The sequence below is a fragment of the Rhizophagus irregularis genome, chromosome 15 (assembly GCF_026210795.1).
Source record: "Rhizophagus irregularis chromosome 15, complete sequence".
Taxonomy (NCBI): Eukaryota; Fungi; Glomeromycota; class Glomeromycetes; order Glomerales; family Glomeraceae; genus Rhizophagus; species Rhizophagus irregularis.
The window spans coordinates 4,498,990-4,563,676 of NC_089443.1; the positions used below are offsets into that span (position 1 = coordinate 4,498,990).

At 24.6% G+C, this 64,687-nt stretch overlaps 11 protein-coding genes across 11 annotated transcripts; 6 read left to right on the forward strand and 5 right to left on the reverse strand.

Moving 5' to 3' along the window:
* Window positions 1-10,976: 10,976 nt before the first annotated feature.
* On the reverse strand, window positions 10,977-12,383 carry OCT59_007713 (uncharacterized protein; the record flags this gene model as incomplete). Its single annotated transcript, XM_066150557.1, has 6 exons — window positions 10,977-10,999; window positions 11,084-11,209; window positions 11,289-11,591; window positions 12,042-12,153; window positions 12,232-12,267; window positions 12,354-12,383. 6 exons carry the CDS (start codon window positions 12,381-12,383, stop codon window positions 10,977-10,979), a joined length of 630 nt encoding a protein of 209 aa, XP_065998873.1.
* A 13,965-nt stretch (window positions 12,384-26,348) lies between these two features.
* OCT59_007714 (uncharacterized protein) lies at window positions 26,349-27,983 on the forward strand (the record flags this gene model as incomplete). Its single annotated transcript, XM_025324870.1, has 1 exon — window positions 26,349-27,983. One exon carries the CDS (start codon window positions 26,349-26,351, stop codon window positions 27,981-27,983), a length of 1,635 nt encoding a protein of 544 aa, XP_025184038.1.
* Window positions 27,984-30,949: 2,966 nt separating this feature from the next.
* OCT59_007715 (uncharacterized protein) lies at window positions 30,950-31,915 on the forward strand (the record flags this gene model as incomplete). The annotated part of the gene is made up of 2 exons (XM_025324871.1): window positions 30,950-30,958; window positions 31,052-31,915. The coding sequence occupies 2 exons, from the start codon at window positions 30,950-30,952 to the stop codon at window positions 31,913-31,915; spliced, it is 873 nt and encodes a 290-aa protein (XP_025184039.1).
* A 4,822-nt stretch (window positions 31,916-36,737) lies between these two features.
* Window positions 36,738-37,704, forward strand: OCT59_007716 (uncharacterized protein; the record flags this gene model as incomplete). The annotated part of the gene is made up of 2 exons (XM_066150566.1): window positions 36,738-37,480; window positions 37,560-37,704. The coding sequence occupies 2 exons, from the start codon at window positions 36,738-36,740 to the stop codon at window positions 37,702-37,704; spliced, it is 888 nt and encodes a 295-aa protein (XP_065998874.1).
* A 1,581-nt stretch (window positions 37,705-39,285) lies between these two features.
* OCT59_007717 (uncharacterized protein) lies at window positions 39,286-39,991 on the reverse strand (the record flags this gene model as incomplete). Its single annotated transcript, XM_025331688.2, has 3 exons — window positions 39,286-39,397; window positions 39,463-39,654; window positions 39,735-39,991. The coding sequence occupies 3 exons, from the start codon at window positions 39,989-39,991 to the stop codon at window positions 39,286-39,288; spliced, it is 561 nt and encodes a 186-aa protein (XP_025184042.1).
* A 587-nt stretch (window positions 39,992-40,578) lies between these two features.
* OCT59_007718 (uncharacterized protein) lies at window positions 40,579-41,539 on the forward strand (the record flags this gene model as incomplete). The annotated part of the gene is made up of 2 exons (XM_066150577.1): window positions 40,579-41,321; window positions 41,404-41,539. 2 exons carry the CDS (start codon window positions 40,579-40,581, stop codon window positions 41,537-41,539), a joined length of 879 nt encoding a protein of 292 aa, XP_065998875.1.
* A 1,440-nt stretch (window positions 41,540-42,979) lies between these two features.
* OCT59_007719 (uncharacterized protein) lies at window positions 42,980-44,564 on the reverse strand (the record flags this gene model as incomplete). The annotated part of the gene is made up of 3 exons (XM_066150581.1): window positions 42,980-43,004; window positions 43,084-43,272; window positions 43,342-44,564. 3 exons carry the CDS (start codon window positions 44,562-44,564, stop codon window positions 42,980-42,982), a joined length of 1,437 nt encoding a protein of 478 aa, XP_065998876.1.
* Window positions 44,565-45,758: 1,194 nt separating this feature from the next.
* Window positions 45,759-47,858, reverse strand: OCT59_007720 (uncharacterized protein). The gene has a single exon (XM_025314969.2). It carries the CDS (start codon window positions 47,820-47,822, stop codon window positions 46,221-46,223), a length of 1,602 nt encoding a protein of 533 aa, XP_025184046.1. The 5' UTR covers window positions 47,823-47,858; the 3' UTR covers window positions 45,759-46,220.
* A 1,423-nt stretch (window positions 47,859-49,281) lies between these two features.
* On the forward strand, window positions 49,282-50,817 carry OCT59_007721 (uncharacterized protein; the record flags this gene model as incomplete). The annotated part of the gene is made up of 3 exons (XM_066150590.1): window positions 49,282-49,535; window positions 49,614-49,862; window positions 50,256-50,817. 3 exons carry the CDS (start codon window positions 49,282-49,284, stop codon window positions 50,815-50,817), a joined length of 1,065 nt encoding a protein of 354 aa, XP_065998877.1.
* A 3,825-nt stretch (window positions 50,818-54,642) lies between these two features.
* Window positions 54,643-56,433, forward strand: OCT59_007722 (uncharacterized protein; the record flags this gene model as incomplete). Its single annotated transcript, XM_025324872.1, has 1 exon — window positions 54,643-56,433. One exon carries the CDS (start codon window positions 54,643-54,645, stop codon window positions 56,431-56,433), a length of 1,791 nt encoding a protein of 596 aa, XP_025184047.1.
* Window positions 56,125-57,891, reverse strand: OCT59_007723 (uncharacterized protein). The gene is made up of 2 exons (XM_025314970.2): window positions 56,659-57,891; window positions 56,125-56,584 (listed from the first exon to the last, which is right to left on the reverse strand). The coding sequence occupies exons 1-2, from the start codon at window positions 57,843-57,845 to the stop codon at window positions 56,461-56,463; spliced, it is 1,311 nt and encodes a 436-aa protein (XP_025184048.2). The 5' UTR covers window positions 57,846-57,891; the 3' UTR covers window positions 56,125-56,460.
* Between the last annotated feature and the right edge of the window lie 6,796 nt (window positions 57,892-64,687).

The window sequence follows — 64,687 nt, forward strand, 5'->3', positions numbered from 1 at the left end:
TATTTAATAATAAATGATATAAAAAATTTATAAAATTAATACTATCTATATTGATGTCTGGTTTTAACACTTCCTCTTTTTTATTTAATAAACACATAGTATTTATCAGCACATGATTTTGTTTACGACCCACATTTCTTCCATCTCCATCAAGCTTCAAATTAATTGTATTTCCTGGTTGAAGAATCGGTGGGTTTGATCTGCTCCAAATAGGAATAAATATTTGAAGAAGATTTCTAATAGATCGATAAACACCATTACCAATTTCTTGTTCATCAACCATGATTCCAATAGGATTATCTTGATGTTCTTCATCATCATCAAGTATGGGTTGTTGATTCAATTCTTTATCAATTGTTCATTAATTAATTTTGTAATTTCTATCCCCCTTTGTGCAACTGATATTCATGCATCAACCCTGTTTTCACAGCAGCAAGTCTTCGATATCCATCATGATCTAATAAAGCTTCATCACAGGCACGTATATAGGCATCTAATTTTATATTATCTAATGATAAATTGTATTTTATATTAATAATATGATCTTCATATTCTAATTCCATATTACGTACTAAGTGAATTGACTCCCCAGATTCTGATACTATTTGATGTCATAAAATAAACTGTTTAATTTTCTTGTGAGCATCTCCTCCAAATGATGCATATCGTTTATTTTGTTGTGATACTGATACTACTTCACTTTCTTTTATCAATAGTAGTTTTTTCTATAGATGATTCTCCAGTTCGTACTTGATGTAATATTTTAATATCAAATCCAAAAACATGTACTCCGGAAATTTAGGATTTTTCACGATTAGTTTTCTATATTAATTAATAAAAACGCGTAAAAACACGTATTTAATTTACTAAATATTATATGCTTCATATTAATATTAATTTAATTTTTGCAAATAAGTAATTAAAATACCTTTAAAAATGCATTTACAGCCCACTAGCAGACCGTTCACTAGATACCATCCATTCTGCTCGTCCTTTTTTCTATGTAATAGTATATAAAACCTTATTTGCCAAAGTGTACTTTGTTTCTACAGAATTTGGTCTGCAATTTCTGTCTTTACAATATATCCATCAGGAATTTGATATTGAACAGCACTTCAACCAATTTTTTGTGTATACTTAACATTTTGTGGATAATGTCCAAGTACTATTATTTTATATTTTGAGCGAAAAATCTTTCCTCCAGCAATATACTGAGCATTTATATAAGGATTATTAGGATAATCTTGGTAAAAAATTCTTGCAGTCTATTTGTAAACATTTAATAATTAAGATATTAAACATACATGTTATTCATAAAGAAAGCAAAATTGCTTACCATAGGGCAATTTGAGAGTATTATATATAGAGAGTTTAATTTTTGGTTTTTTATTAAAAATTTTTAAAACTTAAGCAGTGAAAATAAAAAATAACATATATTACAAAAACAACTTATAATACTTATTTTTGATTTTGTAATGAACCTTTTCAAACCAATCTACAACTAATCTGAAACTTACGCCTTCAATAGTAAAAAAAAAAATTTTTTTTTCGCTATTTGAGTGATTTAGCACATATTTTGGTAGTACAAATCAGGTCATCAAGTTACATCACAAAATGTACTAGCACGATCAGATTATAACGTGTCAATATTTTATGCGTATAAAAATTTTTTGAAGGTATCACTGCTCAAGACATACTTTCTCTATTGTTAATTAAACTAAATTTTTAGTAATCAAGATTTTTTCATGAATATTTTTTATGTTGAGTTATATTGGATTAAAAATATCAATAAATTAATAAAATGAGGCGAGATTAGTTTATGTATCAATTAAATTAATTTAAGCATATACCTTATATACCATCTAATAACCAACCAATAAATTTTGAACATTACGATAATTCATATGTAAAAAAAAAAATTATATGTAAAAAAAATGGCGTTCAAATTCAAAAAATACATAAAATTTCTTCCTCCCAGGGTAATGTCGGCTGTAATTATCAAAAAAGGAATGCACATTGTGACACAAAAGTACGAAACACTTCATGCAAAATATTATAATATCTTAGTAATAATCACGCCTGTTTAAAAAATAAAAAAAAAATAATAATAAATTGAAAGTAATATTTAAGTTTCTTAGCGCTTTCTTTCAAGAAAAAATCAAATGTAACTAATTAGAACATATAACAAATATAATACCAATACACGACACGAGGTTCTCAAACTATATAACGGAGAGTTCAACGGTAATTATACCTAATTCTTAATTCAAAAAAATATAATACAAAGACGTTGCATCTAATACTCAACGTGTTACCTTTTATTTCATCGGACCGAACTTTATTATGGTTAAAAACTTTAATATTAACTTAGTTAGAAAGAAAGACATAATAAAATTTAATTCTTAATAAATTATAATATGATAATTTGATAATTTCTTTTTTTATTAGAATTCATATTGAACAATATTAATATTACATGCATTTTTTAAATTTTTTAGAATAATATCAATTCAGAATAAACGTTACCTTATTAATTGATAATCAAAATAAATGTGCTTGAGGATCAAAACTTCTTGCGCCATTCCACCTTTACCGTGAAAGTTAAAAATCTTTAATTTAGGTGCAAAGTAAAGATTGCTATTTGATTTTCTTCGAGCAGCTGGAATCAAAAATGTGGTTAAAAATGTGGTTATTAAGGGATTTTCCATTTACGTACTAGTAAAATTAATTTGGTCAAATATAGATTTATTAAATTTTTATAATTTTTTTGCTTGAAAAACATTATAAAAAACATATTATGCATTGTAAGTTGTATAGTAATTATAATATAATAGTAATAATAATCATATAGCGAAAACATGGTAAATATACAGTTTACTGCACATTAAGGAAATTAAATTTCTGTAAATCTACAAGAAATATAAAAGATGAGATTCTAAGAAATATATTGGAGAATATCCTCGTACCTAATTATCACTTCACGAATGTTTCATCCGCCGAAATTAAAAAAAAAATTACAATGTCATAAAAATAGCAACCAATTGGGTACTTTTGTCTCGTTCGAGTCGAATAAACCGAATAATCAGCTTTGCCATTTTTAGAACGGGCTATTAACACAATTAGAAAGTACAATTTTATATAGGAAAAAATAAACAACCCTAATTTAACTTTTTATGGATTAATATTTCTGCATCTTAATTTCCGGTTTATATTGTCAAAATTTTTTAATTCTAGAATTCACGGTCTGCAATTTAAAATCTCTTGTAACGATATTCTTAAAACAAATTTTAAATTGAAACACATCGAACCTCCTTGGTTACAACAATTCTAACAAAGAAAATTTTCATGTTGGTGAGTTTGGTTTCGCAATTTTATTCAAAGTAGATCTGTTTAACATGTAAAATTTACTAAAGCGGTTATGATATCACTGTAAGACGTTAGATCAGTGTTTCCCTCGTGACAAATTTTTTTATAAATTCGGAGCCGATATATACCTAAGAAAATTTATTAATTATAAGATTAAAGACGATACAAAATTTTAAATCTTATAAATATATTTAATAAATGGAAAAATGGACTTAATAATTTATTCATATATTATAAAGATAAAAAAAGTTAATCATTATAATGTAATTTTGCATCATTATCTTAAATGATTCTATAAAAAAAATAAAGACGTGTGATACAAAATACAAATTATCGTCACACCTAAAGTGATAAACGTGAATCTGACAGAAAATTTCAAAATCATAATTTTTGTGTGACACCGTAATTTACGTGTGGCACCTGCACACTGGAAAAAAAAAATAATTTTATAGTTAGATGTTTTATTGTTTTTTTTACGTATAAATATTGCATCTAAAACCTTCTTTTTTTCGAAAAAAATCTTTTGCAGAGAAATAACAAAAATCAACTTGATAATTTCCTAAGCAAAAGATAAAAAAAAAATCAAATTCTCATAATTTTCTCATATTAAATTCAAAAAAAAAATAATAAAATCTCATATTTTAAATTTTTTTTTATTCTTCACTAATTTATTAATTCATCATGAGCGTAGCACATTTAGAAATTCTTACTGATTCAAACAACTTTCAATCTTCACATATTAATTTTGCATCGCAGAGTATTTTCCATGATAATGTAAATTATGATTATTCTCAACAAACAGATTCTTTTACCATCCCATCTCAATTATATTCTGAATAATCTTATTTTATGAACCAAAACGATTTATCAAATCAACAATATTCAATCAATCAACAAATACTTCAAAGTATACTTATTCACCCAACCAAATTTTTTTATCAGCCACCAAATGATCCTTTCAATTATCACATTAAATGTGAAAAAGTTTCTAACCAATTCATTAAATAAGTCAATTAATAAACAATTAAAAGAAAATGAATATACATTCTTTTATTTACGGGTCACATTGAACTGGACATTTTCCTGAAACATCCAATTTCCCAAATTATTATTTCCCAAATCTTCTGAAATTCGATTTCCTGCCAATATTCTGAATCCTAATATCTCGAATTACAATATCATAAATCCTGAATTTGCATAAATTGCTGTTTTTTAAATTTTGTTAAACAATAATTAAAGTGAGGCATTCTAGATTTCTAGTTGAATGATAACTGTTCATTCTGTGTTTCTTTTGTGAATGCATTTTTGTATAAACTTTAATAATAAAGTTAAAAAATTTGGGAAGAATGTGCTAAAATCAAATTTACAAAAAAAAAACACTTCTGTATTTCAAGAAAATTAATTCATAACTGAAAAATTATATTAAAAAATTATGCCAAGAAATTTTTCTTCTGAAGCACAAACATCAAATTAATTTAATTTCTTTTTCCTTTGATAATGAATAAAAATGCTTGTATTATTTTGAAAAACTAGACAAATTTTTTTATTTCACTTAGAAAAACAATTGAATCATGTGATATTAGTAAAATATTTCCTGATAATATCCCTCAATTTTATCACCTAATCATTACTTAGTGAATTGAGTCCCGATTAGCCTATATGTTATTTCATACAATATATGAGCATCAACTAGAGTCATAATGCTAGGGCCGGCCCTTTAAATATATTAGTATATATAACTATATAGATTGTCTAGTGTGCAATAATGTGTATATAAAATAATAAATGTAGTTTGTTTTTTTATTAATATGATATTATAGTATGAAAATAGAATTTTAGAATTGTAATATCTCATGAGGTTTATGAAATAGGAAGTAGTTGTGATGCTACTTGTTTTAAACGTAAATATTCTTTAATTGCATTTGGGTTTACATTGAATGATTCTCTACTTAGATTAATTATTTTAATGTTTTTATGAAAGTGAATTTTATAATATTTTATTGTGTTTCAATTATGTATTGGAAATAGAGAATTTTCTAGTGATTATATAGTGAATTTTGTTAACAGTTAATTTTTTAATAAGCGAAATAAATAAATAATTTAGTGATCAATAATAAATAGGCTTTGAGAATTAATATTGTTATTATGGCTTTTAATTTTTTTTTAATTTTAATATAAAACTTATTTTAAAAATATCATAAATAATTTTTGATATAATTTTGAATTGTGTAGATCTCTTACAAAATTTTTATAAGTATTGCTAGCCGTAACCCGTCACGCTGTGCTGGGATATATAGTATTGATTGCATATTATAGTATTATGTATTGAAAATAAAATTCTTACTTATATAATACTAATTTTATTTGTAATTAGAAATTTAAAGAATTGAAAGTAAATAAATAATTCAAATAAAATAAATAATAAAATTAAATAAAAAAAAATTTAAAAAGGTGAAAGGTAGTCAGTATCCTTAGAAAAAAGTTTTTTATATAGAAAAGTTCTTTTACATATTAGAAAAATTTTTGCATGTTAATAAGAAACTGAAGTAGTTATGTAGATTTGTATTTAATATTAGAATAACAATTTAATTTTTGTACATACAGTAATTTATATTTATAATATGATTATTATACATTATATATTTTATGGTTTATTTATATGTTTACAGACTCATCATAAATAAATCAATTCTGAATAATTAATTGTTACAAAAAAATAAATTTCTCATCACCAAGAATACCATCATACAAATGTATTATTACAGTAGATTATATCATAGTAATCTATTTAAAAAAAAATTTATATCAAAAAAAAAATTCCATTATCAAATCTATTGTTACAAAAAAAATTCTTATCACCAAAGCCCTATTGTTATTACTAAAAAAAATTGATAGAACTACTTAATAGTATTAGAATGACGTCAATTACCAGGAAGCAAAAAAAAGTAAATTTTTTTTGTAACCGGGAACTAACTATTACTAATTAATATTAGTAAATGTCAGTTACTGAACATAAAGAAAGGGCAAAGTCCAATCTATTGTTGGAAAAAAAATTTTAATGAAAAAAAAATCTGACCTGTTGTTAAAAAAAATTTCTAAATTAAAAAAAAAATTCTAAAAAAAAATGAAAAAATAACTAAATGATCTATTTAAGAAAATAAAATAAAGTTACTAAACGATCTATTAAAAAATAATAAAAAAATTAAAAAAATTACTAAATGATCTATCGTTAAAAAAAAATAAATTGTTTAATAAAAAATTAAAAAATTACTAAACAAAAGGAAGGCCAAAGTTCGATCTATTGTTACCAAAAAAAAAATAAAAATTACTATCGTAAAAAGAAGAGCGATATTGTTTTTAAAAATTTTACAATTTATTAACTTAAATAAGTTTAATTGTCTATTACTTATTAATATTAGCAAAACTTCAATTACCAGAAACTAAAAAATAATTTAAAATATTTTTATTAGTAATCAACATGGATTTGCTAATAAGCTACTATATGAATATGGAATAGTTCAGGTGCAGACAAATCATGTGTTAGACAATTCAATATTTATACAAGCTAATCTAAACGTTAGGTTATAGGAAATTTTTTTAGTATATTACTAACCTAATATGAAATAGATTAGGCGCGGCAGATCATGTGTTTCATATTACACAATTCAAATTATTTATATACGGTAATCTAAACATGACCAAATTTTTTTGAATATATGTTTATCCAGTACGGTACGAATTTGCAAACCTGTACGGTACGGTTGATCAATTTTTGTGATAATCATTTCGTACCGTACCGTACTGGTTCTATAATAATCTCTTTATATATAGAACCAGTACGGTACGGTATGAAATGATCAACCATAAAATTTAACCAACTGTACCGTACCGTACTGGCTCTATAATAATCTCTCTATATATAGAACCAGTACAGTACGGTACGGTTATTGTTTTAAATGAACATTTTGGACATTAGTGTCCAAATTTTCAAAATGGACATTTTGGACATTGGTGTCCAAATTACAAAAATGAACATTTTGGACATTGTGTCCAAATTATTAAAATGGACACTGGTGTCCAATAATTATATGCTAAATGTACCGTACTGATTTTCTCTTTATTATAGTGTCAGTACGGTACTGTACGGTCATGTTGATCAAATTTTGTAATTTTGTATGGGGTGATCAACTGTACCGGTTATGCCTTACAGTGTCCGGTCTGATGATCTTTCTGAGTCCAGTCATGTCAATTTTTAGTACAGTCATGTGGAATTGGGTCCGGACCCTCGGACCATGCGGTCCGATGATCCGCTTAAAATCACTTGAGTCCGATTAATTGTAAAGCTTTGATCTACACTGGATTTTTTTTTGCCATTCGCTTCATAATGAGTCATTAAAAAAAAATATTTTTAATTTAATGAGATATTACTATTATGCCATAATGAACAATTATAATGTCATTAATATTATATAATTAATAATTTTAATTAATAATTTCAAATTTGTAAGCCTTCCAAATGAAATATTTTTTTCAATTTTTCATGTATTTAATTTTATAAAGAAAAACATGGATGTAATTAACATTACTGAAAATAATAAAAATAATATTACATTTAGTTCACTAATAGAAATACCAAATGTTAGTTATAAAATTTTCGTGTCAATATTAATATTAATGTTATATTTTATAATAATATTAAATACTATTATAATTGTAATTATTAAATTCAAGAAATGTAGATCAGATCAGTCGTGTAAATTTAGTTCAGTCCGATTGATCAACATCACAGGACTCGGCACAATTAACTCAGTCCGATGGTAGTGAAGTCCGATCAAAGTTTAAATTCAATCCGCATCAAAATTCACATGACTGTGCTAAAAACTGACATGACTGGACTCAGAAAGATCATCGGACCGGACTCAGTAAGGATATACTCAACTGTACCGTACAGGTTTGCAATTTCGTACCGTACCGATTATCTTACTACCTAATTTTTTTAGTTATATAATAAGCCACACGAATAAATTTTTTTTATTTTGGCAAAAAAATTTTTTTTTTAACAATATGGATTTTTTCAACATACTATATATAATTTCAGCAATATCACCATGGATAAATTTTTTTTTTTTAGACTTTTTTCAACAATATCACACATAATTTTTTTAATATTGTTCTTTTAAATTATATAATGTATTTATATAATGTATGATAAATCTGCATTAAAACAATTTGATCGGTAAATTGATAATAATTTCTTGATGGACTCCAGATTATTGTTTATTAATTGAACAATTCAAGCTGAATGAAAAATGGCAAATTCTGATAGTAGTACAATTTTTATTAGTCATCATATGTTAACTGCGAGTTACATTTGTTAATTATACTTAAAATTTAATTAATTTTACTTTTAAAAAATTTTTATTTTACTCTATATAAATAAAAAATAACAAAGATAATTATAGATCATAATAATAACTAATTTTAAATCAGGGATTAGATGGATGATTTATTATATTATAATTATCAAATAAAAAACTATTTTGTTATTAGTTTTTTACTTTATTAACAAATCAGCAAGTGACAGAAAAAAAAATCACATTATAACAATCTAGTTGCAAAAAAAAACTCTTCAGAAAAATCATATCATAGCAATCTATTGTTATACAAAGAATTTTTTCAAATGTCAAAAAAAAATAATTATTTCCAACCTATTGTTATACAAAGAATTTTTCTGAATGCAAAAAAAATAATTATACCCAATTTATTGTTAAAAAAATTCTTACCAAAAAAAAAATTATTTAGGATCTGCCGGTATTGATCAATAGTTCTAACTATAAAAACATCAGACCCAGGATCTGTAAATAGGTCACATGCATGCCATTCAATTTAAAAAATAATTTATATGGGTTAATCTAAACAAAAAAGAGTCAACTAACTATTAGTATTTATTAATATTAGTATGGTTAATTAATTTATATCAGTAAAAAAGCGTGATAATTGGTAATAACTATCACCAATTAATGTTAGTAAAATGCAACTAAAAAATAATTTTTTATATATTGGTAATCATGAATTTGCCGATCAAATGATTTCAAATATTACACATAAATTATTTATTATTTACTGTATATAGTGCAAATTTTCATTTTTATTAAAATTTTTTTTACTTTTATATTAATAAATAAATCATAACTAATAAAAAATTATAATTTTTAAATAATACATTAAAAACAATGATTATAGTAATATATTACAAGCAATAACCTTTTTATGAATAATTAAAGATGAAAATTATGATAAATAATTTTGACAATTTTATAGAATTGAAATCAACCTTTAAAGTGTTAATCATTGACGCCAATTTTTGAGACCAATACAATTCTGGTTAATGGGTAGAAATGAAAATTTTTATACATCAAAAAATATATGCACGCAAAAGTAATGATAAATTAAAAAATTAATTTAGTCATCCCGATCATTTAAATCACATGTAATTAATTTATGTCCTGACGCTAATTTTAGATGTGTTAACTATTATAATCATAGTTGTGGATTTTTTTTTAGTCATCAACAAAAAAAATTAATAATTTTTACATAACAGTAAATAAATTATCTTTCTTTTTGGCTTAAATATAAAGAAAAGATTTTATAGGTAATGTATTACTATGCAGCTGCAATTCAGATTATGCCGTAGATGTTAGATCATCATTATCAATATTTTTTTTTTGAAACCCAATATAAACAACCGCTATTTGTATAAAAATTGAAATTGACATGATATGATATGATATGACATGACATGACATGACATGATATGATATGATATTCATATACATATACATATACATGTTTTTTTTATAACATGTTTTATAAAAACGCACCCTATAGTTGCTGCATGATGCTAACCAAATTTATACCTCTCCTTCCTTTTCGAGAACACACTAAACCAACTATAGCCAATCATGTAAGATAAATATACTAAATTGAGGTCATCTGACTCTAACAACTATATAGTGCAATCTGCATATATTGTTAATTATGACATATACACGTTAATTTTCAATAAAATGTATACAAGTCGTATATAGACATCATGATCATTTCTTATATTTTGATAGTTTTATTCATGCTTATATTCATTTATTTATTCATTTATTTATTTATTCATTAATTGTTCAATTTTTACACGTAAAAAAAAGTATTAAGAATACTAATTAAAAAAATAAATATTGAAAAAATAAAGTATCTGAAAATTAAAAATCACTTGATGAGGTGCGCCAGGTCGCCAAATAATAATAGCCTTATATTATTATTTTGATAATTTAAAAGATTTATTTAAATTACAAACTAAGAAACTTGTAAAATATTTACTACTCTAGTCTTAGTGTTTAAATAATTCTAAGTATAATAAAAAAAAGTGAAAAGCTATAAAAAAAAAGGAATTATTTAAATTACAAACTAAGAAACTTGTAAAATATTTTACTACTCTAGCCTTAGTGTTTAAATAAATCTAAAAAGAATAAAATAAAGAACAATTTCTTTTGAATGCATAATATCAAATATCACTTAAAAAAAACTATAAATTTTTTTAAAAAACAAACAATGATAAGTTAATTTTCATCAGTTTTAATATCTAATAATTAAATATTAAAAAATAAAATTAATTTCACATAAATAATTTGCAAGATTAATTCCTTTTATATATCATAGTACATACCTGATGACCCCAAATTCTTAATTATACAATCACTCAAATTTTCACTTACTAGTATTTCATTTGTTTTTACACTAGCTTGTGAATCTTCACTTTCAAGAATTTCATTCAACTTAATAATATTCTCATCTGTTTTAATAATTAATAAATTAATTAACTTCATATTAATAATTTGCAAGATTAATTTTTTATATAATATAGTATATACCAAATGTTCTCAAATCTTTAATCACACAATCATTCAAATTTTCACTTTCAAGAATTTCATTCAATTTTTTACTAGTAAAATCAAGTAAGCGACTTGTATAACATGCTTTAGGATGAAATTGAGTAACAAGATTGTTATGCTGCCCAATTGGTGCATTTATAAATTCCATAATGTTGCTTTTTAATTCATCATTGACTTCATCATCTTTATAAGGACGGAAAATCCATTTTTTAATAATTTTTAATACTTCTTTAGAAGCTGGTCTTTTTAATGGATCTTCATTCCAACATTTTTTCATTAAATCTACATAACATTGTGGAGTATTTTCAATAATTTCAGGTCGTTCACCTTTTCTACAAATATCTAAACTAAGTTCAAGATCATGTGCTCTATTATTAAATGGTGGTATCCCAGATGTAAGTTCCCACATAATCATAGAAAAACTATATATATCACTAGCTGGAGTATAAGATTTGCCTCTTAAAACTTCAGGAGCCATAAATGGTATAACACCATAAATATCATATTTTTTCAAAAACGATTTTACAGGTTGACATAATCCTAAATCACTAATATAAATTTTATCACCATCAAACTTATTATTATGATTTAAAATATTACCATCATGAAAATCACAATGAATAAGATTTTCTCCATGTATCTTATTAAGTCCAGAAATAATTTCGTACAACATATATAATTTTTGATTCCAATTATTTTCGACTATTGTTGTTAAATTTTCTCTTAAATTACCTTTATTTGCATACTCCATTACTACCATATATTTTGAAGTATTTGGATCTTTTGTGAATCCATAAACATTTATAATATCACTTGAAGCTAAAACACTTGTATGATATTCCCACTATAAAAGATAATAATTATTATTAATATAGATAAATTTTAATTTAAATTAAAAATAGAAAATAATATACTATCATACTTCTTTTAAAAATTCATTTAAATTTTCATTTAAATTCTTGGGACATTTAAGAATTACTTCTTCATCCTCTTCATCTTCTTTATCTCCATTATTCTTTAACCAAATAGCTCTGTATATAGTACCAAATCCTCCTTCACTAAGATGTTCAACATTTTTAAATTTGTTATAAGGAATCCATCTTAATGTTTTTTCAAGAATAAAATCATCTATAATTGCATTTCCACTTTTCCCAAATCTATAAATTTAAATAATTAAAATTATATTATAGATTGTATTATAATTTACACAAAATAAATTATTACTTACTCTAAAATTTAAATAGGAATTTAATGTAATATAAGTCTTAGTTTTTGGATAAATACATATAATAATCTATAATTTACAACTTACCAACTAAAGTAACAGATATTTTTAAATGAAAGAATTAAATTAACGAATAAATATTATATAAATATATAACAATAGGAATACTTACAAGCTAGATCATAAATAATTTTTTAAGTGAAAAAAAATAGATAGTTTAAATTATATGTAAATATAAGTAATAATAGAATTAAATAAATAACTTACTCCCTATATTATTTAATAATTTTTTAAATAAAGAAATTAGATAGTTTAAAATATATGTAAATATTATAACAATAAGTAATAATAGAATTAAATAAATAACTTACTCCCTATATTATTTAATAATTTTTTAAATAAAGAAATTAGATAGTTTAAAATATATGTAAATATTATAACAATAAGTAATAATAGAATTAAATAAGTAACTTATGACTTACCAACTAAAATAAATTACAAAATAATTTTTTAAATAAAGAAATTAGATAGTTTAAAATATATGTAAATATTATAACAATAAGTAATAATAGAATTAAATAAATAACTTACTCCCTATATTATTTAATAATTTTTTAAATAAAGAAATTAGATAGTTTAAAATATATGTAAATATTATAACAATAAGTAATAATAGAATTAAATAAGTAACTTATGACTTACCAACTAAAATAAATTACAAAATAATTTTTTAAATAAAGAAATTAGATAGTTTAAAATATATGTAAATATTATAACAATAAGTAATAATAGAATTAAATAAATAACTTACTCCCTATATTATTTAATAATTTTTTAAATAAAGAAATTAGATAGTTTAAAATATATGTAAATATTATAACAATAAGTAATAATAGAATTAAATAAGTAACTTATGACTTACCAACTAAAATAAATTACAAAATAATTTTTTAAATAAAGAAATTAGATAGTTTAAAATATATGTAAATATTATAACAATAAGTAATAATAGAATTAAATAAATAACTTACGATCTACGAAATAATTTTTTAAATAAAGAAATTAGATAGTTTAAAATATATGTAAATATTATAACAATAAGTAATAATAGAATTAAATAAATAACTTACTCCCTATATTATTTAATAATTTTTTAAATAAAGAAATTAGATAGTTTAAAATATATGTAAATATTATAACAATAAGTAATAATAGAATTAAATAAATAACTTACTCCCTATATTATTTAATAATTTTTTAAATAAAGAAATTAGATAGTTTAAAATATATGTAAATATTATAACAATAAGTAATAATAGAATTAAATAAGTAACTTATGACTTACCAACTAAAATAAATTACAAAATAATTTTTTAAATAAAGAAATTAGATAGTTTAAAATATATGTAAATATTATAACAATAAGTAATAATAGAATTAAATAAATAACTTACTCCCTATATTATTTAATAATTTTTTAAATAAAGAAATTAGATAGTTTAAAATATATGTAAATATTATAACAATAAGTAATAATAGAATTAAATAAGTAACTTATGACTTACCAACTAAAATAAATTACAAAATAATTTTTTAAATAAAGAAATTAGATAGTTTAAAATATATGTAAATATTATAACAATAAGTAATAATAGAATTAAATAAATAACTTACGATCTACGAAATAATTTTTTAAATAAAGAAATTAGATAGTTTAAAATATATGTAAATATTATAACAATAAGTAATAATAGAATTAAATAAATAACTTACTCCCTATATTATTTAATAATTTTTTAAATAAAGAAATTAGATAGTTTAAAATATATGTAAATATTATAACAATAAGTAATAATAGAATTAAATAAATAACTTATGACTTACCAACTAAAATAAATTACAAAATAATTTTTTAAATAAAGAAATTAGATAGTTTAAAATATATGTAAATATTATAACAATAAGTAATAATAGAATTAAATAAATAACTTACCCCTATATTATTTAATAATTTTTTAAATAAAGAAATTAGATAGTTTAAAATATATAAATATTATAACAATAAGTAATACCAGAATTAAATAATAACTTATGACTTACCAACTAAAATAAATTACAAAATAATTTTTTAAAATAAAGAAATTAGATAGTTTAAAATATATGTAAATATTATAACAATAAGTAATAATAGAATTAAATAAATAACTTATGACTTACCAACTAAAATAAATTACAAAATAATTTTTTAAATAAAGAAATTAGATAGTTTAAAATATATGTAAATATTATAACAATAAGTAATAATAGAATTAAATAAATAACTTATGACTTACCAACTAAAATAAATTACAAAATAATTTTTTAAATAAAGAAATTAGATAGTTTAAAATATATGTAAATATTATAACAATAAGTAATAATAGAATTAAATAAATAACTTACTCCCTATATTATTTAATAATTTTTTAAATAAAGAAATTAGATAGTTTAAAATATATGTAAATATTATAACAATAAGTAATAATAGAATTAAATAAATAACTTACTCCCTATATTATTTAATAATTTTTTAAATAAAGAAATTAGATAGTTTAAAATATATGTAAATATTATAACAATAAGTAATAATAGAATTAAATAAATAACTTATGACTTACCAACTAAAATAAATTACAAAATAATTTTTTAAATAAAGAAATTAGATAGTTTAAAATATATGTAAATATTATAACAATAAGTAATAATAGAATTAAATAAATAACTTACTCCCTATATTATTTAATAATTTTTTAAATAAAGAAATTAGATAGTTTAAAATATATGTAAATATTATAACAATAAGTAATAATAGAATTAAATAAATAACTTATGACTTACCAACTAAAATAAATTACAAAATAATTTTTTAAATAAAGAAATTAGATAGTTTAAAATATATGTAAATATTATAACAATAAGTAATAATAGAATTAAATAAATAACTTATGACTTACCAACTAAAATAAATTACAAAATAATTTTTTAAATAAAGAAATTAGATAGTTTAAAATATATGTAAATATTATAACAATAAGTAATAATAGAATTAAATAAATAACTTACTCCCTATATTATTTAATAATTTTTTAAATAAAGAAATTAGATAGTTTAAAATATATGTAAATATTATAACAATAAGTAATAATAGAATTAAATAAATAACTTACTCCCTATATTATTTAATAATTTTTTAAATAAAGAAATTAGATAGTTTAAAATATATGTAAATATTATAACAATAAGTAATAATAGAATTAAATAAATAACTTACGATCTACGAAATAATTTTTTAAATAAAGAAATTAGATAGTTTAAAATATATGTAAATATTATAACAATAAGTAATAATAGAATTAAATAAATAACTTACGATCTACGAAATAATTTTTTAAATAAAGAAATTAGATAGTTTAAAATATATGTAAATATTATAACAATAAGTAATAATAGAATTAAATAAATAACTTATGACTTACCAACTAAAATAAATTACAAAATAATTTTTTAAATAAAGAAATTAGATAGTTTAAATTATACGTAAATATTATAACAATAAGTAATAATAAAATTAAATAAATAACTTATGACTTACCAACTAAAATAAATTACAAAATAATTTTTTAAATAAAGAAATTAGATAGTTTAAATTATACGTAAATATTATAACAATAAGTAATAATAGAATTAAATAAATAACTTACTCCCTATATTATTTAATAATTTTTTAAATAAAGTATTGGTTAGATTGGATTGTACAAATAATATAAATATAAATATCATAACTTACACCCTGTAGTATTATAAATTATCAATTAGTTAGATATAAAGATAATATAAAAGTAATTATTGTAAATTATATATATATTACTTACAATCTAGTTATTTAAATTAAGAATATAATTAGTTGAATTATATAAAATATTAAACATAAATTGTTTATAAATAAAAACTTAATATTTCAGCTTATTTGATATACCTTCAATACGTTGGTCCATTACTATATCAAAATTATCTCTAATTGGAAAAGATAAAGTAAATATCTTTTTTTCTTTTTTTTTATTATTGAGCGTCTTTATCAGTATAAATAAATATAGTAACAATATTTATGCAAAATACATTATGTGCAAAAATGGTGATCACAATTTACAAGTACAAGCATTGCATCATTGCATATATGACAAACAAACCAGAATGTAGATCAATTATTACAAAATTGCAGTAACTGGTTAATCATTTCATCTTAGGTAATTATTAAGCACCAACTAGTGTACTTTTGGATATAGTGAGTGAGTTTATTTTTAAAAGTATACTTATAAATTAATAAAAGATTTTTTTATAACAATAGATTGTGTTTAGTGAGATTCATAAAAAAATCTAATGAGATTTTTTTTTAGGATTTTTTTTTAATAACAATATATCTGTAATAGACAATTAACTTATTAACTGAAGTTAATAATTGTTTTTAGTAAGATTTTTTTTATAGTTCACAGTAACACTAATATTACTGATAAGTAATATAAATAAAAGATTTTTTATAACAATAGATTACATTTAATAAGGTTAATAAAAAAATTTTCCAAGATTTTTTTAATGGTATAGTACAATAGATAGATATAATAAAATTTTCTGAGATTATTTTAATAACAATAGGCATGATAAATTTTTGGTGATTATTTTTTTTTTAATAACAATAATAGATTGGTATTATAGTACAATGGATGGTATAGTACAATGGATTGATTTAATAAATTTTTTGTGATTTTTTTTAATAACAATAGATTTGTAATAGATAAATCAGATCGGTTTTCAATAATTACTGGTCGCAATAATAATTGTCTATTACCAATCTATTGTTATTAAAAAAAATCACCAAAAATTTTATCATACCTATTGTTATTAAAATAAATCTCAGAAAGTTTTATATCTAGTATCTATTGTACTATACCAATTAATTTGTCATAAAAAATTCCAGAAACTAATCTCATTTATGCATCTATATTACTAAATTAATTACAGTACATAATTCTATATTAAATCATTTCTTTATAGTTTATAATCGTTCATAAAATTATAATTTTTATCTGGTTTAAATTTCTTAATAATTCCTTCCTTTTTATATAATTCAATCATATCATTAAATTGATTATATTCAGTATTGACCGAATATAAACATAATGATCTTCGATTTCTCCAATTATTTAAAAATGAATCCAAAGATTTAATTTCAAATTTACAATAATCAAGTTCTAATTTATGTAAATTAATTAAAGAAAATTCTTTTAAAATATTTAATAATTCATCACCACAATAATTTAAATATAGATTATCAGTATAAATTACTATTCCTTCTAATAAAGAACAATTAATTAATAATTGTTTAAAATCTTCAAGATAATAATCTTTTAAAAATATTTTAAGATATTAAGATTAGAACAATATTGTGATATTGTTCGAATAAGTTGACCATTTTGATCTATATTCTCAAATTTATTACACTACCCATGTAAATTTCCTTCAGTATTTTGAATAATTTTAATAATTGTAGAAAATGATATTGAACATAATTGTAAGATTTGTAATTTAGGGTAAAATGAAGAAATAAATTGTTTATCTAAATCTAATCTATAAAATAAACTTCCATGTAAAATTAATGTTTTTAAATTAATTAATTTTGGTAATAAAATATTTATAAAATTTATATTATTTTCAATTGTTAAATCTAAATAATTAATAGTTGTTGAATGTTTCATAATTGCTTGATAAATTAATATATCATCATCTTCTATCATATAAATAATTTTTATATATTTCACTTTTAATTGTGACTCAATATATATTTGAATTTGTATATATGAATAATATGATTATAAATTTTCGAATAAATTTACATATTTGAGTCAATTTATTAAAAAGTAATAAATTATCATTACTTTTACATTGTAATTCTTGAACTTTTGAAATTCTGATTTCTACTTCTGGATATTTATAAAATGGTTGTAAAATTCCAATAATATCCAAAAATTTAATATTTGAACATTTAATCATGAAAATCTTATAAATTTCTTGTATTATTAAATTTCGTTGATGAAAATGAAAAATTTTATCCATAAATATTACTTCCATTTTTAAAATAAATTCTATGTTTAATATATTTAGAAAAAGTTAAATAATCAAATAATAAAGGATTTTGTTGAAAATTTAATTTTTTAAATAAATTAATCCCTTGATTTTCCAAATAATTTCTATAAATGTAATAAAATAATATTTAAAAGTAATTTTGAATTTTAAAAAAAAATTCTTCATTATTTATTTTTGATAATATAAACCAAGGATCTTTCCAAATTATTGGTATTACTATTCTACACCATATTGGCATATTCTGTTAACTAATAAACATGAGAATAAAGAATTATATGTTTATTCTCATATAATTTTTCAATTATTAAAGTAAGACAATCTTGATTGAGAATCATTTTTCGTTTAAATTTATTAATTATTATGAATTATATCGTACTTATACCATATATATATGTTGTAGGTGGAAACGGAATCTATGTGGATTCCGAATCCATATATGTGGATACGGGATGTTGGCCAGAATTAATGCATGGTGCCGGACTAGAATTTCGTAATGCTGGCCAAAATCCGATTTCCACCGGTATTCAGAAACCACATACAACATATATATATTAAAGGAATGAAGTTTACACCCTCGTTGTATGGTTACGCCTAAAAAAAATTCATGATGATAAATTTCAGTTTTTTGCTTTATATTGAATTAATCTAAATTGCATAATTAGCTCAATAAACTGAATAAAGTATTAATGCCTTTAATTGTAGCACTTATATTTGAGATGAACTAAAGATTAAAACTTTTAAGGATTTAAAAATTATAAGTTCACTTCTTTTATGATATTTTAATTCACTTAGTAGTAAAGATATAATTTTACTTATGCTTTTACTAGTATATACTAAAGTATTAGATACTGAATTTTTATTAAATTCTGGTTTAATGCATGAAAATTTAGTGTGCATAATATTAGTGACCTAAATTTGACACATAATAATGATCGAAGAGAATTTTTTGAAATTAGTAGCTGGTTGTAAAAAAAAAATATTATGTTTATTTTGGACGAAAAAATTTCAATGTAGAATAGGTTAAACCTAAATGTCATTTAATAACATTATTGTTAATTATGATAATTATTATTTCGAAGAATTAAATTTGCACCAATTTTTTTGTTGATAATTATACGATATTTTATACATTTTGTATTGATAATATTATTTTTAAGTAATTTAAATATTAATACAAAAATCATCTGAAAAAAGTTACGGTATATGGGTCAGATGGCCTTTGAACTTTTTTATTGTTTTTTCTAATTAATAGCCGTGTGCGCAGGACTTTCCAAAAGAGTGGCATTAAAAATCATAAAAACGTATGTGACCAATCAATTATCGAAGACAGGTAAAATATTTTGTTAATTTTTAACGAGAAATGCACAACCACTAATTTGGTGTATCATGCATAAATAATTGGTGTAGGACCCCGAACAATACTGATATAGGTAAGGTCCAGAAAAAAAAATTTATTATTAGCTGTACGCAGCACTTTTGACTATGATCAGTACGCATTTATAGCTCCTAACCCCTGAAATTTTTACAAAATACGCATTTTAATCCTCTAACTTCAAGTCAGTTTTTAAAATTTTAATTGGCTCTTTTATTAGTTATATCAAATTGTTCTCTGTCTTCGTCTGCTTTACATCCTGAACATGCTACATGTCTATTTAAATAATCTTCTTCATACCTGTGGTTTAATTTAATTCCTTTCCCACATATACATACTACTTTTTTTGCATTAACAATATGAGTAACGTATTTATGTTAGCCAATCACTCTTTACCATATTTCCAATGAAACATTATGTATGCAATACAGAAAAGATTTTTTTCGAAAAAAAAAAATTTATTTTAAGATGATCGTTAAATAAAATTAATTATTATTACTTATTTCCAAAAATATACCAAAAATTAGCAAATCCAACATCTTACCATCCTAAAATTCAATCAAAATTACGCAAAATCAAATTCTAACCTTATCAAAATTTTTTGATGATTGTACGCATTCCCAAATTCTAACATATTGAGAGCTACTAAGATGACGACGCATCATCAGCTCCTACCTATATTAGTATTGTTCGGGGTCCTATTGGTGTACTTTTCATTGTATAATTACATTAAAAAAAAAAAAAAATTTCTGGTCCCTATGCCTCAATATTCAATTTTTTTTTAATATTTATAATATTTATTTTCTTATTAATCAATACAATACTTTAATAATTTGGCGTAGTAAAACCAATTATCTTTTTAAGATCAATATTTGTGATTTTTTCCATTATTAAAAAGCAATATGTTAAACTTAAAAATAATATGGTGCAAAATGTGTTTATAAAAATAGAGGAAACGGGACAATTTCTGGATTTTTCCGTGCGGTAAATAAATTTTCAAAATTGAGTTCTCTCATTATCGTTATTATTTAATGGACGGGTTCACATTGATTAAACATAATAAAAATTGATTTTTCCGTAAGGTAATCATGCTGAAATTTAAAAACAGCAAGTATATGAATTATTAAAGTGTGACCGATTAAGACGCATAATTATATTTAGTGTAACTAGAATTTCTTTACAGAATATTATGTTACATTAATTTTACGTATTAACGTTATCGCCTTGTTTGAAAATGAACAATTACTCCAATATGAAAATTTGCGATTAAACTTTTCGTTCAATTGTTAACTCGCCTAATTTTTTCCAAATAGTTAATAGTAACCATACCCTTTATTATGTTTAATAATATAATTTTTTGTATAAAAGGGCATTGAATGAAAAAGGTTTGTAAAAAGTTTCTTTTTTCTTTGATTTTAGTAGATTTCAAATATGTGATTTTTTTTAGATAATCAAATAATCAATCTACAGAGTTAAGCGAAAGTATGTAAATTTACCAAAAAGTAATGAATTAAATTTTGCACTGGTAATGCCTATTAACTAATTAAAGACCTATTATGATAGTTCTTTGAGTGTCAGTAAATAGAAATCTTTACTCAAATAATACTTAGCATTAGAGATTATCATGTCATCATTTGTGTTATTATTATTGAATTTATTTTAAGCTTAATAAATGATAAATTTCAATATTATGATTAAAAAATAATAGTTATTATTATGAATACTTAAGAAGATTTGACATGATACCTGATTGGCTCATTTTATATATTGACACATTTTAAAGTCAATAAAATTTAATTTTAAAATTAGTTTTTTCAGTCAATGTTGATATATTGATTAAATTTTTAGTAAATAAAAGAATTTAGAAGAACTCACTGTATTTAAATGTGATAATTATAATATTTATTCTTCGCATAAAGTGATGATGTATTTGCCTTCTCAGTATCAATAATAGTATTTTGTGTTAATCAATAGAAAAATTGATGCAAAAAATATTATTACTGAAACAGGTAACAATATCATTAAAAAATTTCTTATAAAAATTATTAATATTATCTGTACAATCTATTGTTTGACTCGCTAAAAAGAATCTTACTAAAAAATCCATGCAATTCATTAGTCAGAAACAATAAAAGAAAGCTAATTACTTTGTAATTTACTTTTTATGTAAAAATTAGTAACGTGACTTTTTTCTCATGCTGGTCACGCTTTAACTGACGTCATTATATTAATTAGTTAACGGACCTTAATTTTTATTCTTATTTTTATTTTTTACTTTTTCACTATAACTTTATCTAATCTTTATCTACTATTATGTAACTATAAAAAAAATTCAGAATTTCATATCAATTTTTTTAATTCTTTATATATATAATAATATTTACCTCCCTGCATAGGTTTTTTAAAATTTCGCAATTATTATTATTTCAATTCATGCAAACTAATATATAACTGTTGTTGAAGTTGATGTCGTTGTTGTTGCCGTAAACGCGAGTCATAAAAAGTGGAGTTGCCAATAATAAACTACAGTATTTTCTAATTTTTTTTTAAAACAATACTTAGCTTTATCATATAATATTTATCACTTAATAAAAATAAAATAATAAAATCATAGATCTTTAAAGAAAATTGGCATTATGGCCTGGCTCAATCACAGAAATTTAGTAAAGTCTCCAACATTTTACTGATTCCTGATAATTTTATCTTACGATATACATGAAAAATTTTCATACTTGATGGAAATTTTTAAATATAAAAACACTTTATTATGTGTTATTTGCAACGTTAAGACAAATTTACAAAATTTGAAACGACGATTAGAGGAATATTAATCTTTAATGTAATAATTTGCTATATAGCAGGAAAAATAAAATTTTAACTTTCAACAATGCATGAATTAGTAAAAATGATAATATAAGTAATATATTGTTTTATTTCATGATTATAAAAAAAAAAGATAATTCGTATCTATAGTAAAATTTAAGCTTAGAATGCTAATTTTGCTATGTAATTTACCAAATTTTGCATAAAATTTAACTATAGTTAAATTTAATAATATTACTATCACCTATATCATGTAAATAAGTTCTTTCGCTAATTTATAAGTTTATTGGTAACTCATCATAGGCATAAATTTATGTAAATTTGTGAATTCAGTTATAAAATGGTAATAAACTATATAAATTAGGAAAAATAGGAATTCGTCCATTTTTTTTGTTGAACTAAATAAGTAGTGTAATGTTTGAGTTTAATATATCGTTAGGATTTTATAAAAAATGAATTAAAGTAGATGAGAATAATAATATCATATATTACTGGTATATTTTGAATATATTGCTAAATAAAAAGTATTAAACTTGGAGTATTGCTAAGCATCACCGTTGGTGATTATCACCTTACCAAAAATTGGGTAGAATTTTGGGCATGAAACTCCGCCACTAATATCTGCTAATGCTGGTACGGTGACGATCACTAGCGGTGATATTTAGCAATTTTCTTAAACATGGCCATAATTGCATCTCTGCATTATATACCGTAAACCTGACTAAGTATGATTATGGAGAGGCCATGGACAACTTCTAAAAATGAGTTTGTAAAAAAAAAATTGGCTAATGATAACGACTTTTGATTATTGATTGTCCTCCCATAAGCCATAACAAATAAAAGTCAAATCACATAAAATATAGTATTTCAAGAAACGTTTCCATTGACAAGGTGTATGAACTATAAAATGCTTTTAATTGTACATAAACATTATATCGTTACTGTATACCGTAAATATAAATTCGATAGCAATGATATTATATGTATAATCAAATATTTATTAGCCTGAAATATTCTGGGCGAGTTTGATCGAGTTTTCATTACTAGTACATAGCACGCACTTAGTTTACATGTATTATTGCACGCACTTGTAATAAATGCCGTGTATAATATAGGTTTAATAATTGAATTAAAAATAAAAAAAATTTTCATATTAGCAATAAAAAAAATAATATATAAATGACGAGAGAGATATCTACTTCGACCAATAAAGAACAACAATAATAACAAGAAAAATGGACGCGTACCTAAAAAATAAAAATCAATACATATATATATAAATACTATTATTAAAAGATGTAGGTGACTAGACATAAAAAATAAAATGATTATCTACTCTATAGTGGTCGTTAATGTTTTGTGTGATAGAACTTCTAAGTGATTTTAATATAAGCCACTATGTAAAAAGTTGGAGGATGTAAATAAAATAAACAAAAGGTCCGTATAGATTTTATAATTTCTGAAGTCAATATGTGGAATTCGTATATAACGTGTTTATTAGGTCTACGGCTTCTCCGATCTCTTGCAGAGGTAGGTATTGACGTGGCGCGATCACGTCTAAAATTTTGAGAGTAGGTTTTAAAATTATTTTCAGTAATACTATTATCTTTTTTCCATTCTTCCAATTCTTGGAACGTTTTTTCCATATATTAATTTTGAAGTATGAACTGTTTTCGTGTAAGAATGGTAATAAGAGTCGCTCAATATGTTTGATTTTGTTGATATGCATTCGGAATATGTGATAAAGATCATTAGTAACGTATGAGCGCAATAGTAGCACGGCTGAAGGATGAATGTAGGCCCATCTAAACGTTTTTGAGTATTTGACGCTATCAGAAATACATAGCGATAGTTTGTCAGCATTTTTGGTTAAAATCGCAATGAGAGAGTTACCGAGGTGTTTAAAACCAGCTCGGATGTCGTTGGCGAGCAATGGATATGACCATATATGATCATTGGTTTCTTCCGTGTTATTACATAACAAACATGTTGTTTGGTTGTTAATAAGTTTTGGGTAGTTACGGTTTAATATATCAAGAGTTGATAAATGTCTTAGTAGAATATTTAATTTTCCATGCTGTGTCTTTGGTTTGTTGAGAACTGGTGGCAGCTTCGTGATTGTTAAAATTAAACCATTTGCTTGTAAGTGACCAATTGATGATATGAGAAGCAGTAGCTTCCTTGATGTCCTTTAATGACGAGTGGTTCAAATGATCTTCAAGTCGTTTATAATTGGAGATTATACCAATACATTTTCGAACATCTCGATCGATGCATATGCTTGTTACATATCAAAGTATCAGTTTGTGATGGTAGTGAGTGTTGATGGGTGATATTAGTAGGTGTGAAGGAAAGTCCGCCTGGCTTGGGCATCCGCTATGTCGTTAAAAGTAATGTTTGAATGTGTTTTAACTTTGTGTAACTGAACGTGAAGGCGCAGTGTTTATAATATGGTGAATAGTCGACTAGAATATTGTTGTTAATTTTGTTATAACATCGGACGATTTATGATAAGCGTCTATGGCAGCTTGCGAATTTTGTATAGATGTTGTGTCATTTTTGACTTATTTGACAAAGCTTTTTTTGGGGGTTTTTTCCGTTAAATAACGTGACATATTTAATTCTGGTCAGAATTAAATGATCGGCATACAAAATATCCTTTTTTGGAATAAAGACGAGATTTAAACATCACACATACTATATAGGTGCGAGATCTAAAATTTACCCTAAAAATAAATATAAAATTTAAATATTCTTTTAATTATTTAGAATTTTATTGAATTTATAGAATTCTTGTATAAGGAGAAGAACCGGGTCTTGAAAATTTAATCATAATACAAAAAAGGAAAGGTTATTCTATGGTCACTCAGATAAATATAAGTTATTGAATTACTAGACTGATATCAGAACGCTTTTCAGACATATATACCAGATTTCATTTAGAACATATATATAAATGAACAGTCTCGTAAACTAAATCGTAAAAAGCCTTCATTGCAATTGAAGCTCAACCTCCAAATTTGCACAGTGTTTGTCAAGTTTAAGCTATTGATTTAATAATGATTTATTCTTATTCGATATTTATATTAATATTACTTTTAGTAGAATGACTAATAATATATAATCATGATTTGTAACATGTAAATAATATAATTTACTTGCGCTTTGGTGTGATGTGTTTGCGTTTTAAAATGACAATGAAACACTCCAATTATTATATAACTTAATTGTCCAAAAAATCATCAGATCAGACAAAAATAAATAATTTTTGTTTATTAACATTTATAACTAGATATGAGTAATCATTTAACACAATTAGATATTTCGTATATAGAGTATATGTGAAATTCATTATAAATATTTGTATGTCAAACAGAGTTGCCGTTCTGAAAATCATATAATAACACATTCGATGTAACTTCTAATTATTTTATTCTTTTCAATGGCATGCTCAAAGATATTTTTAGGAGATTTACCAGAGTTAATAAATGAAATTATTCAATATTTCCATCATGATTATAAAACATTACATTCATGTATATTAATTAATAGATTATGGTGTCGTTTAGCAATTCCTTTATTATGGGAAGATCCATTTTCAATTAAATTTCCTAAAAATTATCACTTTATTGAAATTTATTTACATAATTTGAATGATGATGATAAAACAAAATTAAATAAATATGAATTTAATAATGATTTAATTCCTTCAAATACATTATTCAATTATCCTAGTTTTATTCAACATTTGAATACACGTAAAATTATTAATTCTATTAACAATTGGAAAAGTGCTGTTGGAATTTCAACAACTAAAGCACGAAACTTTAAAAAATTTATTCATAATTTACTGTATCTAATATTCATTGAAAATATAGTAAATTTGCATAGTTTGGAAGTTGTATTATCCACAAGTCAAGAAGAATATTTTAATAATACTCTTAATTTAATTTTACAAAATCCAAATCTCTTTCGCAATATTAAAAATTTAAAACTAGAAGATTTAGGTGCTGAAACTTTAATAAAACTTTCAACACTTATCAGCTCTAATTGCAATTCAATTTCATCACTTTATTTTGATCTAAATAGTTACAATTATACTAAAAATAACAATCAAATGATCGAAAAATACTTATCACAAATTATCAATTCTCAAGAAAATCTTAGAAGGATTTTATTTGATTTTTATGAGTTTACTTTGTCATTGTTATCATTAAAAAATTCCAATTGTTCAAATACATTAAACACAATTGTATTTTGTTATGTTGATTTTAAAAATATAATTGGTTTAATTGAAATATTCAATCAATTGAATGTTTTAGAATCAATTCATATTATTTTTTGCAAATCTCTAGATACTAAATTTATTTCACAAATTATTAATATTACTAAACCATTTAAATTAAAATCTTTAATTTTCAATAAAATATTACAAATTGAATCATTAATATTGCTAATACAAAAATTTGGTAATAATATAGAAGATTTTGGATTTAGTGGAATAAAGGAATCACAACAATTACCTCAATTACTTGAATCAGTTATAATATATTGTTGCAAAATTAAATTTTTATATTTACCTGGTGAGCTAAATAGTCAGAATATTAATTTATTATTCAATTTAATTGAAAATATTAAACAGAATCTTAATTACCTTTTAATTGATACTTATGATAGTCATTTGAGTTCAATTATATTACAAAATTTAGGACAAATTCTTCCCTTTAAATTAGAATATTTGAAATTGAGTCTTGTAATTAATACAAGTGATTTCGAAACATTTTTAAAGAATTCACAAAATATTTTTATTAAAAAATTGGTAATTACCAACAATAGAATAAAAGACGAAATTGAAGATATTTTCCCTTATATAAAGGAATATATTATAAAAAAGAAAAGAGTTAAATATTTGGCTATTAGAGAAATTAGTACTTGTATCATGGATTGTGATAGTTTGTTTTCTCTGAAAGATAAAGTAGATATATTAAAACTATATGATATTCAAGTTTTAGATTATCATAGTTTATATATTAGTAATGTTGGGAAATTTATTTATGATAACAAATATTTTTATTAATATTTAATAATTTTAATAATGCTTTGCGAAATTTAATGAATTATTAATATTGTTAGTTGATTAGAAAACATCATTCAGAAATTATCTTGAATGTAAGAATTCGTAGTCCTGTGATGGGAGTGTAATCCTATGTAAGTTCGCGTAAATTTCATAAGAAATTTACAAAAATTAAATTTACACCTCTTCGTATGGTTACGCCTAAAAAATTTCCTGATGATAAATTTCAGTTTTTTACTTTATATTGAATTAATCTAATTTGCATAATTAGCTCAATAAAGTATTTAAATGCTTTATATATTATACTTGAGAAGAATTAAACACTAAAACTTTTAAGGATTTAAAAATTATAAGTTCACTTCTTTTATGATATTCTAATTCACTTAGTAGTAAAGATGTAATTTTACTTATGCTTTTACTAGTATATACCAAAGTATTAGATGCTGAATTATTAAAATTCCGGTTTAATGAAAGAAATGTACATATTTGTGACCTAAAGTTGGCAGATATAATAATTGAAGAGAACTTTTTGAAAAAAAACAATATTTTGAATTAAAAAATTTTAATGAAAAAATAATAGAATAGTTTAAATATGAATAATAAAATTTGTATAAAGTTCAGGTTCATTGAAATATGTAATCAAGTACGTCAGATTTTTGCTTATTATTTACTAGCCTTTGAATTGATGATGTAATGGTAGGTTTAAAATCTTTTTGTGCAATAACTTATTTAGAGAATGTGTTTGATTTATATAGGAAAATTATATTAGTTAGTCTTTGTTTTTATCTTTTGTTGGTTTAATAATGGTTCACTAAATTTGAATTAAACTTTAGAGGATTCACCGTTAATTTGGTCTATCTCATGATAAAAAATTTAGTACTACCATATATCCGCGTTGCACACTCTATATGCATCCTCCTTTATGTTTACAGTTCCTTTTTTACATTTCTTTATTTATCAGAAAGAGACATTTTAAATTATTGCTGAAAAAAAAATCTTTTTTAAAAGAAAAAAGGTAAAACATGTCCACAAGAATTTTATCCATGTCACGTGACTTAATTTCCCAATTTATTAGCGGATTTACGTCATTTGACCATAATAAATTATGGAAAACCCAGTTCTCTAATTAATTTACTACATTGATTACGCAAAATCCGCCGATATGAATTTCTGTATATATAGGCCAAAATCTTTATATCATAAATTGAGAGTTAGAGTCGTATATATGATAAAAGATTAATTTACTTAAAAAGCATTTATTAATTATGATATTCGTACGTAAATTACAAAATTTAAGATTATTAATAATTTTATTATCTGTTATCAAAACTTCCTATTCATATCCCGAACATAGAGTAGCGTTTTGTTCACGCACGAGGATATATTGAGACAAAATATGCATTCATAGATATCGATTGAAATGCGACATACTATTCATCAAAGACATCTCCAGATTGGTCAATAGGATATAAACTCTCTAATCTCTATACATGTACATTTCATAATGGACCATTTCTTTAGTGGGATGGCTGGGTAAAAGGAATAAATTGTAACGATATACATATTCATTTAAAAAATGCTGGTTTTGTTATTAAAGATTCTTTAACTTAGATATAGTTTATGGTAAATGTTATTACTGGGAAAAATAAATCAGATGACTGGTTATTCATGGAAGAATTTCACAGAAGTATTGTAATTGCATTTGCTCTAATAATATATCCTGTAGTAGTGATAACATTGCAGCTTGATTAAGATATTATAATAATTTTATTTATATTAATGAAAAGATCAATCTTATACTAATTAAATTTTATAGTTAAATTTATATAAAAAATATATATAATAAATATTAGTAGTAAAATATCCGATTTAAAATTCGAAAGTAATATTATTGCACCTTTTAGAACTTTAATTGATGATCTAAAAAATATAAAATATACACTAGTTTAATAAATAGAAATTTCTCAAAAATCATATGAAAAATTTCAACATATCTTAAATAATTTGGTCAAGTTAATCTATTGTAATAATCTCATGTGTTCTCATCCTATTTTAAAAATTAATTTATCCTTCCAAAATAGTCTATAATTATGAAAACAAAGTATGTAAAAAAGAATCGGCATCTTGCTTTAAAATTTTTGTTTCTCATTTATAAAGGATAATACTGCAATGGTTCCACAATGTTTTCTGATCACTATTTGAATATTTTCATTGAGTTTAATATAAAGCCTCTTATTATCTAAGTAATTGTAATAGTAAGTACTTTGAAATCGGTACTATGTTATTTTGATAAAATTAAATTGGCTAATAATAATGACTCACAAATGGCTTAAATAAATTGTGGCTTCAAATTAAAGAATAATCATTATTTATCATGAAACAAAGAAATAAACAAAACATTTAACATCCAACCCGATGTCATACAATATCTATATTATCGTACGGTCATGCTTTTATTAAAAAACTTTTTCTCTTACATTCTTATTACCAAAAATTAATTCAAACAATACTACCTTGTAATTATTATATTATATTGGTTATTAAACTTTATTATAATTTATATCATTTAAAATATATTTGAAATTTTTTTCAAATTGGAAAGCTTTTTTATGTAACAATATATTACATCAAAAATTGTATGTAAATGTCGTCCCATCGATGATTACGGAAAATGTAACCAAAAATAGTCAAACATTTTAAAATAATTTACATGTGAAATCAAATTGATGACATTGTACAAGTACCAGTCGTAATACATTTCATTCTACTATATAACATTTTATAGGTGGTTATAGAAATTTTCTTTTATCTGAAAAATTTTACCGATCAATTTTTTTTTTATAAAAAAAAAATAGGTTTTAATAAATAAAAACTGCACTACATAATTGTGAAGTTGTTATTCTTATTAGCGCAACTTAACAATTTCAGTAGTATCTTTAAAATCATACGAACTTTAAACTTTTATATAAATGACAAATGTATTTAACAACTGCATTTTTTTTTGCAAAAAAAAGAAATTCAAAAAAAAAAATAATTAACTTATCAATTGTTTTTCAATTTCATCATGCCAGTCCTCAACATTATCAGAAATTGGACTATCCCAAGAACTTCTTGTTTCGGCTAGGAATTCTTTGCTCGGACAAGATCCACCTGAAAGAGGAGTCATTCTTGCCGAAAACATCTCACTTGAAAGCTTTCAGAATTTTTGTGAAACTGAACCAAAACTTCCTGTAAAAATCCGATTAGTTAATGGAACAATTGTAGCCTATGAGGTAACTTTAACTCCCCATGGAAGTGCAGTGTGTAATGTTAATGGATTGGCGTATGATTGGAGCAAACAACTACTTGGTGCATTTGCGGAAGATCTTATTGTGGGCCCAAATAGCTACTTTATTGCTGACTTAACATTTCGACCAAGACGTCTTCCACCTCCACCACCCGATCAAGCATGTAACTCATCGGGATATGCTTACCCAAATATGGTAGTTGAAGTCGGCTACATAGAATCAATCCAAAGCTTACATGAACTGGCGCCATTTTACCTTTCTCAATATACTACGATAATGATTTATCTAGCCATTAAACTATATCCTTCTCATACTCACCAATCTGGTGAACCTGGTGTTAGTCCAATGGTTGCAATGCTATATCAACGAACAAGCCAAACTCCATATATTCCAACTAGAATAATATCATTTGGGGATGCACCACTCCATAACAGTACGGTGGATTTATTTATTAATATGGGTGTTCCTAGTGCTAACTTCACTGGTTTTGGAAGACAAGGAGCACCTCCTTGTAATGCATTTAATTTACCAGTTTATCAGTTACCTATTCCTGCTGATGAGATCTTCCATCGTACTCCGAGTATCCTTCCTGATATTGTATTCAATTTGGATTTGTGGAAGGTGCTAGATAGGATAATTAATCCCTAAGAGTATTAATATATTAAATTTTAATTGTTATGGCTTCTCTTTTATTGAGTACTAATTTTTAAATATATTAATAAAGTAAATAACTGAAGTATAAATTTTATTGTTTAAACTTTAAACTAACATAATATAGACTAGCGAGTTTCAAAGGAGAAATAATAACATGAAATCATATTCCGTTGGTTTTTAGATCTCTGTCTTTCCCATTCAGTATCGTATATTTTGCTGTAATCTATCCAATCACCTTTTTTATCGTAAATAAAAAATTTTCCTATTGTACTATCATATCTTTATCGAGTGTTCGTTCCCAGCCCAAGATTAAGAATTTTGATAGTACACATCTGTATTAAAGTTTGCCTTTCATACTCATTATCCTCAAAATATCTTTAAATTAGAATGATTTCTTACACAGATCCTGTAATCAAAAATATCAATAAAAAGCAACAAATTATCAATTGGTTCTATTTTTCCTAAGAGCTTCCAGACACAAAATGTGAAAGTTCTAGATTAATTAGTTACAGGCTGAACTCCTTATGGTTCAAATTACATGACTGCGAAGTTTTATAGACTCATTACAATTTCTTTCAAAACTGGACTAGTTGTTATGCTGCGCAAGTAAATTCACATGTTTATTATAAACTTATTTAATAAGCTATATAAAATTTTTTATCTTACATACAGTACATGTGAATCTCAAATAATAAAAATGTTAAATATTCTTAAAGAACTTTTAATGTGAATTATTGTTATAAGTTATAATCTATTTTTATTTACAATAAACGCGTTTTTTTGTGGATTTTTTATAATATTAATTTTTTAACACCAATTAAATGAAACGAGACTTGAATGTCTAAGAACGGTCATCTAACAAGTATAAAACACGCGTTTCATACTGCAAATATTCTTTATCTTGCATTACGCACTTAGACATGAATTTACATATTTACATTTCACACTTGCTACCTACTAAAATGATGGTTATCGGACTTTTTTTTTAATTAGAAATTTAAAAAATCACATTAAAAATCTATAATCATAATTCATCACCAATTCACTATCAACTAAAATAATTTATCAATCTCGATTAGAAAAAGAATAATAATATAAATAAGTTGTTTCAAAAAACTAGTATCAATGATACAACGTCAATAAAATGAATTTTATGATGATTCAGTTTTCTATTATAATTTATTTATGAATTTTTGAAGTAATGATGGATTTGGATATTAAATTTAAACTTATTTAACAAATTGCAAATGAAAATAAAAATATAGATACTACTTCAATAATTAATATGTATTTAATGATGTTTAATTCTTTCTACTTTAATGTAAAAATTGGATGTAAAAGTAATAATATAAACATTTTTATATTTTTTATATAAAACCAGATAAATAGTCCAATAAATAAAGAATAAATAATAGAATTATCAATCCTCAATAATACATTCAAAACATTGAGTCTCAGTAAGTTTTCAACTTGTATAGTATGCTTGTGGATGAGATTGTACAATAAAAGTATTTGCTATTTCTTGTGTTAAAGCTTTGTCTACAAATTCCAGCATATCATTTTCTAACAGAAGATATAATTTCCATCTCTGCTTACACTATAGTATTCATCAATACTAGTTCATTCAGATATAATATTTTCAAGCATTATTATGGTTGGTCTGTTGGTCTATTAGAAGAATTTGAATCCCAACATTTTTTCATTAAATCTACATGGCATTTTGGGGTATTTTTTATAATTTCAAGATGTTTCTTATCACAAATACTCAAGTTACGATGATGGTCATGTGCTTCAAATGGAGGAATTCTCGCATCATTGAAAATTATAAATATCACTTGCTGGACAGCTGGAGTATAAGTTTTTTTCTTAGTATTTCAGGTGCCATATAAGACCCACAAATTTCATTAACTTTATATCAGAATCTTGTAAATCACTTATAGGTTTAAAGAATCACCATGAGTTAAATTTGATTCATGGATTACTTTAAGTCCTAATATAATTTTTTTTTAAAATAATTATAACTTATCTTGCCATTTAAACATAATTATATCAGATAAACATTTTCTCAAACTTCCTTTTTTTTGCATAAATCATTACTGTTATATAATTTAAATTATTTGGATCTTGGGTAAATCCAAAAAATTGAATAAATTTTGAAAATGATTTTTTCTGACAATTATAATGATATTTCCACTATATAAACAATAAAAAATTATTAAATTTTTGCAAAAAGAAAATAAATTTGCTTATTAAATATAAATAATATACCTCATCCAGAAATTTACTATTTAAACTTTGATTGATTAAGTGAATATATATAAATATATATATATTCAATTTGGTTTCCATTTGGTTATTTTAAAATTTTACTTTACTGAAAATATTTTAATAAAATTTTTTTTAATATTTCAACTTTCAATAGTTACTAAAAAGGAATATTTTAACCAAAAGTAGAAATTAAACAAAAAAAAAAATATTTTTTTGGGCCGTATTTTTTCCGATTCTGTGTTGAGGAATTTCAACCATATCAAATAAGTATGTCCCGCCATAAGCACAAAAAGTATATACAAAAGTGATCATTTGAATATATAAAAATGTATATTCAGATATTAACTTTTGAAAATAACCACTTTTGTTATATTCATATGTATAAAAGTACTAGTCATTTGAATATACAAAAGTTATCATTTGAAATAGTAGATTTCTAATTAACCAGTAAATTTCTAAATTAAGTAATAAAAATTTTAAACTGGTAGCATATTAATTTTTGTATATTCAAATGATATTTTTGTATATTCAGATAATAATTTTTGTATACTTTTTGTGCCATAAATAAGTAGTCACTTTTCTATAGTATACCAGTATTTTACTCCAATTAAATTGATAAATAAATGTAAAAATTTCTCATATATTTACCAAATGTTCGTTCCCACCTCAGGATTAAGAATTTCGATAGTACACATCTGTTCTAAAGTATATACACCTTTCGAATTAATTATCCTCAAAAATATTGACGATAACAAAGTAATATCCGAGTCCGGGCATGATTGAGCCTGTAATCAAAGATATATTAATAAAAAGCACAAAATCATCAATAGATTCCATTTTTACCACTTCCAGACGCAAAGCGTTACACATTGTTAACCGGTTAAATTCATGGTTCAATATTATACGATTTCAGAGCTTTAAAAGACTCGTTAATTGATGCAAATTCCGATAGGTAGTAATGTCTGTTATGCCCGTTCAATTTATTTGATCATTGGTGAAATTTCTGCACCTCTGTAGTGTAGACCGACACGTGCGGAAACTTGTAGGCCTAATAATAACATAGGAAAACCATTTCCTATGATCATGATGATCAAAAATGGCCGTATTTCAAGCATGATATGCTCAGTGAAATTTATAGTTTATTGTGCGGATAACGGAACAATTATTTATAATCAACTAAAGAAATGAAACTCTTTTATACTCGATTCCTTTGCAATGAAATATAGAAATTTAACCAAGTTTTATTAAGCCCGAATAAAAATTACGTTATCTCATTCTTCCAAATAGTGCATTATTAACCTTCGTTTTACCTTCGTTTATAAGTATGAATTTCGTCGATTGATAGCTTAATGGTCTAATATTTATTAATACTTTGGCGCAAAAAAAAACTATTGCAATTTGACGATATATTTTTATGATAATTCAAATAGTCCTTCGTGACGATTATTAGAAGAAATGCTTATCAAAGTTGCAATAGTGATCACTGGAATTATCTGTTAGAGTGTAAATGATTTAAAAATAAATTATACCATATATGTATTTATTTAATAATTTTTAGTGATTATTTTAACCATTTTCATGCTAGTTACTTTCCAAAATTGATAATTTATAAACTTTGTGGCTGAATTATTACAAATGAAATTTAAGCTTAAGTAATATATTTAAGTGCTGACTAAAATTTTAGTTAAACTATATTGAGTTATTATACAAAAATAAATCAAAATTTCTTGAAAAAATAATAAGCTTATCTAATTAATATTATAGTTTTATGAGTACTTGGTTACGGCTAAAATTTAAAAGATCGTCTTATCATATTTTATTTATAACCATATCATATAATAAGCAAACATATTGTAAATTTCAAAAATATTTAAATTTAATTATGAATGATAATGATAATGGATCCCCCTAGATTAAATTTAATAAAAGTATTAAATATTTAATTAATGAAGGAATTATGTCTAAAATTTATAATATATTATTATGTTATTATGTTATTATGTTATTATCATCAATTCAAAAATGGTGCATAATGAGATCCCGAGGTTGGCATAACAAATAATATACCTTCAAATTAATTTAGACGAATAATTAAGTTAAAATTATAAATTCTAAATATAAACTCTCATAATTATACTTTCAAAATAAAAATATCGTGAATTTAATCTTAATTCAGGCCGGAATTAATGATTTATAATTTCGGCCGGAGTTAATGAATTTTAAGTCGATCAATTTAATTAATCCAGTCTAATGTTAATTGGAAATAGGCTTTTGGTCATGCATGAATGAACGTGAGGTAATCTTGAGGTCAGAAAAAATTTTACCGATTTCTTGCATTAACCAAATTTAGTATTATACCAGCCCTCCCCAATATTTTTTTTATCTAAATTTATTCCGATTTCAGTTACGCCTGTTACGCCTTGTAACGTTCGATTAAAAAGAACCAGATTTTCATGGCTTTTATTAAAATTCTAACGTTCTTTCACTCGTTTATTAAAAAAATTATTTTTATTTTTTTTTTAATATAAATTTTTTTTTTTTTTTTGAGATGACCGATCAAAAACCCATTATTCTTTGGGCTCATGCCAGATCACTTTCTACGGTTTTTGAACGTCCATTCCTTCAACTTCGTCAAGAATTTCATGTTATTCATGAACCTTTCGTTCCAATTGGTCTTGCTTATCAAGCCAATAACTTCGAATTTTTAGATAATATTCAACCACCTAAACCTACTGATCCGATTACTTTTGCGCATCATTTTACACCCACCCTTAATGAAATACTTAAACCACGTTATTATAATGGAGATGAAACGAAACCGTTAAGAGCTTTTGTAAAAGATTTAGCAACAATTTTTTATCATGCATCACAAGGAAATCAACTTCAATCCAAAGAAATTCTCTTAAAATTTAAACATACATTCTTAATTCGTAATCCAGAAAAATCGATTAAATCTTATTATAGAGCGGCGAACGCTACATATAAAGCTTGGGACGAAGCCGACGTATCTGAATCTAAAAGGCTTGACCTTTTTTCGGCCGATTCTATTGGAATCAAAGAATCAAGAGCTCTTTACGATTTAATTAAAAATTTAACCGAGGAAGAAATTGCCTTGGTAGATGCTGATGATTTAGTTCGAGAACCAGAGAAAGTTTTAAGAAAATATTGTGAGATGGTTGGAGTGGAATTTAAGAAAGAGATGCTCGCATGGAAAGCTGAAAAAATCAAACGTTGGGACGTAAAAATGGCAGATATGTATCATGTACCAGATTTATATAATATATGGCACAGGTATTAAAAAAAAAATTTTTTTTTTTCCTTCTTAATACTTATTATTATACATATTACTAAAATTCATAAAACAAATCAGGAATGCGTCGCAAAGTACTGGATTTAATTCAGTCAGTCATGTCAGTCATGAGAAGGAAATCGAGTATCCACGATATGTTTATGACATAATAGCCGAAAACGTACCTCATTATGAGTATTTACGTCAACATAAAATTAACGTTTAATTCGATTGTTTACATGCGGTTTAAATTTTTTAAGGAATTACTGTGTATTTTTTTGTGGTTTAAAACATAAGAGTTTTATATTAATATACATGATAATTTTATATTTTTTTTTTTATTTTTATATGGTGAAGTTTTTCTTAAGAAATTTTAGGTTTTTATTATAATATGTACTATTAATTCTCTATGCGAAATAAATATCAATATGAATAAATATAAGTAGTGAATAAAGGGAATTTTATCTTTTTAACAAATTTTCGGTATTACCAATTTTTGATTTAATAATTGTCAACATAAGACATTATTTAATAAATTTCTAACAATAAATCATTTCATAATATCTTTAAGGAAAATTAATGGAAATTTCTATTTATATTAAAAAAAAAAAGTCTTTTTGTGTTTAGAAAAAAAAACCATTAGAAAAAAAAATGGTTAGAACGTAATTGGTACACAATCTCTTCTCTTTGCCGTTAATGACGTTTTTAATGATCAAGCTAGATATATTATTTTTATGAAAGAATTTAATGAATACTGGATTATTATCTCATTTTACGTATATTTAAAAAATAGATACATATTTTTACAAAATTTCATATAATAGACTAATGAAATAGATTGTTATTACTACTTAATACTTACCCATATATATCAATTATTTGAGACGTGACTAGAACATCTGATCGCAATAAATCTATCACCGTATATTATGTCATTGATTTCTTGGATTTGAATTCACAAATTCACAATTACTCTAAATTAACTGCGCAAATTAAAAGATTGCCCGGTTAGTTCAGTCGTTAGAATATCACATATTAATATTAAATAAAATAAAAAATATTAAATATTAAGTCGTGAAGACGCGGGTTCAACTCCTGCACTGGGCTTTCATTTTTTTTTGTATTAATAGACTTTTAATCAGTATTACATCATTACAATATAATGAATTTCTAGAATAATTAATTTTATGAAGCCAAACATAGATCATGTAAAATTATGTTAATTTAGAGTGTGTGAAGTGTTATCATGTATTTGATTGTAAAAGTTGCGTGGGATTACAAGGCGCAATTGCGTAGATAAAACGTTGTGTGTTACTATTATTGACTCTCGTGTAAATATTTTAAGAAATTATAGATATCATGGTTTATTACTGGAAATGTCTTTGAGGATTTAATTATTATAAAACTATATCATTGATATTTTTCTATTAATCTAGGTTATGATTCAAAATCTCCATCTAAGATTAATACTCAAAGTTATCATATGAATATTGTAAATTACTAAATTATATATAAATATAATTACATTTAAACTACAAGTACAAGCTATATTACAAGCTAAATTACAGTAAAATTTGATGTTGAAATGGTCAAATTTTTATGATGAAGAGAGGAAGAGTATCCGGATCATTTTCCAGATAAATTCAAGATCTAAATTATTGATATATTATTTTTAGAAAAAAGTTATGTTCTTGGTTTAATATAAAAATTTAATTTTTTGATATATCTTACTTAATACTATTGAAAAAAATTATTATTATACAAACTAAATTTAATATTATATTAACACAAATAAATGAAGAATTGTTCATATCATTATAGTTATTATTATTTTTGTTATATGTATTAGGGGATTATAATTTTTAATTGATATACTAGATAATTTTACTGGAGGTGTATATTCTTTTTTAACTTCATACCTAAATTGAGATAATCATATTAATTACTGTATATTATAATAAATCAGAAAATCTGAAAACCTTACCCAAGACTTCCCAATAAAAGTCTTAATTTAGGACCGATGGGACCAGTAGTATTAGTACTACCAACTGCAGACATTATTTGGCCAAGAGTTGCTGTTTTAGGATATGTAAATAGCATTAGAAAATCACTACTATTCACATAAGTATCAAAATCTGTATGTGCAACACTTGAACCATGTTGATAAGAAATTAAACTAGTTTCTAATATAATAACATTATTAAGGATTTGTTCTCGAGTTAATTGATCACTAGGTGGTATATAAGAGTATCTTACATTTTTTCAACCTTTGATTTATGAATTTTTTTAAGCCTTTGTTGCCACACTTCATGTGTTGGATTAGGTGATGCAAATATATTATATGTTGTATCATTTTCAAAATTATTGGGTGGAGTGGTAGGATAATAAATATGATTTGACCAAATTCCTCTTATATTACAATATCGACATCCTTGATAACTATTATGCCCTGTTAAACACATCAGCTTTGTTAATCCTGGAATATTACCTGTATAATGATAATGGATCCACATAGATTAAATTTAATAATATTTAATTAATGAAGGAATTATGTCTTAAAATTTAAAATTACAATATATATTACTATGTTATTATGTGATTATGTTATTATCATCAATTCATCAATTCAAAAATGGTGCATAATGAGATTCCGAGGTTAGCATAACAGATAAAATTAATTTAGACGAGTAATTAAGTTAAAATTATAAAATTCTAAATATAATTATACTTTCTAAATAAAAATATCGTGAATTTAATCTTAATTCAGGCCGGAGTTAATGATATTATAATTTCGGCCGGAGTTAATGAATTTTAAGTCGATCAATTTAATTAAACCAGCCTTGGAATAGGCTTTTGGTCATGCATGAATGAACGTGTGAGGTCAGAAAAAATTTTACCAATTTCTTGCATTAACCAAATCTAGTATTATACCAGCCCCACCAATATTTTTTTTATTTAAATTCATTCCGATTTCAGTTACGGCTGTTACACCTTGTAACGTTTGATTTAAAAAGAACCAGATTTTCCTGGCTTTTATTAAAATTCTTACGTTCTCTCACTCGTTTATAAAAAAATTATTTTTATTTTTATTTTTTTTGAAATGACCGATCAAAGGCCCATTATTCTTTGGGCTCATGCCAGATCACTTTCTACGGTTTTTGAACGTCCATTCCTTCAACTTCGTCAAGAATTTCATGTTATTCATGAACCTTTCGTTCCAATTGGTCTTGCTTATCAAGCCAATAACTTCGAATTTTTAGATAATATTCAACCACCTAAACCTACTGATCCGATTACTTTTGCGCATCATTTAACACCCACCCTTAATGAAATACTTAAACCACGTTATTATAATGGAGATGAAACGAAACCGTTAAGAGCTTTTGTAAAAGATTTAGCAATAACTTTTTATCATGCATCACAAGGAAATCAACTTCAATCCAAAGAAATTCTCTTAAAATTTAAACACACATTCTTAATTCGTAATCCAGAAAAATCGGTTAAATCTTATTATAGAGCAGCGAACGATACATATAAAGCTTGGGACGAAGCCGACGTACCTGATTCTAAAAGGATTGAAATTTTTTCGGCCGATCATATTGGAATCAAAGAATTAAGAGCAATTTACGATTTAATTAAAAATGTAACCGAGGAAGAAATTGCCTTGGTAGATGCTGATGATTTAGTTCGAGAACCAGAGAAAGTTTTAAGAAAATATTGTGAGATGGTTGGAGTGGAATTTAAGAAAGAGATGCTCGCATGGAAAGCTGAAAAAATCAAACGTTGGGACTTAAAATTGACAGATATGCATCATGAACCAGATTTATATAATATATGGCACAGGTATTAAAAAAAAAATTTTTTTTTTCTTCTTAATACTTATTATTATACATACTGTATTACTAAAATTCATAAAACAAATCAGGAATGCGTCGCAAAGTACTGGATTTAATTCAGTCAGTCATGAGAAGGAAATCGAGTATCCACAATATGTTTATGACATAATAGCCGAAAACGTACCTCATTATGAGTATTTACGCCAACATAAAATTAACGTTTGATTCGATTGTTTACATGCGGTTTAAATTTTTTAAGGAATTACTGTGTACTTTTTTTGTGGTTTAAAACATAAGAGTTTTATATTAATATACATGATAATTTTATATTTTTTTTTTATTTTTATATGGTTAAGTTTTTCTTAAGAAATTTTAGGTTTTTTATTATATGTATTAATTCTCTATGCGAAATAAATATCAATATGATTAAGTAGTAAATAAAGGGAATTTTATCTTAACAAATTCAGTTTTCGGTATTACCAATTTTTGATTTAATAATTGTCAACGTAAGACATTACTTAATAAATTTCTAACAATAAATCATTTCATAATATCTTTAAGGAAAATTAATGGAAAATTCTATTTATATTAAAAAAAAAAGTCTTGGAAAAAAAACCATTAGAACAAAATGGTTAGAACGTAATTAGTACACAATCTCTTCTCTTTGTCGTCGGTTAATGACGTTTTTAATGATCAAAGTGGTTTTATTAGATATATTATTTTTATGAAAAAATTAATAAATACTGGATTATTATAATAAATTATCTCATTTTACGTAGATTTAAAAAATAGATACATATTTTTGACAAAATTTCATATAATAGACTAATGAAATAGATTGTTATTACGACTATTATTTGATCACTTTTAAATAATATAATACTTACCTACATATATCAATTATTTGAGACGTGACTAGAACATCTGATCGCAATAAATCTAATAAATCTATCACCGTATATTATGTCATTGATTTCTTGGATTTGAATTCACAAATTCACAATTACTCTAAAATTAACTGCGCAAATTTAAAGATTGCCCGGTTAGTTCAGTCGTTAGAATATCACATATTAATATTAAATATAAAATAAAAAATATTAAATATTAAGTCGTGAAGACGCGGGTTCAACTCCTGCACTGGGCTTTCTATTTTTTTTTGTATTAATAGACTTTTAATCAGTATTACATCATTACAATATAATGAATTTCTAGAATAAATTATTTTATGATTAGCGTAAATCCGTAAATCCAAACATAGATCATGTAAAATTATATTAATTTAGAGTGTGTAAAGGTTGCGTGGGATTACAAGGCGCAATCGCGTAGATAAAACGTTGTGGGTGTTACTATTATGACTCTCATGTAAATATTTTTAACAAGAAATTAGATAGATATCATGGTTTATTACTGGAAATGTCGAATATTTGAGGATTTAATTATAAAACTATATCATTGATATTTTTCTATTAATCTAGGTTATGATTCAAAATCTCCACCTAAGATTAATACTCAAGTTATCATAAGAATATTGTAAATTACTAAATAATATATAAATATAATTACATTTTAAACTACAAGTATAAGCTATATTACAAGCTAAATTACAGTAAAATTTGATGTTGAAATGGTCGAATTTTTATGATGAAGTGAGGAAGATTATCCGGATCATTTTCCAGATAAATTCAAAGATCTAAATTATTGTATATAAAAAAAGTTATGTTCTTAGTTTAATATAAAAATTTTAATTTTTTAATTTTTTGATATCTTACTTAATGCTATTAAAAAAAATTATTATTATACAAACTAAATTTAATATTATATTAACACAAATAAATGAAGAATTGTTCATATCATTATAGTTGTTATTATTTTTGTTATATGTATTGGAGGGATTATAATTTTTAATTGGTATGCTAGATAATTTTACTGGAGGTGTATATTCTTTTTTAACTTCATACCTAAATTGAGATTATTATGTCAATTACTATATTAATTACTGTATATTATAATAAATCTGAAAACCTTACCCAAGACTTCCCAATAAAAGTCTTAATTTAGGACCGATGGGACCAGTAGTATTAGTACTACCAACTGCAGACATTATTTGGCCAAGAGTTGCTGTTTTAGGGTATGTAAATAGCATTAGAAAATCACTACTATTCACATAAGTATCAAAATCTGTATGTGCAACACTTGAACCATGTTGATAAGGAATTAAACTAGTTTCTAATATAATAACATTATTAAGGATTTGTTCTCGAGTTAATTGATCACTAGGTGGTATAGTTAGAAAACCCATTGCACCATGTGTCATAGCAGTATTATACATATTTTTAGCAATTGGAAATTGTGGTGAAACACTAAATTCACTAGCTATTCCATCTGTAGATGATAATGTTTCTATTTTAAATTGAAATTTATTGATTTCATCAGCAATAGATGAAACTAATTTTCCACTTGGTAATAAAACTAAAAATTTATCAGATATTAATTCAAAGAATTGAGATGATTGTAATTCATCACTTTGAGATGTAATTTCTCCTGGTGTAGGTGGTTTAGTAGTACCTCCAATAGCAGGTGTTAATGCTTTTATACCAAAATAATCATCCCACGAAGTTGTAAATCCTAAACCATGAATCATTTCATGAATTACTACATATAACATATCTGATTGTTTTTCTAACATAGGTAATGGATCCCCTTCAAACCAATAACTTGTATTTGAATTAAAAGTTGCCATAATTTCATTTGGTCCAAATTCTGGATGTTCAATCGGAAAATTCATTTGTTTATATAAAGCTTGTGGATAAAATCTTATTTTATTTTCTTTAGGATCTTGATATGGAATCATTCTAGCTGGTCCTGCTGCTCCTAATATTATTACATCCTTATCACATTTTCCATATGTTTTACAAAAATCTAAAAATTGTGCATTAACACTTATAATTGATTTTAAATTTAATGTTGCCGTTATAAATTTTCCTGCAGTAATAAATACTTGTTCTACTTTTTTACATAATTGTTTATCATCTATTAAACATTGAAAATCTACGGTAATCATATTATCTGATTTTGATGATGTTTGTCGTTTATCTTTAGAATCTTTAGAATGTATCATTGGACAATCAATCATCTTAGTTTTTTGATAAAATGGACTTATATATTCTAAACATTTTTCTGATACCGTTATTTGTACTAAACATATTAATTCTAGAACAACAACGAACAAAGTTGTTGATAGAATCTTCATTTCCTAAAAAAAAAAATTTATAAAAAAATTTTAAAAAAAATTGTAAATTGATATAAATAATAACAAACAATAAACAATTATGCTTTAAATTTTAAAGAAAAAAATCTAAATTACCGTACTCTTATTTATTTAGAAAAAAAAAATGAAACTCGTTTTAAGAGTTATATATATATATATATACACTATATAATTATCATACAACTCTAATATTAGACAGGTTACACTAACTAAATTTAGAAATTATTAATAAACAAATCGCATATCAATGATTTTTTTTTTTTGAAAAAAAAAAATGTATAACACAACAGAAAAAATTTTCCTAATATACTCTTCTCATTTATATTATCTATATAAAAGATGATAATGATTCTTTAATTATTTCTAAATATTTATTAATGCTAACTCTTATTCAGATAAAATTTATCTATTAAGAGTTAATTCCTTTTTTCATAAATCAATAATTTTTCGATATATACAGTATATATATATGTATGTATGTATATATAATGCTATGAGGTACTGTATCCAGTTTGACTCGTAAAAACGTTGGTTTCAAAATGTCAACACGCGATTCATAAAATGCTAATTATTTTATTTCCTTAAAAAGATAATCATATGATATTGTTCGTATAATAAATTTTTTATTGATGTATGTATTAAGTATCAAACAACTTTTATTAATGTTAAACAAAACCCACATCCTAAAATTCATACGGGTAAGAAATTTTTTTTTCAATAACCAATTATAACTTTTTAAATTTAGTAAAATTCATATGATTTACTATTTTTGGATTTTGGGCTGCAAAAATGAATTTTATAAATTTGGTTAGTACAATTCTAATGAGTAAGTCAAATGAACTATTTATAATAGATTTTAATAGAAATCCAAATCGAGATTTTAAGGTTTTAAATTTTTCCAAATTATGTAAGGTTACATGCCCAAATTTGAAACCTCATTTCGTTAAGATTGACAAAGCTCGTACCATATTACTTACGTAGTCACAATAATTTACGATCTTCCATGTTTACTAATGAATATCAATGACGAGAAAATTAGCGAATTGGCAGAGTTGTAAATATTATTGGATGAAAAGAAATAGAGAAACAAAAATTTCTTGGCATATGAAAATTTATTATATTTTTGTTATTTAAATAATAAAAAATAATTCAATTGGGACTTTCCTTTTAAACTACGATTAAGATCGAAAAAAAAAATCGAAAATTACTACTGTACCAGTTTATCTAAACGTTAGATTTCGTCATTTAACTGATCGAGATAGATTAAGCCTCGATAGTAAAAAAAAATGTGGCTACAGTAAAATAATTGTTAATATATTCGTTTATATTGTTTGTACAGAATATGATTTACGATCATAATACTTATTCATTGTTTGTACAGAATATGACTACGATCAAAATATTTATTCATTGATTTAACCGAGAGAATTTATTAACATATGTACTTGATCAACTAATATGGTCACAGTCGTCTATTTTATAAAACCGACCAGATGAATACCATGAATCAAACTTTCAGCATAAAAACACTAACCATAAACCCGCGATAATTCAAATATTGACTCCTCCACATTGTTTCACATATATCTTTCGGATCCTAGATTAATTTGAAGTTCTTAGAGTCGTCTATATATTCTCCTAGCATTCTTCTTCTTCTTCTTCTTCTTCTTCTTCTTCGCTATATTCGGATGAATATCTATCTTCGTAATAATAAGAACCATAGTCGGAAGCAGTACAGTCTAATAACAAATCTTCACCTTCAGTGTCTTCCCACGAAAAGCTCGTGAATTCATCAACTCCGATAAGACTTTTCAAAACTCCTCTTTCATTAAATGGAGTACACACCCTCCCATAATCAAACGCAAATATTCCCTCATCAATTACATGAATTTGTAAAGAATCATTATCACTCCAACTATTCATAAATGCTACAAAGGAACTCTGCGAAAAATGAAAATGATCATTAAACTTGAATTTGCAGAGTTTTCGTGCTAACCGTCTTTTAAACAACATCAATAATTCATCCCCGATTTTAACATCTATAAAAGTGTTAACAATAATACCTCTTAATGACGAACATGATGATAATATTTGTTCTAAATATCTGATATCATCATCATTAGTTAACCATACAGATAAGAACTTAAGTTTTGGACAACACTTTGCGACATTTTGTAATAAACTTGGTTTCACATGTTCTTTCTTAAATTTTCCTTGCAAAAATAAACTATGAAGTTGTCCTCCAGATCTTGCAACAAAATTTTCCGCTATTTTAAATTCTGTTATGGGATGATACGCATACGTTGAACGTATATAAAGAGTACGTAAATTTGGAAATTTAGCATCAGCTGATGAATTCGTTAACGATCTATTTAAATTCGTTGGATGCTTATCATAAAAACCTTTTCCAATCAGTTTCAAAGTTTCTAACAAACTACATGAATATAATGACGTTACAGAGATCGGGAGATGAGGAGACGTCACAACAAAATGTTTTAACGAAGGTGCAAGGCTTTCCAACTCTTTGTTTATCGTCATTCCATTTCCATTGCATGCCCCTCCAGATTCCAGATGAAAATAGGCTAATCTTGTTTGAGCTTTAATTAATTTTGCTATTCCAGTTTCATCTACGTCGAAATTCTTGGCGTAAATTTGTTGAATATTCTTGCTAATATTTGCCAAATCAATTAAGAATAATCGTGGTAATCTTTTTGCATCACAAAAAAATTTATTAAGTTTCGAAAAACTTGTGTTAGCTCCTGGGAAACTAAGTATAGGATATTCAAGTGTTGTTGGAAATTCAATTCTCAAATATTTAATAGCAGGTGAACGCGAAATTATCAACAAATATAATTCTTTTTCTACAAGTTGTCTTTTAATATTATCTCTATCTTTTGAACAAAACTTTTTGGTTATACTAACATTAAAATAATGTGTATTCATCATACGAATATAACTCGCATAATCAAATTTTGGATAATGAATTTGAAAATTAAGCCCAAGATCTAAAAATAAATTCTTGGATTCCTCCGATAAACATCCACAAAGTACGTAAAGAAAATTGTATGCTTTAATTTTTTGTCGTAATCTTGCAATTTCCCATGGATCTCTCCATAATATTGGAATTATCACACGACACCAGAGTTTATTAACTAATAAACCAGAGAAAAGTGTATTTGCATCACCCGTTAGATTATCGAATATTTCAATCATAACATCTTCAGGTAACAGCGGAGCCATTATTTTATCACAAAACTGATGTACAATGTACAAAATGTTTTTTATTATTAGAAAAATTTCCGGAACCTTTTATATTTTATTTATCTGTAATGATTGTAGATCCGGTAGATCAACATATGAGCCACATCACGTACGCGTTATGATTACACAATTACTGGTACACAACTGTTTTTATATAAAAAATGCTACTACGAAAAAAATTTTTTGTTCAAAATTTTGCGTGGAACTTAATTGGTAGTCTTAATTGAATATTTAAATGAAAGGAAATGAAATAATTATGTTGATAAATGTTTGAACAAGGTTTAATTCATTTTTTTTTTCGTTTTTCAAGTAATTATTTATTTGGAGTTATTCAAGTAAAAAAAAAATTTTATTTTAGAATAATTCGACTTCTGTTTCTGCTAATACGTTAATGTACTTATGAGGTGGTTGTAATAAGAGTGTGTGTTTAATTATTAACGTATATCAACGATAAAATTTATTTTTCAGGAAATTTAGCAAAGGTAACTTATATATTTTTTTTCTAATTTTTGATTAAAAAGAAAATAATCTAATAATCATTAATAATAATTAGTAAATCTAATTCTCAGGCGATAGCACGGCATATTCCAGACTGTCCAGATGCCTTTGGGGTGAATATAAGATCCATGTTCTTACGGAATCAATAATCGGTTGTAAAAAAATTGGACATTTCTATTTTGGTAAGAGAATATTAAAATTTTGCGTCGTAAAATTATTAAATATTATGTTGAATCAAAAAAAAAAAATCTTTTTAAATGATATTAAATTTTTTTTTTTAATTAATTTAATTTAGATCCTCGATTATATATTTACAATCTGGAAGCTTAAACTTGTGGTATTGGGTCCAAATATTACCTAATCAGTCATGAAGAAATGATTTTAGAACTTATCTATACAATTTTAGAGACGATTTAGAATTGTAAGATATATTTTTAAATTAAAAGAATGTTATGCTTCGTTCCAATTATTTTAAATTGATTCGATTATTGATCTATTTTTGAAAATTTAAAATTTGCATTTTTTTTATTAGGTTGAGAAATCTAGGAATATGTAAGATCGAGGTAGTTTGATATATTTTTGTTTCAAAATCTTTCTATGTTGGGTTGTATTTTTTGTTAAAGTGGGATATATAGATTAAACAACGACGCTTTTATTCTATTTTTAACATAGAATGTATCAATTTTTTTCTCCATTATAAATAAAAAAAAAATTGATTGTATATTAGTATTTTTTTAATCTGGCAAATTTAATAATTTAATATAATGTTAAAATTTTTTATGTGAAAAAATTCTGTTATCCACTTGTCATGTGACTTTTTTTTATCACTATATAATATATAATGACGTGATCACCCTTATCCTGATCCAAACAACACTTTGTTCTTTGAGGAAAAAAAAAGGAAATAAAAAAAAATTAAATAAAATAATTCAACCAAAATATGGCACCACTTTTCGCGAATTCTTTATTTCAGGATCTTACTCAATTATTCACTGAAGCTGATGATTATAATGTAAAAATTGAAGTTGGTGAAGGAAGTGAAAAAGAAATTTTCAAAGCTCATTCTGTAATTTTGAGAGCTCGTTCACCTTATTTTAAAGCTGCTTTATCTTCTACTTGGGTGAGAAAAGTTGATGATATGATCATCTTTAGTAAACCTAACATTTCTCCTAAAGTTTTCAAGAAAATTTTAAAGTAAGCTTATTAATAACGAATTTTTTTCTTTTTCTATTTTTAATATAATTTTAAAAGTAATTTTTATTCTTAAAAAAGATATATTTATACGGGCGAATTTTCTTTGATGGAAGATGATATTCAGGATATGGATGAAGATGAACTCCTGACGGAAGAAGATAATTCCCTGATAGAGGATGACGTCCAAGATATATTACTTGACTTGTTGCTTGCGGCCGATGAACTTGCTTTGGTGGAATTAGTAAAGTATATGGAAGAATATATTATTACTTATGAAAGAGATTGGGTTCAAGAAAATCTTGCTAGTATATTTGCGACTGCATCAAAGTACGAAAGTTTTACTAGACTTTGGAAACATTTTTGTGGAGAGATGTTAGCACAACAACCAAACACACTTTTTAATTCATCATATTTTCTTTCATTAGAAAAGCCAACTTTACTTGAATTTATTGAGCGTGATGATTTGAATATTGAAGAGGTTGAAATTTGGGAGAATTTAATTAAATGGGCTCGTGAACAAACGCCAAAAATTGTTCATAATATTAATCAAATTACTCAAAATGATTTTAAGGAATTAGGAAATCGATTAGATGACTTTATTCCATTAATTAGATTTTTTAATATTTCGAAAGAAGACTATCTTTCTAAAGTTCGACCTTATGAAGGAATCCTTCCTGATGATTTAAAAAATGAATTAAAAAATTTTTTTGAATCAGATAGTGGTTCCCCTCCAGAAGATCATCTTCCTCCAAGAGTTCCAGTTTCTCAAACTGTGCCAGATTCCGTTATCGTCAGTAATAAGCAATTGACACTTATAGAAAGTTGGATTGTTTCGTCGGCTAATGATGATACTAGATTTAATCTTTTAAATGAAGGCTGTGATTTTTATTTATTACTTCGAGGAAGTCGTGATGGAATGGGGCTTAAACCATTTCATAGTCTTTGTCTTTATAAGGGACCCACGTTAGTCGTAATTAAAATCAAAGGTACTAATCAAGTAATAGGTGGTTATAATCCTGATTCATGGTCTAAAATTGGAGGTTCTAAAGCCAAGGATAGTTTTATTTTTTCTTTGGGAAAGGATAAAAGTTTTAATAATATTATTCTTAGTAGAATTGAATATAATAAAGTTGCAGTTAGTAATTCTGGATTTGAAGATTTAAGATGGTTTGAAGGAAAATATCATAAAAGTAATTTTGAAAGGCAGATTATGGAAAATTCTGATGAGGAATTTATTATTGAAGATTATGAAGTTTTTAGGGTCGTTAGATGTTGTGAATGATCACATTAATTATTTTCGATTAGATTCTTCAAAAAAATATAGATTAATTATAATATCTGCATATTTTTTATTATTAATTAGGATTGAAATTTGCATTTACATAAAATTTTTTTTATAATTAGATATTTCCAATAACGTAAGGAATCAAATGATCTTGTTGTACTAGCTGATAGTGTTTCTAATGCGAACAGATATTTCCAAATAACGTAAGGAATCAAATGATCTTGTTGCACTAGCTGATAGTGTTTCTAATAACGTAAAGAATCAATGATCTTGTTGCACTAGCTGATAGTGTTTCTAATGCGAACATAATAATACACATTAATGTCAAAGAAATTAAAAATTTTTTAAATTGAGAAATTGATATAATTAATTCAGTTATTGCTTCATTATTATTAAAAAAAAAAAAATTGAAATAATTTCAATCAATAAAATTTGAATTAAACGAATTGAACGAATAACCGTAAAAATTTTAATTTGAATATATATATAAATAAATATTTTTATTATTATATTAGAAAAGATCCATGATTTTAATATTTAAAGTAGAATTAATAAAAGAACACAAAATCATTTTTATTCTATTATGATAAAAATAAAAGATCTAGAATATGAACGTGATTTATGTTGATTAAAAAAACTAATACATTACTTCGAATATCATGATTTAACGCTTGAAGAAAATGATGATGAAAATGTTATATTTTAATTTGCTTTTTAATTATATAGAATTACATCACTTTTTAAAAATTTGGAACGAATTATATAGAAAATGAGGAATTCGATCAAATTCATTATTTTGGACGAGAGTACATTATTTTAAAGGGGTAAAAAAATCTTGATCTTATGAAAAATGCCTACAATATTATAAAAGAACAATAGAATTAAATTAATTAAATTCTAAAAAAAAAACACTACTCGTAAATATTTTCAAAATAACTGGAGTGATGATATTATTGAAATTATTGATTTATTTGAATAGAAGTTGATTCAATAATAATGGGAAAAAAAAAATGAAATAAAAAATCTCGTTATTATTTTAAATTCATTCCTACAAAGTTTTTCTTTTAGTGCTTTACCTCTTAAATACCATTCTCCTATACCTTCAAATACAAAAAAAGCTTTGTGATCGCTAAATGCAAAAGAGAATTATCGCCCCAAAATCTGCATATTAAGCAATAATATATGTAATATATGCAGAGATTGACCTAGAAAATAAACCTTTTTACTCGAGTACTCGAAGTCAACTTTTATGATAAATAATAATAAATCCCATCATGTTATTTATATTAAATACTATTGCTTTCAAGATCAATAAACCTTCCGGCAATATCTTGAAGACAATCTTGTTGTGTTGTGTTCACACGACCAAACCTCGTTGTGACCCTATCAAAGCTTCGATTTGACAATAACGACACTATTAATACGCTTTCCCACACGTTTACTGTAATACTATTGAATTTATTTAGGTTGATCGGAACAAGTTGATCGGTACAAAAGATTAAGTTGGTGAAATATAATCAAAGAATTTCAAACCCACTTGATCGAGACAATATAATCCAATTATTAACCTTTGGGTATACTGTAGCTCCCGATACAATACATCTTCAAGTTGAAATCTTCAAGTTGTCAACAACTAAATATTCTTGGTGCTTTTCACTCCCATTCGATAAAATTTGTGATGCTGCTAATACTTAACTAAATATTCTTGGTGCTTTTTACTCTCATCCGCTAAAATTTGTGATGCTGCTAATACTCATCGACACTGTTATTTGGAGTTTAAACATGAGAAATAATGCAAGTCCTCGGTTCAGTAAAATGAAGGCTTAGAAAAAGGACCAACTGTATCTGGCTTCAATAAGATATCCTAAGGTCCGTTGTTGCCTTCTTCACTACTTCACGCAAAAATGATCTAAAACAATAATAGTATATCACCCAATATACCAACCACATAAACACACTGATTGTTCTTGCAGATTTGTGAAAAAAATATAAAATTCCCTCATGTCCGTGATAAAATGAGCTGCGATCTACATTAATAAACGTACCATTTGCTTCAAGTCGTTCTCTATTAAAGTAGATTTTTTCTCGAATATTCAGCAAAAATCCGTTTTTTTGAATATCCTACTCATCAATCATCAACGATAGCGCTTTAGAAATGATTTTCTAGTTTTTAAATTCTAATATATTACAACATTATCAATATTACAATTTAGAGCGATAATTGCGATTATTTTAACAATTGGTACGTTTAAGGTTTAAATTTTTAAACAAAGAAGCGATGATCATCGAGTTTATAGCAAAATATGTTTTTCCACGAGATTTCCATGGAATTGGTAGATTTGCGTATTCACATGTCAGTCAACCATAGTAAATTAATTTGAGAACCACTTCTATATAACGTGATTACGATATGCGCTTGTGATTTGGATCAAAGCTAATTTTTTCTCCAAGTTTTTACGATAACAGTATATCTTATACGAAACAAATATGACTATGGAAATATATTATCCTTTCGAAATGTATCACAATTGATTTTTAATGGATTGAATGCACCTAATTAAATGGGTATTGTATCGAATGTATCGCTTATCTTTCTGTATTTTTTTTTTATATAACACTTTTTAATAGTTCTCGAAATTTCCGATAATATATGAAGAAATCAGCTTAATTTCTTTTAAATTTTTGATTGAGAAAAATGAATGTCGAGAATTTAGAATTTAGACAAAGAAAGAATTTATTGAGTTAGAAGATACTAAATAAATTAAAGGATCTAGTATACTATTTGATCAAATTTCAAGAAATTGATTGGCCTAAAAAATTTAAAAATTACAATTTTTCTTTTTTACGTCTATTGATTATTCAGTATTATTTGTAACGATGAATTTTGTTTTAAATATTCGTTCAAATTATTGTTTTGACCGAACAAGAATTTTCATTAGAAACCTAGCACCAAAAATTATTCGTATATTATAAGATAGTGATTAATTATTACTACCCTATGAAAAGTCTTTATACTTAAAATATACTTGAATTAAATTTTAAGTACATTTTAAAAATATTTTAAACATGTAAAAAATATAATTCAAGTACTTGGGCAAAATAAGTACATTAAAAGTATATTTCAAAGAGTATTTTAGGCATATCGCGAATTAAAATTGAGCATTGAAGATTTTTAAATCAGAAAAGGAAAAGGAATACTGTATATTATGATTGTAATGAGGTAATCATCGCTAGAGAAAACTAGAAAACAAGAAAACTAATGAACAGCTCATTAACTTTGATTCATATGACTCATCGGATGATTTAAACCGAAGTGGTATGATTGTATCGCACTATTACGACTTTTGACTGACATTATTATAGTAGCTAAAAAAAACATTATCAAAACTGTATCTTTGATAAAAATGTTCATTGTTTTATGCATTATGTAACGAGGTATGTATATTTTAGCCATATGGGTTAATCCGATTGATCGTAGCGTAACACGTAATTTATAATTTATAATGAAGAACACAAATATACTTTTTCCGGGTAAAACCCGAACTCGGTAAAACAATTTATAAACTCTCTAACTATTTTTATCACGGATGTAGGGTTTAGTTTGTGGGATGACTGCTTCGTAACTTTTCGTAACCTTTACCAATTAACCAGATATCATAGTAATAATAAAGTATAATGAATATCTTTAATTTTTTCTAGCCAATAATAGGATTTTTGCTTCTAAATCTATCGAGAGAATAAATGTATGATCGACGATTGAGAATTAATTTAAAAATGTGGGATGGGGCGAATAAATCGGTCGTAAATAAAAGAAAAAAAAAAATGTCTTTATATCACGAATCTTCTGAAAAACTTAATAAAAAATCATTATTAATCCCATCAGAAATTCTACAGAAAATCTCTTCACATTTTAAAGATGATATATTTACATTATTTTCGTGTATATTAGTATCAAGAAATTGGTGTACAAGTTTAATAGAAATATTATGGAGTCAACCATTTCATCTTTCTCATTCACCTCGTATAGTAGAAATATATTTATCTTTTCTTCCTGAAAATTTACGTGATCAACTAAAAATAAATTTTCATTCATTTAAGAAAGGATATAAATGTTTATTCGATTATCCTTCTTTTTTAAAAAAATTATCAATCCCATTATTATGTAATGCGATTGGTGAATATCTTCGAGAAGAATTAAATATAAAAACACTTCCTTTCTCAACAATTAATTATTATACTGATAATATTATTGAACAAATAATGTATACAGATTTATTAAAATTATTTTCTAAACAAAAACATATTCAAATTACATATAATTTTAAATTATTTTATAACAAAAATATTATTATCTTAAGAGAATTATGTAAATTAATTTATAATAAAATTAATGTAATAAATGAATTGGATTTTCATATAGGTATAAATTTTTCTGAGGAGGGTTTGAAGTTACAATTGGCTGTTGAAGAATTGGTGAAATTACAGGATCATTTTAGAGGATTAAAAGTTTTAACATATTCTGGAGATAATGAAGTACTTTGTTTCTTAGTTAAACATTGTAAAAGAATTGAATCATTGAAATTATATCAAGTTAGTTATGGAAAAAATGTTTTAAATAATGATGATCTTTCGATCCAATTAATATCCTCGCAGAAAAATTTACGAAATTTGGAAATTCATGATTGGAAAATCTCCCCTTCCTCAAATATTACTTCTATTACTTCTCCTCCAAGTATAACAAATATAACAACTCTTTTACAATCTATCCAATCACAAGCTAATTCCTTGAGAAGCATTAAACTTATTAATTGTAATTTTAATAAATGTAAACCATTATGGGCTTTATCAAATTGTTTAAATTTAGAGGAAATAATTATTAGAGAAAATCATAATTTTAATGAAAAATTACTCATACCTTTAACGAAGGTTAAGTTTTATAATTTAAGAAAATTTATTTATAAATTTCAATTAATCAACTTTGTCGATGATCACGATGATGATGATGAATTTATCGAGGACGAATTTATTGATTTGAATGAAATATTTTCTCGTATTATATTTAATTCTAAAGATAGCTTAAGAATTATTTCTATTAATGGTTTCAAAACTCTTCAATCATTAAGAAATACTTTGAATTCAATCGTAGAATGTAAAAATCTAATCAAATTAGATATTATGCTTGAAAAATCAGAAAACACACTTCCATTATTATTATCTATCATTAAACATAATCAATCACTTGAAAAATTATATATCGTTTCGGACACGCGTAATTTAGCCAATCAAGGAAATAATAATAATTTATTTATTGATGTGAATCAATTTTTACATTTATTCGTAAATTTACTTCCACAAAATTTTAAATTATTAAAAATGTATACACCTGATTGGTGTTTTACTACAGATACTTTAAATCAATTTTTAGAAAAGACAAAATTTAGAATTAAATCAATGTGTTGGGTGAATTATGAATGCGATTTGGATTGTGGTGAAGTTTTAAGAAAATATGCTAAATTAAACGGTTATAAATTATTATTCGGTGAGGATTGTAGATTTATTAATAATAGTATAATTAAGATGAATGTATTTTTTGAAAAATTTATAACTAGTTAAAACTAATAAGTACATTTTAAAGTTCGTTTAATAATAATTAATTATAGTCAATAATATACAAACAAATGATAATACTAAATTAAAACTAATAATTGAAGAATCGCTACTAGTATTAATGGCTGGAGGACTATAATCTTTTTTAACGTCATATCTAATTAAATTAAAATTTTATTAATAAAAATTTAATAATTAATTAAAAATTTTAAATAATAAAATGAAACTTACCCTAAAATTCCCAAAAGTAATCTCAATTTAAGTCCCATGGGACCAGTTGTCTTAGTACTACCAGATAAAGACATCATATCATTAAGAGTTCTTCCGGGTGGATATGTGAACATCATCAAGAAATCGCTAGTATTTTTATAAGTTTGAAAATCTACATGTCCAATACTTGAACTAGGTTGAAAAGGATTTAAACTAGTCTCCAATAAGATAATATCATTTTGAATTTGATCAGTAGTTAATTGTGTGTTGGGTTGTATATTAGATGAGAGCACAAATCCCATTGTGCCATGATTTTCAGCCCTATTATACATATCTTTAGCTATTGAGAATTGTGGCGATTTTGAAAATGAATTCATAAAATCTTGCTCAGTTCCTTCCGCATTAATTTGAAATTGATTTAATTGATCTGCTAAAGATGTAACTGGTTGTCCGCTTGGTAATAGTACTACAGATTTATCAAATACAAATTCAACGAATTGAGCTTGTAAAGGTCCTGAACCAGTTGAAATTTGTCCTATAATAGGTGTTAATATTTGCATATTAAGGTAATCGTTCCATGAATTTGTAAATCCTAATCCATGTGTCAGTTCATGAATCACAACGTACAATAAATCAACTTGTCTTTCTGACATAGGCGTTGGATCTCCTTCAAACCAATAATTCATATTTGAATTAAACATCGCTGTAATATCATCTGGTCCCATTTGTGGATGATTATTTGGTAAACTCAATTGTTTATATAATGATTGAGGATATAATCTTGCTCTTCCATCCGAATCTTGATATGGAATCATTCTTGATGGTCTTGCTGCCCCTAATATTATATTTTGAGTATCACAGTCTCCTTGTTCTTTACAAAAATCTAAAAATTGAGCGTTAACTTTTATTGGTGTTTTTAAATTCAATGTTGCTGTTATATATTTCCCTGCTGAAATAAATACATTTTTAACTTTACTACATAACGCACTATCGCCAATTGAACAATGAAAATCTACAATAAACATATCATCTGCATTTTGTCTTTTTTCTAAATTTGTATTTTTTTTTATCATCGGACAATCAATAAATTGAGTTTTAAAACGATATATAGGTTGTGAATATATTACACATTTTTCTGATAATGTTGTTTGTATTAAAATTATTGAAATTATCAAACCAATAAAAGAAATATTTGTTAAAGTCTTCATTTTTACCAAAATTATTTTTAAAAGAAAAAAATTTATAAATAATGATGACCTTTGAATGATTTTTCAACCATTTTATATGATTTCGACATCGATCCCGTCGATCCATGCTAAATTCATTTTTCGTACAAAAATATCATCATCATCATCATCGGTCATTACTATCTTGGCGCTGATTCAGCCATTCTTGGCAGCCACAACTTTACTATAGCTATGAATTACGTAATTTGTGATAATAATTACATATGTTCCGACAATCTATCCGAGACTAGAATTATATTTTAAAAAAAAAATTTAGCGCCAGCTCAGCCAAACTCTTAGGGAGAAAAGAAATAGAAAAAAAAAATTTTTCATAGAAAGAAAAAATATATATATATATTTTTTTTTATCTCAAAGAAATCAAAGATTTATTTTTATATTTTTCTTGGCATTCAAATGTGATCTTCAATTTGTGTGACCTATTAATATATCACCGTAAATAGAAATATGTATACTATATGATATATGAAACTTCCTTTTGATTCAGTTTTTCATTTGTAAAAAAGATGGAAATTTAAAGATATAATATGTCCGAAATCATGACTCAATACTGCTTCTTCCAAAAATAGATTTCACTAATTAAAAAATGGAATATGACGCATATATACGTGAATTACGTGATTGACAAAAAAAAAAAACGTTCCTCGGAACCTTCAAAAAAAAGTCTTGGAAATTAGGGGATCTATTACCCCTTAAAATCGCAAATCATGTGAATTGCGCCTTTGACAATTTGTGACGTCATTATATAAAGTCGATCGATTTATCCAAATAAAGATTTTTTTATTGATTTTTTTCATCTCTACCCACAATTAATTTAATTAATTTATAATCCACAGTGATAATCAAAGAAATGCACATATAACTTTAGGTGTTACGGCTATTTATAAAGGAAGACACGTTTAGGAGAGGGTCTCTTTAGTCTTCATTGATCACGTCTATACTCCATATACTAACTACTATTGCATACTATACAGGGGTTAGATTTATTTATAGGCATACATGACTTCAGATACTGTTGTTCATCAATCAAAGATTTCGTTAAATTGTTTATTTCTCTTTCCCCCTTTACTCCTTTTACTGCGCCACTACAAAATAAAGCCTGCAAAAAGTGTCATGTTTTTTTCAAATCTATGAAGAATTTCTAAATGAAAAAAAGTGTTGCCTTAAAAAGCGTTTAATTGCCGAAATAAACTTAAAATGGCTCGCTCAAAAATAAAAAACCTTGAGCTAGATAGGATAATTAACTATAATGATACGCTAATAAAGCCGTATACTGTATAACTTTTTAAATCTTCTTAATTATACAAATGTGTCTTATGAAAGTAAATGAAAAGTTGAACATGAATCTTTGTATTGAACTTACATCTTGATTTTATTTTAGAAAAAATTATGAAATTGAAATTGCTCAATTGCTCATCACATTGCATCTATCTCAGAGGGTAATGGATAAGATCCAAAAAAATGGTAATATGTAATCTATTTTAATATATATAGGGTTCAGTTTATTTCACCGACAATCCGCAGTCAACTTTACTGATAGCGAGTTCACCGAAAATCATTTTCACAGCAGGATCGTTTCACCGACCGGATTAATCATTTCACCTAAAATCATTTCACCGAATTTTATATTTAACTGTAATTTGAGGATAAGCTCTAGTAACAATAATTATTAAGAAATATTTTTTAATATTTTGACTATTTATTGTGAAAATAACATAGCCACTATTATTAACGTAAACGCAATAATATGTGTTAATTATTGTGTAAGAAACGTAAATTTTAATTCGTATTCTTATTCCGTCTTAAATTTGATGCATTAAGCATTTCAGTGTTTATATTAGTGCTTCGATCCGGATGAAAACCGTCATCCGGATCGGGGTTAAATAATCCGGATAGAAACCGAAATCTGGATTAGATTTACAACTGATCGGCAATAATTCTGGCCAGAATTTATACCGCCGGCCAGAATTACAAATTTGTGTAAAATTTTACGTGCCACCTTTGCTTAAGCCAATAAAAAATTTTTTACCGTTTTTCCGATGTCATGTGATATTAATTTCGGCCAGAATTCCAAATTTGGCCAAAATTATCTAAGACCGCGAAATTTTCATAATTCCAATTTTATTCAATACTCAATTTCATTTTATTTCAGCATTATCTCATCAGACTATTGTTTAACATTTTTTTGTAAATTAGCTAATTATGAAATTTTGAATAAACAAGATATTTTTATATACAGCTAAAATGTGTTGAATTAGTAAGTCAATTTTTAAAATGTTAAAAAATAGATTTGTTTCTTCTTTCAAAAATCAAAGAATCATTTGAATCAAATTATATAACATTAAGATTTTAATTTTTTAAAAAAGTAGTTATAATTATATAAATTTTATATATATCTCAATTTTTTGTAATTTGATCTGAATAATTTTTCATTTAAAAATAATTATTTCGTTGTAAAAAAAATAATAATAAAAATTTTTTCTTTTGAACGTTTGAATGCGAAAAATAATTCTTTGTTATTACGTTTTAAACTTCAGTTGATCAATATGTCACACTTCAAACGCTAATATATATATATAATATTAACAAAGATAAGTTGTGATGTATTTTATACACGGGGCATTTTTTCATCATACACCACACAAGTGGTTGATCCTACACACTGGTTTTCGTCTTACCTTCTATGGTTGCACTTTAATGAAAAAATATATTTACTTATTTTTTATAAATAAATCATAATCTATATAAAGTTACGGTACTATGCAAAAAAAAAATAAATAAAAATCCATCTGGATTTCGGTTTAAACCGGTTATTTTTCATCCGGATTATAATTCAGATCAAAACCGCAAAATCCGAATATCCAAAAAAAAAAAATATATCCGGATCGAAGCACTAGTTTATATGATATAAAATTTTATATTATACAGTACATTGTTACATTGAATTACGTACTTCAAATTTTTGCATTTAGCGATTAAGGTTAATATATTGATACAAAAGATAATGAATCATTTTACTGAAAATGTTGTGTACTTAGCATTTGTCGGCGAAATAGCCCTAACAGTGATCGTTGATGTAGGTGATGGTCTAGTCGTAAAATCACTATCGGTAAGTTGATTGTCTGTGTGACAATTTTCGGTGAATAAATGCGTTCCTAATAGGGTAATATATTATATATGTACAACGGATTATGTCTTAAATATTTTTTTTTTTACATAGGTACAACAAAATGTGAATTATCCATTAATTTCATCTTATGAAGCAGCTAGTGAATGTATTTTGCTTTGGTTGAAGAATTCTCAAAATCACGAAATAAACGTTCCATCAACTCAAGATTCAATTGTTGGGTATGAAAATGATTATATTATTAATGAAGAGAGGTACATATGAAGCAGATTTGACTTATTTACATGGAATCTTGGACAAAACAACCAAAATTTCAAATCACTGGAAAAAATAACGTTAGAAATTAGAAGAACGATGACAAAAAACATGGCAAGATTTAATAATAATACAATGTATTGTGAATGATAATTAAACTCTATAATTAAAAAAAAATGTTTAAATTCTTTTATATTAAAAGTTGGAATCATAATTGCAAATTATTTGTTATAAATTCTATTGTCTTTTATTATCGAAAAATTTGCGCCGAAGTCACGTGTAACCCTGCAAATCGATCCCTTCCTGTAAAAATCGTTGCAGCAATAAAATGGAGACCGTATATTTCTTGCTTGCACCGTTGACTCTATATAATCCCAAATAAGTTTTTAGTTTGACTATAAATAATGATACCAGATCCCCTGTTAAGCGTCCTTTCTCATAAATACCAACTAACAAATGATAATCTGTTTGAACGTAGTCACGCGCATACTGGGTCCTTCGGTCGCAACGGATTACGTTATTTTAGAAATTTCAATAAATATCAGATATCATTCATATCCGGTACAATCGCAGTCAATGATGTAAAAAAATTATTGGAAATGATCAATGAACAATACCATCACGTGCGAGTATATTAATTTTATCATACAAAAGTTTACTAGATCAAAAAAAATTTTTTATAAAGTAGATTTTTTATAATGAATTAAAAAATTATTTTAAATTATATTTATTTAAGCATTAGAAATTATGATTCATGACAATTTTCTTCGTCGCTTAAAAAATTTACTTCTAATCTAGTTTCTAATGGAGTAAGAGGAATATTTGAAGATATGTTTTCTTCTGGCATTAGATAAACTTTAAAATTTATGAATAGTTTGTGAAAGTTTATTTGATATTCCATGTCAAAAGTTTATTTCAAGCCTAAAAGTCTCGTTTAATTAAGTCTAAAAGTTATAGTATCGAAGCTATGTCAAAGTCATTTACGAAGTCATGTGACCATGTGCCGTTGCTGACGTGACGTTTAAACAAAAAAAATTGAGAGAAGTCTGCACCCTGCGTACGCGAAATTTTCAAAAAAATCTTTAAAAACAAATGCTCTATTTACTGTATATAACATCTAATGATTTTCATGAAAATTCAGCTGTTATTTATTTTGTAATAAATTATTTATTCTTTGGAATTACACCAAATAACACTTAACTAAGGTGATTATAATGGTATTAGAATAAAAATTATTATTAATAAAAAATTAAGAAAGTCACATAAAGTCATCTCACCTTCTCAGATTTTTTAAACAATAAAATTTACCTAAATTAAAACCAAAAATAAACAAATATGAAATTTCTCATACTTCACTGCGTGTTAATAAAATTTTAGAAAACAAAAAAAAAAAAGTTTTTATTTATTTAATATGCAAACTACATTACTACAAACAACATGAATCGAAAATTTTAGGTTATAATTCTCGCATAATATAAAAGAAAAATAATTTTTTAAAAAAAGTTATTGAATATTGAGTTTAAAATTGATGAGCAGTGTACGCGGAATTTTTCGGGCTTGCTGGCGTATTACATATTAAAAATCATTACTGCGCAACCGAGCACTATAAATGGTAACATTTATTTTGTGTAATGTCATTTACATTGGAATGTGACACAAATGTATTTATGATATCAGTATGTTTGTGGCGCAGCGATCCGAGAGGTTGTTCTCAGAACATCCTCGTTTCTTTTGTTTTTACCACCAAGGTGACATCGTTGTCGGTTTTAATTTTAAAGTCTTTGTAATTTGTACTATAATTTTATTCACTTGTGAAATAAAAATAAAAATAAAAATAAAAAAAGTTATTACAAAAGTTATTCTAAATTTATTTAAATATCGGCGCTTCTTTTTAACGGTTGCTTTGGGTGTTTCGGAATTTCAGAGTTTTTTTAACACCGAAATAAAGACAAAGACAAAATAAAGTTTATAAAAGTTTATGTATACGTTTAAATAATAATAAGCGGTCTACTATTAAAAACGAATACATTAAATTATACTACAAATAGAGAATATACAAAGAAGATTTAATTACGTAAATATTTATTTGTATATATTTGCCTATCGTTTAAGGGATAAATTATCAATAAAAAAATTTAAAATTCTTTGTAAGATAAAAAAAAAATTTATATAAAATAAAAAATTCTTTGTAAGATAAAAAAAAATTTTTTTTTATTGGAAAAGTGAGAATTAGAAAAATTATTTCTAACTGTGGAAAATGCCTATTAAACTAAATTGTGATCGACTGAAGATAAAAAAAAAATTTTTTCCTGTAGGAAAAAGCGAACATTTGGACATGAAATGTTCAAATGTAATAACTTCTTCATTTGGATTGAACTAATGAAAATCAATTATAAAAAAAAATTCTAATGTGACAAATAGTCTATCCATAGTTTATCTTTTAAGATTATTTATTTTCCATTTTTAGCTTGTAATAGGAATAGTTAGGAATAATCGGGATAATTCGGCAAAATTCTATCACGTGACTACGATTTAGGTCAAATGTTACACAGACTGATCAGCGATCGCCAGAACTGTGTTACCAGTGATCTAATTTTAATGAAAAAACTTCGCCTATATAGAGCTAGCATATACAACCTTGACTTTTGGGATCGGTTGCTTTTCTATGCGTACGTGTTGAAAGTAAAAAAAAGTGAAATTTTAATATGAAAATTCGTTTGTGTAACCATGAGAGCGACGGTCAATGATTAGCTTGTGTAACAATTGAGGCTCTTTTATTTATCTATGTGATGTTCATTTTGTAACACGAACTTATGCGAAATTGTAATGAATCGATCACATGACCAGGGGCCCGTAGATATGGCTAAAAATTTCGATTTATTTTGATTTTAGGAATGTATCGGATACAAATTTTCGCATACAATAATAGCATTTAACCGAATTTAATTATTCGTAACTTATATTTTGAGAAAAAAAAAATGATATTTTTGTAACAAAAGAAATTTACAAACGAATGTACAGAAAAACCATAGATAGTTTACTGTATATCAAAAGGAAAAAAAAAATAAAAATTTAATATCCCAATTTCATATACTACTTTTCTTTCTTATCAGGACATATTTGTTCCCTTTTTAATTAATTTTTTATTAAATAAATAACTATTTATTTCTCTTTGGAAATTTTTTTTTATAAAAATATTTGTAATGTCGATATTTCATGCATTATGATAGTTATGGAAAAATTACGGTATCTCATCATGAATAACATCAGATAAAAATATAGGCCAAATTTGCTTATAATATGATTTACACAGTATATATAAATTATGAATTCATATCTGCTAAAAAAAACATATCAATAGCAATAAATAAGCATATAGATGTTGTGTCAGATGTTAACTGTGATTTTTTTAAAAAAAACAATT

Excerpts from the sequence above, each read along its gene's own strand:
- OCT59_007720 (XM_025314969.2), bottom strand. The coding sequence starts at position 47,822 with ATGGCTCCGCTGTTACCTGAAGATGTTATGATTGAAATATTCGATAAT.
- OCT59_007723 (XM_025314970.2), bottom strand. The coding sequence starts at position 57,845 with ATGAAGACTTTAACAAATATTTCTTTTATTGGTTTGATAATTTCAATA. Across the intron at positions 56,585-56,658 it reads TTACTTTTGGGAATTTTAGG|ATATGACGTTAAAAAAGATT; the intron begins GTAAGTTTCATT and ends TAATTTAATTAG.